General features: G+C 49.2%; 1 protein-coding gene across 1 annotated transcript; it reads right to left on the minus strand.

Annotated features, from left to right (window-relative positions):
* Positions 1-6,730: 6,730 nt before the first annotated feature.
* On the minus strand, positions 6,731-52,188 carry TBX5 (T-box transcription factor 5). The gene is made up of 9 exons (XM_057746115.1): positions 51,999-52,188; positions 50,067-50,251; positions 48,332-48,426; positions 46,112-46,231; positions 45,112-45,259; positions 41,306-41,458; positions 33,769-33,860; positions 16,717-16,943; positions 6,731-7,378 (listed from the first exon to the last, which is right to left on the minus strand). The coding sequence occupies exons 2-9, from the start codon at positions 50,211-50,213 to the stop codon at positions 6,801-6,803; spliced, it is 1,560 nt and encodes a 519-aa protein (XP_057602098.1). The 5' UTR covers positions 50,214-50,251; positions 51,999-52,188; the 3' UTR covers positions 6,731-6,800.
* Between the last annotated feature and the right edge of the window lie 19,444 nt (positions 52,189-71,632).

The raw sequence follows: 71,632 nt of genomic DNA on the forward strand, positions 1-71,632 counted from the left end.
ACTCAACTGTCCCCCTTCACTGCACCGGAAATTTGAGGTGGGCAGAGAAGATGTAAGAGAGGGCACAAGAGCCACCAGCCCCAGAGTCCTTGACTTGCTGTCCTCCGAGATGCACATCTGTTGAGTCGTTCATTAATTCACTCAGGACATAGATGGCAAACACCTTCTAAATGAAAATACAATCAGACAAGACTGGAATACTCCTGCCCTCACAAAGCTCTCCTGACCCCAAGAGAGAAAGTCTGCAGTTAATGAAGTAAGAAGGGTGAACTGTGATGAATGTTAAAGAAAGAAATCTTGGGGCTTCCTAGGTGGCGCAGTGGTTAAGAATCCGCCTGACAATGCAGAGGTCACGGGTTCGATCCCAGCTCCAGGAAGATCCCACATGCCACGGAGCAACTAAGCCCGTGTGCCAAAAAAAAAAAAAAAGAAAGAAGTCTCTCCTCACTTGTCTTGGGGACAGGGGAGCCCTCCGAAGGGAGGTCATGGTTGAGCTGACATCTATTTTTAAGCTCTTATTTATTAAAAGTGCAGAGGGGGCCTGGTACCCTGCCAAGCACCTTCTACAAACGCTCTCATTTAACCCCTACCCCGAGCCTGGAGGCAGATCTGATCATCCCCATTTTACAGAGGTGTAGACTGAGGCTTGGGGAAATGAGTAACTTGCTCACACACCAGAGGGTTAGCTGGGCATCCAAGACCAGGAAGCCACGAAGTCACAAAACCTCCTTTACGTTCCCTGAGGTTGACGTTTCCAAGGACACGCCACCTGAAGGCACACACACCCTGGCACACCCCAGCAGCCCATCTTCTCCTGTTCCTGCAGCTCCTCCAGAGGTGGCTTGAATCCACCCGTCACATAAGGAAGTCTGGCAGCCTGCAATGGTGGCCAAGGCACTCATAAGCGGAGTGACCTTGGACATGTCACCTAAAGTCTCTGCTTAGGTGCTTTCTCATCTGTAAAATGGGAATCGGACTGGTTCCTACATTGCCAGTTATGGGACCATATAGGTATGCAGCTTGGTATAGGGACCAGCACATAGGACACAGTCAATAAGTGAAAGCTGCTCTTAATATCACTGGTACTAATATCAACAGGAACAGGGATGTCAGTCAGATATTAAAATTCTGCCAGGAATAACCCTCAATCTACTCTCCAGGCTGTCTCTCACCCTCAACACTTACAGTTCCAGGAACAGGAACCAAGCATCCTTAAATTTGTATCTTCAGTAAGATTAACATGCCTGATCGCTTTTTTGAAGAGGTATAAGAATGCGTTCTGAGGTCAGAAGAGGTGCCGGCTTGTCGGCCTTCTAAGATGTAGATATTTCTGTTCTTCTTTGTTGCCACAGAAAATCCAGGGTTGATAGCCACGTACAAAGCCAGCTATTTAAATCGCCTTCAAGACAGAGCCTGCTCAGGAAAGCTGTTTTCATTATTGTTGAAGGTGATGATGGTGATGATGGCGGTGGTGATGCTTTCCTAACCCCTAGTGAGCTTAAGTCTATTATAAAAATAATAGAAGATCACAGGGGTGGATGCCAAGCAAGAGGAGGACGAGGAGGAGGAGGAAGACTCCTAACAATGATGTGATGATTGTTAATAATAATAATAATTAATACTCTTATTAGCTAAGGGTATGAGCATTTCCTCGACACCAGGCACTGTGCTCAGTACTTTATACGCATGTCTCACTGAATCCTTACAAGAGCAACTTTTTTAGGTAAGTACTTTTTTTCTTTTAAGCTTTTTATTGGAATATAATTGCTTTACACTGTTGTGCCAGTTTTTGCTGTACACCAAAGTGAATCAGCTGTATTTATACGGTAAGTGCTCTTATTGTCCTCAATTCATAGATGATTAAATGGAGGGTCGAAGAGGTTAAGTGACTTGCCCAAGGTCACAGAAGCACTAAGTGGTATAGTGAATTTTATGAGCCAGGTCAGGTAGAGAACAAAGATGAGATTCTTACAATTGTCTGATTCAACACGTGTGTGTGTGTGAGTGGGTGTGTATTTATTAACAAGAGAAAGACAGTTCTCCCAGAACAACAGTTTAACCCAATAAGAGGACCAAGCCTGCAAATATCTATCCCAGAAAAAGCAGCCAGAGATACATCCAGATGCCTCCTTGTTTCTGCCAAGGAGAGCATTCCATGTTGAGCAGGCAGCTGACTGGTACTGGTACCCAGCCCTGTCACTGCCAAGACCAATATCACCCCTGATGGAATCTCCATCCCTTCATCCTCAAAGACACAGGTGCCTCACCTTCCTCACACTCGATTTGGTCAATGACCAAAAACTAAATGAGATTTTATTTTACTAATTCTATTCCTAATTATAAAGAGAGCTCATCTTCATCACAAAAAAATTGGAAAACAATCAAATATATAAAGAAACTTTAAACATGCACAATTCCCACCACGATTATTATTGTGGTACCCATCCTGGTATTTTTCTTCTGAGCATCAGTGAATGCATGTGTATTTCATAAAATTGAGATGCTGGTGGGCATGCTACTTGTAACCCTCAAGCTCTTTCACTCACAATGGATCTTGAATATTTTCTTCAAATTGTCTCCACAGATGTGTTTTTTAATAGCAAAACGGTATTGCACTGTCTGGGCAGACATTAATTTATTTACCCCAACTCCATATTGTATAATAAGGCTGTCTCCAGTTTTGTATGATTAAAAAAATCATGATAAACATCCCAGAAAATAAATATGCACACCCCCAATTATGACCTTAGGAAGAATTCCTTAAAGCAGAATTGTCCAATTAAATGATTAGCACATTTTTAAGGCTTTTGATCTGGTTTGCTAAACTCTCCTCCCAAAGCGTTTATCTATCTTCATTCCAGCCAGGAGTTTATGAAATTTCCTATTTTCTCATTAACAACATGTATTTTTTTTCTTTTTTTGGCCATGCCAGGCAGCTTGTGGGATCTTAGTTCCTGGACCAGGGATTGAATCTGGGCCCTCTGCAGTGAAAGCTCCGTGTCCTAACCACTGGACCTCCAGGGCAGTCTCTGTATTATTATTTTTAAAATATGGATTTGCTAAGTCAAAGAATAAAAAGTTATATGTAACTGGCATTTCGTGGCTCAAAGTCTTTCTTTTTATTGAACACGTGTTAGGTACTTACCCGGACATTTCCAGAGATACTATCTCATTTAAACCTCATAACAGTCCTGTGAAGTAGGTAAAATAGCTCCTTTTAGTGACCAAGGAAGCTAAGGCTTGGACAAACTTGGGTTCCATGCTGAGCTCTGCCACACACCAGCTGTGTGATGTTGCAGGTGTTCTCAACCTCTCTGAGCTCTAGAATACTAATGATCAGAGTCTCTTATGGCTCTGGTGATCTTCTGCCCTGTAACTTTGAGTCCCACACCTGAGCATTCTGTTGGGCAAGGCAGCCAGAAGGATGCTGTAACACTCCCCTCCTGAGTATTATACAAAGAAGCCTACCAGCTCACAAATCCAGTTTGTCCTCTGCAGCTGTGGGAACAAACTGGAAAAGACCTTAACACCAGTAGTAGGTCCTCAGCAAGTAAAGGTGTCTGTCTATTACACAGGCTGGGACTCAGACATATGCCTGTGGAACAAATGAATGAATGCAGACTCAGTGATTACTACCCATTCGTGAATCTGTATCACATTCCTCCATCACCATTTCTGCCTCAGGACTTTTGCACAAGCTGTTCCCTCTGCCTGAAACGCTTCCTTCCCAACTTTTCACCTGGCTAATTCCTACTCATCATTGAGGACTCAGCTCCTCTAAACCAGGTTAGGACTCCATGCATTATTTCTTTATGACATCATGCACGCTGCTTTCATAGTTCTCCCTTTCTTTGCAATCTGTTAATTACGCAGATGATTATCTAAGGGTGTTTCTCTCAGTAAAACCAGAAGCTCCAGGAGGACACAACCTCTATCATTGTGTCCTCAGTACTTATCACATGTCCAGTCCACAGCAAGCATCCACTAAGCATATTACAGAAATACAGTAATTTGTGTTGTGCCTTTTGACATCTAAGCAACGAAAAAACGACGTGAATCTTTGTCTACGACATCCTTAAACCTACCAATTCAGTGAAAAGATCCTTTATTACCACTATATGGTACCCAAAGAGGTAAACCTGCATCTATTATGGAAGGACAGTGTCCCTTTTTTGATTTATGAAACTTGCTGGGAACATGTTTTTAATGATTTTTCCAATGAGGCAACTGTTTGAGTGCTGGGGATGGGGATGTGAATTCGGTAGTCTTATGATGTTCTTGAGAAAGAGTAAGACTGTTTATGTCGTGTAGTTGGTAAATTAGTTTAGAAGGTAATTTTTTCAAAGAAAACTTATTTTTGAACTCATCAGAGTATATATCTATTTAGAGTATAGTCAGAACTAATCCAGTAAAACTTTGCTCATTCATTCTTGTGGGGACAAGAAGGCCATTGGCCTAGTTTCTCCATTGTACTTGAAAGAAGCTGAATTGTCATTTCTTTATAATTAATTCACACTTCCTGGGAGTTCTTTGCCTAGGAAAGGTCCAGGGGGACCTGATGAAATGAACAATTTGGAATCAACAAGCCAGTTGTTCCTGTTTTAAGGGGATGTGACATATTCGATGGTTCTAGATCATTTGAAAGGTGTGGGCACTGAAATTATAAAAATAGGAAAAAAACCTGCAGCACTGATTTACTTACCAATTTGCTGCTCTGTTCTACCCTACATGTGTTAGATAGGACAAACTAACACATCCTAAATTCAGGGGTTTTGAGTAAATATCCACTGAGAGTCCGTAAAGTTGCCTGTATTGGGACCTCCAAAACCCTTGATTGCAGTAAATTAACTCAGAGAAAGAGATCCTTCAGAAAACCAAGTATTGGGTGTTATGTATTGTACGGCCGATATCATTTTTTGATGAGTTGGAATCCCTGATGATTTTTCTCTTCGGATGTCAACCCAGATTCAGTTAAAACAAATACCTCCATTCCACAGACCTAAACCAGTGGATAAACACATTCAGCTCCATTACACTCAAGTACAGGATTCCAAATAACCCTGAGAAATACAACCGGAGGAAGCAGATGGGGTGAAAAATTCACCTGCCAGACAACCTCTCCTTCAGTTTCCTCCACCAAATTTCCTCTCAATTCAGTCCGTCGAAAGAACGGGGGGGGGAATAATGGGTGTTCAAGTCCCTCATACTTTTTTAAGCACATGGTATTTATTAGGCATTAACTGGCACACAAATATACGAAACGAGTACTTAATTTGCACCCCCCCCCACTGCCCTTAGCAACATAAAAAGACATAATTGCGTAAAGACACATGACAGACTCACACATTCTCACGTACTGGAACATACGCAGTCTCACATATTACCCTGTTCTCTTTATTAGGGTCAGTCAAAAAAAAAAAAACAAAAAACAACCTTTTTTTAATCAAGAAAGCAAAGCACATTTGAAAGGAAAAAAAAAAAAAACGCAAACTTGGTTTTAGGCATCAATAAAATTAAAAGCTTTTGGCCAGCTCCCATGCTGGATTTCATTTCAGGTTATTACTTAATTAGAACTCCTATTTATAAATAAATAGTATCAGTAAAATATTACATCTGAAGAACCCTGCAATAACGTTTTACTTACACGCTTTCTTTAATACTGTTTTCTGCTTTCAATAACCACAGTTTGGGGTCTGCATTTGGTGCTGGTGTGATGTCTTTGGTGAAAGTCCTCAGTGAGCACATCTGGCTGCTGCTTTAGGACGGTGGCTTTTGGCTTTGCATCCAGATGGCATCAGTGGCCATGGAGGTTTGCAAGCTGGGGGCTGGCTTTGTTTTTTTATCAGGACGAATATTTACTTTGGCTTTTTCACAACTCTTGTCAGCACAGAGCTTGCGCCTTGGCTTATCACAGTTCTGCCCGCATGTAAACCGGGGCTTTTTAAGTTTTTCAAAGCAAGCTTTCCGGTCGGGAAGCTATCGGCCACGTTTTTAGCAGGAGGGAAAGACACAGAGCCGGGAAGACGGGGAGGGCCGAGTAAGATAGGATGCCAGATGGAGTCTGGCGTGATCCTGACTCCACTGGTGGGGAGAGGCGAAACTGGACTCCATGAGGATGAGGAAGGGAGGACAAAATCGGAGAGAAGCTAGGACGCAGGGAAGCCTGGCAGAAGCATGACATGGCAGAGGTAGGTAATTTCTTAGTCAAGGGGACGGTTGCAAATTTAAGTTTAGGGGTTGGAGGCGTATTTGAGGGGAACCCCACAAGTACATATTCTGAAACATACTTGCCTCAGACCTCCCCCAAAATAAGGGACTGGGTCCCATTAAGAAAACTGAAAGAAAAAAAAATATATTATCATTTATTATATAACAACGTTGACATTAACACCAAGACAGGGAAGGACTCCAGCTACACACGAGGATCAAACACTCCAGGAGGCAGGACTTTCTGGAGACCGAAAGAAAAAAAATCAGGGAGGGCATCTGGAGGTGGTGTGAACGTGGCCGGTTGATGAGTGTGGTGGTCATGGATGGGGTAGGTGGGTGGGGGCGGGGATTCAGCTCCTCAGGTCTGTTTTTTAAGTTTTGAGACAAAACAAAGTCACATTTTTTGAATTGTGGTTTCAAGCGACTGATTACATCAGTGTTGGGGCGGGGCGGGGGGGGGCTGTGTTTCTCAAGTGCAGACGTGAACACGGGGTGAAATGAGACATCTCGTCCGTGGGGTTCTCCCTGTGACGGTCCCTCTCCCTCTCTCCCCTCCCTCTGGAAATGGCGGTGGAGACGCAGGCCTGGCCTTAGCTGCTATCATTCCACTCTGGCACCATGCTGACCCCGTGCACGGCCGAGTGGTACTGATGTGGGGACAGGGTCCGTGGCACGCCGTGAGAGTACAGGAACTCCGATGCCTGAAGGCTGCCCGGGGACTGGAGGCCAGTCTGAGGCCCACACTGCCTGACCACAGGCTGGTGGGCCATGGAGGTCTGGTGCTGGAACATTCCCTCTCCGAGCTGCGGGGAGCCGTGGTTGGCCATGCCAGCCAGCCGGGGGACCAGGGGCCCCGAGGTGAAGTGAGCAGAGAAGTGCTGGTAGGGTAGCCGGTCCATGGGCTGCACGGTGGTGACGGTGCAGCTGCTGTAGGAAGACATGCTGGGCCAGGCGTTGCAGCTGATGTCCTCCAGGCTGGGCACCGGCTCGCTGGGCGGCGCAGAGCTGGCATACATGCAGGCCTGCCGCTGGGCTGACTCTGTCCGGTAGGAGGCACCCAGGCCCTGCTGCTGGGGGTAGCCGGAGCGGTAGAAGGGGTCCTCTTCGCTGGGCGACGTCTCCATGTAGGGCTTCTTATAGGGATGGTCTGTGGTGGAACATTCTTCATCTGCTGAGACAGGAGGACAGACACCCGTGAGGCTGGGACCAGCCACCCCACTGCTCAAGGCAGAGATAGCCATTTGGGCCAAGGATGGCACAATGAAGCCTGCAAGACGGTTAGCTCCAACCTCCATTCTGACAGAAAGGGGGTGGACTGTTGTGGCTAAGACTTTGGGCTACGGAGTTCCAACTGACCTTTCCAAGCTCAGTTTCTTTTTTTTTTTTTTTAATAAATTTCAGTATATTCCCTCAGTCGGACATGAATGCACTCGTTAGAAAAGATGCTTTGTATAGTTTCTAGTAAACTGGGGAAACGGAGCCCAGTTTCTTCATCTGTAAAATGGAAAGGGTCATAACAGCACCTTCTAGGAAAGGAATGGTTGACAATGAAATGGGAAAATGTAGATTAAGTACTCAGTCCAGAGCTTAGTACAAGGAAACACTCAGTAACTAACAATTATCATTATTATCTTCCCTCCTCCCCAGCATGTGAATTTCATGAAGGCAAGACATGGTCTGAGTTTCTCATCACTATATTCCCAGAACCTGGGATGTACTCAGTAACAAAAATAATAACAACAGCATCAACAATAAGAGTAAAAACACATATAGCGCTGACTCTGCCTGGCACTGTTCTGAGTACTCTCCATGAGGTCACCTGTTTAATCTTCTCAACAACCCCAGGAGGTGGGTTCTCTTCGTGTCCTCATTTGACAGATGAAAGGAGACACAGAGAGGTCAAGAAACTTGCCCAAGGTCTTACATGGCAGATCCACAGTGGAGCTAGGATTAGAATCCTAGGAATCTCATGACAAAACTCTTGTTCTTCCATGCCATGCTAGACAGAACGACACGCAGCAAAGACTTGTGCGATGGATGGAACAGTGAATGGACAACTGGATACATGGATGGCAACTCGAATGCCCAAATCCTTTCCTCACACCTCATGTAAACAAGGACCCAGTTAGGATCTGCTGAGTTGGTACCAATTAATGTGCCGCTGTTTCCTCGCTGAGCAAGTCACTTCCCTTCTGTAGACACTAATGAAACCCTAACAGAGAGCAGTGGAGATAGTTCTGTCTCTGCAAGAGGGTCTTCCTTAACCACTTTGGAGTCACTGACCCCTCTGGGGACTAACAAAAGTGCTGGGCTCTCTCCTAGAAAAATACACTGAAGCACAAAGTTTTGAGAACTGTATGTATAGACCAAAGTGATGCACGCAACTCCAGGCGGCTCAAGGATGCCATAAAATGCAGACCCCAGGTTAAGAAATCTAGACATGCATGTGACTGAATCTGGCTTCTTTGACTTAATATCTGGCTCTTTTACTTAATATCAGCTCTATTACTTAATATCTGCCATCTCTGGGACTCATTTTTATCATCTTTGAATCAGAGTTAGCAATACTTACCTCACTGGGCCGCTAAGGAATAAAATCGAGCATGTAAATCTCCTGATATCCATCACCCAGGGCAGCTCTGGTTGCCAGGGTAACACCACCTGTGTTGTGGCAGACCTCATCTGTAATAATACACCTCCAGGTGTTTCCTTCAAGGGAAGCAATACTTGGGAGTTTCTACCATGATGTAAACCTCACACAGATTCATTCCTTGGCTGGAATTTTACTCCCCAAACTGGAGATTTTTCTTTCTTCACTTTCAATCTCTTTCTAATGAATAACGTTAAGAAATATGCCTGAGTTTTGGGAGTGTGAAGAAAAATGAAACACTGGGACATTCCTACAGTCGTGGCCACTGTGATGGTTGATGGCCTGAGGGCAGGACATAGAACTAAATAAAGGAGGAAATAAGAGCTCTTATTTATTGAGCACCTACTAAGTGATCTGACTGTAATCTCACTGCCATTCCTCGAGGGGGCTGCTCTCCTTCTCATCTCTTAGAGGCAGAAACTGAAGCTCAGAGACCTGACCTGCTCAAGGCCATGCAGCTGGAAAGGAGCAGAAGCTGGAATCAAAGTCAGGTCTGGGGATTTCCCTGGTGGCGCAGTGGTTAAGAATCCATCTGGCAATGCAGGGGACACGGGTTCAATCCCTGGTCCTGGAGGATCCCACCTGCCGTGGTGCAACTAAGCCCATGAGCCACAACTACTGAAGACCGTGGGCCTAGAGCCCGTGCTTCGCAACAAGAGAAGCCACCGCGATGAGAAGCCCACATACTGCAACGAAGATTAGCCCCAGTTCGCCACAACTAGAGAAAGCCCGTGCACAGAAACAAAGACCCAACGTGGCCGATAAATAAATAAATAAATAGCCCTAAAAAGAAAGCCAGGCCTGATTCATTTCACCTACCAAACCTTGCCACCAGCTCTCTGGATATCTACTATGCAATGCCACTCACTCGAGTCACCCAGCAGATATTAATGGAACCCCTACCAAGTGCCAGGTGCTGGTCAACGGGTAGTTGTGGTCCTGCTCGGTGCACCTCCCTGGCCCCTCTCCATCCTCCCCTGTGCAGGGGCAGGGGGAGGAGGGCAGGACTTGTGAGGGCAGGAGGCTGACACTGTGTGAAGAGTGGTCCTTAGACATAAAGCTTCAGGTTAAGCATTCTCCCCACAGTTAAGTCCTACAGCTTCACACTGGACTATAAACCAACGCTCTACTCACATCATTCTCCGAGTGATACCCCCAGGTAAGTAAAAAATCTCCCTAAATAACACATATCTACACTAAGGTTATACCCACCTAACAGCAAGCAAACTTATTGTTAGCTAGGCTCTTTCTGGAACACATCTGGGACCCACAGGACACCCAAACACTGGTCCCCAAGAAAGTGAAAAATGCAGCCATCACTCTTCCAGGTGTTCTAGCTGCATGATGCCAACCACCCAGATGTTTGAAGACATCCAGATGAGCAAGTGTCCACAGTTTTACATTTTTCAACTGGGCGTTTTGGGGGCGTCTTAAAGACACTGCTGCACTCGATGTAATTCTTTTTTTGTCCTGGCCACCTCCTCAATTGATTCCTTTCCTCCATTCTTTCTTTCACCCTCCCCCCAAGATCCATAAATGTGAATGTTTCCATTATTGCTGGAATCATAACCTTTGGGTTTTCCATTTAACCAGGGCGTTCCCCTTTCCAATAACAGAAAGTACAGCTGCAGGGCACCCTTGGCAAGAGAAGAAAAAAAAAAAAAAAAGACAAACTAACCATTCCCGAGTTTCTGATCCCCTTCCAGATTGGTTACAAGTAAAAAAAGAAAGGATAATATGAAAAAGGCCAGCGCACATTTTGGAAAATCATAAAATTACACATTCCAGTCCTTAATACTCCAAAGATCTGATGCAAAGTCCTAAGAAAAACTCAATGCTAGCTTATTTTTTTATAATAATTTTTTTTAATAAATTTATTTTTTTATTTATTTTATTGGCTGTGTTGGGTCTGTTTTGCTGTGCATGAGCTTTCTTTTAGTTGCGGTGAGTGGGGGCTACTCTTCATTGTGGTGCGCGGGCTCCTCATCGCTGTGGTTTCTCTTGTCACGGAGCACAGGCTCTAGGCGTGTGGGCTTCAGTAGTTGCAGCACATGGGCTCAACAGTTGTGGCTCAAGGGCTCTAAAGCTCAGGCTCAGCAGTTGTGGCTCACGGGCTCTAGAGTGCAGACTCAGTAGTTGTGGCACACAGGCTTAGTTGCTCCGTGGCATGTGGGATCTCCCTGGCCCACAGATGAAACCCATGTCCCCTGCATTGGCAGGCGGATTCTTAACCACTGCACCACCAGGGAAGTGCCAGTAAAGTTCTTCCTGATTCTGACCTCTGATCACCACACAGCACTGTGAAAAACCCTGGTGCCTTGCATGTTTCTGGATGCTGTAGGTTCTGATAAATTGACTTTAATGATGAATCCAGGACACAGATCTTAGGGCACAGAGTTATGTGTCTGACTCACTGGCTACATGACCTTGGGCGAACCACTGGACCATTCCAATCTCAGTTCTTGTTTGTACATGGGATAGTACCTAAATTACATGTGGGAATTAAGATAATAGTGCAGTCTAGTTTCTACCTTCCTTGGACCTAAAGTAAGTATTCACATCTTATCTACCCAAGTAATGCGGGTCGACTCTCTTTTCCCTCTTGGAAGATTGGATAGACGGCTCTGTGAAGGTCATCCAACTTGAAGATATTCGGGTGGATTCCAGAGCTAAGAAACTCACAGAGCTGCTTTCAAATCACTGATCCCATGGAGCAAATATGGTCACCATTCCCAAATGGGTCATTTTCCGTGCTAATGGAGTTCACTCAGATGAAAGACCATGGTGGAGTCTTGAGAGACCCTAGAAGCAGAGCAGTGAGCAGCCACTCCTTAGCCAAGTGACCTTCAGCAAGTCAGAAGTAGGACTCTAATTCAGGCCTCTGACTTCCCAGCAGTGCTCTTTCTGCTAGACTGCCCCAGCCTTTCAGCCTTCACGAAACCCACTTTCATAGAATATGAAAAGGTGGTAACCTTGACCCTTATGGATGGATGGATAGATGGATGGATGATGGATGGATGGATGATGGATGGATGGATGGATGGACGGATGGATGAATGATGGATGGATGATGGATGTATGGATGGGTGGATAGATGGATGGATAATGGATGGACGGATGGATGGATGATGGATGGATGGATGATGGATGGATGATGGATGTATGGATGGGTGGATGGATGGATGGATAATGGATGGATGGATGGGTGGATGGATGGATGATGGATGGATGGATGGATGGATTTGTGTGTGTGTTTGCCCCCATGCTGTTAGCTCTTAACCTTAAAGTAAAAAGGACTGGGATGGTATTGTGGGAAGATCCTAGACTGGGAATCAAAAGACTCCGGTTCAAATCTCAGTTAGCCACTATCTGAAGCCATGAAACGTATTGACTTGCTTACTCTCTGTCTCCCCCAGTGAGATACAAGTTTCCTGGGAACAGAAACCTTTGCCATTCTGCTCCCCCCTTATCTTCAGCATGCAGTACAGCACCCAGCACAAAGTAAGCACACAATTAATATTTATTTGATGACTGCATCCCAGATCAGCCACTCACCAGCCACATAACCTTGGGAATCCAAACTCCCAGTCCTCTGTTTGCCCCCTGCAAGTGGCTCAAAGATTGCAGAGAGGATTCAGTGAAGAAAAGGATGCAGAATTGCTCTAAAAACTACGGAGACTGAGAAAATGCAATACCCTCCACTATCTCCAATTCCCTCTCCCCTTTCCCTCTCAGTATCCAATGCAGTAAATGGCTTTGCTGAAATCTTTATTTGGGTCACCTTTGGTTTCCAAAGGTGGGGAGGACTGTCAGTGTGGGAGGGGAAAAGAAAGACAGACAAGTGCTCTCCCAGGCCCCGGGGTCCTGGGTTTGATTGAGCAGCGTTGATAAAAGACTTTCCCAGCTTTTTCGGCTCCATCCATCGGGAAAGATAGTTTGGAGACAGCTGGATCCAAACACAGGGGGCCCTCTGGCTGGCTGGGCCCTGTGACATTTCACTGGGGCTGCCTCCTGGGCTGGTTGGAAAGGAGACAGACAATGAGGGGAAGTCAGATAGTGGGGCAGGCAGGGGCCGGGATGGGGGGAAAGCCACCCATGGAGTTATCACTTAACGGGAGTCCCAAACTGGAAGGAAACCTCTGCTGATTCCTTATCACTTTACAATGGAGGCTGATGATGAACTGCTTTTTGTGGTCTCCGAGGCAGGTCGGCCGGACAGACCGAGCTTGGCTGGAATGTTCTCTGTCCCTGGGAGCTCCCTTTTGGGGGATGGAGGGAGGTGAGAAGGGCAGAGGTTTCTGCAAAGGTGAGAAGAGCCCTGCACCCCGAGTGCACAGACCTCAGGATGAATTTGGGGTGGAGCCGCTCAGTAGCTGGGTGACTCTGGGCAAGGTTCTCAATCTCTCTGAGCCACAGTGTCCACATCCGTGAAAGAGGGGCAATTCTTTACCTTGCTATCTGCAACCAGGCACGAGGTCCTGAATCCCCTGACATCGCCTGGTCCAAGCCACCGTCATCTCACACCTGAGAGCCTGCAACGGCCTCTGAACGGGGCCACGGCATTACTTCTATCACAGCAAAGTGACTGCCTCAAAACACAACTCGAATCCTGCCCCTCAGGGGTTCAAACCCCTCCAATGGCCGTTCGTCACTGTTAGGATAAAATCCAGACCCCCCAAAATGGCTCACGGGGGCGGGCGGCGTGCTCGTCCCCGCCTTCTTCAGCAGCTTCACCTCCTTTCACTTTCCCCTGCTCTGTGCTCCAGCCACCCTGGCCTCCTGTCCTCTCCCCCATGGGAGCGGGCTCCCCATCTTTCGAGGGGCTGCACGCATGCTCTTCTCAACGCCTGGACACCCACTCAGCTCCCCAATCTCCTATCCAACTCCCACTCTCTGCAGACCTCAGCTGAAATTCTTCCCCGATGCCCCACCCTAGTCCAATCGATACCCCACTTTGCTTTTGGGTAGCACTTTGCACATCTCCTTTACAGCATTCATACATTCGCTCGCCACTGTCATCAAACAAGTGTATAATGAGTCATATAACGTCCGAGCTGCTTGCGACAGTGTGAGTTTCCCAAGGGCGGTGGCTAGCTCACGTTCAACAGAGGACTTACAGGTACCAGACACTGTTTTAGATGCTCTACCTGGATTACCTCATTTCCTCTCATAACTACCCTGCAGGGTAGGTGCTACTGTCATCCCCGTTCTGCAGAAAAGGTAGTTCAGGCTCAAAAAGCTGAAACGAGTTACCCATGATCACACTGCTGGAAAGTGTCAGCTGCTGAGAGGTACTGCCATGGACCGGCCATCGACTCCAGCTTCCCCAGGGGCCACCTCAAGTTGATCCCAAGTTCACTCGAGGGTCCCGCAAAGCACCCCATGCAGGCCAACTGCTCACATCACCCAAAGAGGTTCATCAGGCTTGCATTCAAAGCCTTCGCCCTGTGCCCTCCAGGACTGCATTTACAAGAATGCTGTTGTAAATACTGAACTTAAAACAGCGCCCTGATTCTTTGTAACTTCCTCCTCCTCTTTTGGTCTGGCATTAATTTCATCGAAAGAACTCTTTAATTCAAACCTGGTGAGCTTTTCATCAGCATGTCTGACCCAGTCTCAAGAGCAGATCTCTAGTGGACAATGAAATTTGGAGACTGCAGCTCATAAGCAAAAGTAACAGAGGCAGACAGGGAGGTGGTTCAGGGCCCAGGCAGAATCTGCAGATCAGGCTTGGGTTCAAATTCTGCCTTCAAGGACTATCAGCTCACGATTTTCCCTTTGTGAGCCTCAGTTTCCCCATCTGTAAAGTGGGTTAATAAGAGTACATACTTAATAATATTCTTGAAAAGGCTGTGGCCTGGAACCTAGGCAGGGCACCCTTAAATATAATACAAACCAGAATCTCTGCACAGGGACCGGTGCTCTATGGGACATTCCTAACCTCTGCTAGTGCCTGGAGAGGCATGTTTGCAGGCATCTGGTCTCCAGCCCATTCGGCAGCGGTCGTGCTGGGAGCTGGGCCAGGGGGCCTGATGCGGTGACATTGCTCAGGCCTTCCAGATCCAAGGAGCTTGGATAGGTTTCAGGTAAGTCTGGAAAGCTCGTTCTCACCCAGGTCAGCTCCCCAGCCCCAGGCTTGGACTCATGACAGCTTTCCCACCTTCAAAACGTGATTTTGGTAAATGTCAAATAGCTAAACTGTGTTCCCTTCCTCGTGTCACCCCAGCTCCAGAGAAAGTGGCCAAAGCATCCTTCTCCATCGGTTCTGGTTAGTGAATTGTTGGGTTTTTTGTTTTTTTAAAGAAGGTCTATGGGGCACTTCCCTGGTGGTCCAGTGGTTAAGACTTTGTGCTTCCACTTCAGGGGGCCCGGGTTCAATCCCTGGTCAGAGAAGTAAGATCCTGCACGCCATGAACACGGCCAATAAAAGGAAGAAAAGAAGAAGGTCCGAACATCAGGCACTGGATTTTGAAAGGCGTTGTGTTGGCTGCTGGGGCCGTGAGGTCCAGCAGGCCACTCTAAAGACTGAGCCATGGGCCTGCTGGAGCAAAACGGGGCTGGCTTATTAAGTCAGCCCTGTGCCGAACACAGGACAAGCGTGATTTCATGACATCTTCATACCAAGTCCATGAGACAGGTCCAGTCACAGGCTCAAATCTAGAGACGTTTTTTAGAGAGGTTTAGAGGTATTTACTAAGTAACTTGCCCCTAATCATAAACATTTGAAAATGGGAAAGGTAGGAGTCATCTCACTTGTCTGACTCTGAAAACCACGCGCGTAAGCATGAGGCTACACGGCCCCCTCCCCTTACATCTGTTTTCCCGAACCTTCACCTAGGTGAGCAGCCTTCTCCTCGCTCCCTCCTGGGACTCACTTTCTGGAAGGATACCTGCCACTTATTCCATCACAGCTGCCACCCAGCTTATCAAGCACCAATTGCTCAAGGGAACTTAGCATCATTTACGAAGTGAGAAACTGACACACGGAGGGGCTAGGACACCTGCCTGAGGTCACACAGGAAGCTGGCGGCAGGGTTGAGACTCAAATCTGTTTCTCTGGCCACCCTGCCCACATCAACGCTTTCGATTCTGCCTTGAAAAACGTGCCACCAGAAATTTCCTGCCTTAGCCTCCCCTTTGGACTCAGATAACTTAGGAAAAAGTCACCCATTTCTCATTTGGTAAAGGAAACGATGGCGTGTCTCAGACAGCAGCCTAGTAGATTTAAAGAGGGGACGTGCAGGAGAGAAAATCTATTGTGATTTTCTTTTCTCCCTCCCCATCTTTTTGGTATTGATTTGATCTGGAAAGGAAAGAAGAGCTCAGAATCCACCTGGCAGAAACCCCGCACGTGGACTAAAGGGCACATCTAATTCCAAGGAGGTTCCCTGGAAGCGCACCCCCTGACCACTAGTGGCAACGAAAACTCAGCTCTACCTTTTTGGGGCACTACTTCCTCTTCAGCAGCTAAAAAGAATGAGGCCACTCTAGGTTCATGAAAAGATATCTGTGATGTATTCTAAAGTTTAAAAAAAATGCAAATTGCAAAATAGATACAGTATGATATCAACTGTTAAAAGTAAAAGCAAAACTCTTTGTATTTGTGTGTGTGTACAAGTAGAAAAAAATAAATGGGTCTGAACATTTCAAATAAGTTTTTCCCAAGGCAGGGGGGGACGTGTCAAAGGAATCTTTAGTTTTACTCCAATGGTTTCAATTTCTTACAATCTCTTATGTAGTTTTGCACTGCTTACATTTTTAAGATAAATACATGTAGTTACATGTTTTTTTTTTTTTCAAGGAAAGGAAGGAAGGAGTAAAGAAAGTAGCCAGATGGGCAGGGTTGTCGTACTCACCTTTCCTCTTGGTGCAATGATAAATTTGGCCGTGCTCCTGGGGCAGCGGGTACGGGTTAGGTGGGGGCAGGAGGTCCTGGGAGGGGCCAGACACACCATTCTCACACTGGTACTGGGACCCCAAGTTGGAGGAGGTGGAGAGAGCTCGAGGCTCACTGCTGAAAGGACTGTGGTTGGAGGCCACTTTCTGTCTCACCGTGCTCCTGGGAACCACGGGATATTCTTTACTGAAAGAGAGAAGATGCAAAGTAACATTGATCCGCGGCCTGATAGAGATCTTTTCACTGGCTGAACCACAGGGTCACAGAATCCACTGGAAAAAATCACAGGGTAAGAAATAAAGGGATCTTTGATGAATGAAGAGATCCAATTATGTAGTCAAGTGCATCTTATGCCATGGAATACATATTTAGTCACGACTATTTCATGTCTTATACATTAGGCAAGTAGGTTTATGAATAGCTCTATACGTATGCAAAAAGGTAAATGAGCATCACAAGTTCAGAACTCCTCTTAAAAATCAATAAACACCTATAGCAGTTGAAATATTTCATCCTATTCTAGACCTCTTTGAATTCCCTAATTCAAAAGCTAAAGACTTGAGACGTCATTGAGACTTAACTTCCGGCTCTCCATCTTTAAAACTGGGCCGCGGTCTTTGCCCAACATTAGTGAAGAATGTTAGCTGACCACCTGGGGTAGTCACATAAGAACCTAAGTAACCCTAATCTGAAGAGTTTGCTGCTTGTGCCTTAGAATTTCCTTTCGAGTTGCTGTACTTGTTGCCACTGACATAATACTTAACTTCTCCAAGCCTTGGTTTTCACATCTGTGAAAAAGGGATAATAAACCCCTCCAGGTTCAAAGGGTTGTTGAGAGAAGAAATGAGTTAATACATGTGAAAGACTTAAAACACAACAAATGGTAGCCATCAGCAGGACTGTCACAGTTTTGGAGACAGAATAGAGGGAGAGAGAGAGGGAAGGTAACGGAGAAGAAAGAGGAGGAGATAGAGAAAAGAGCATGGAAACTAACACCAGAAAGATCCAATGTCAGGTCCTAACTCCACCACTTACAGACTGACTTCTGGACCACATAGCCTTTCTGAGCCTCAGTTTCTGATGCCGTAAGTCCAGCCTCCTCCAAAGTGCTCAAAATCTGGTTCCTCACACTCTTACGATTGGTCCTCCACATTCCCTTCCCTTCAGCTTTCAGACCAGGTATTCCTTTTTTTTTTTTTTTTTTCCCGCCTGAGAGCTTGGGAAATTCAACAGAAACCTCTCCTGGAAAGGAGAAAAGTGGTACTGAGCCTCACCAAGAGCCCCCAAGCAAACCAGGTGGGTGGGGAAGGGATCAGAGTGAGAGTTTGCAGAGGAGCTCAAAGGAGGGACAGCTCAATGATAACAGGGAGAAGCGAGAGAAACACCCGGGGTGTATAAGAAGAGCACAGCCTGACCCATAATCTTCCCACATCCACAACAGGGAGAGGACTGCCAACGTTTGGGATGGGGAAAGGAAATCTTGGACAGAAGAGTAACCAGTACAGTGTGTAGCCTGATGGAAGGGTGATGTGCTCATCTTTTCCAGAAAGCAATATCATATCATCCTTTTTTTTTTATTTTGGCCACACCACATGGCTTGTGAGATCTTAGTTCCCCCACCAGGGATTGAACCTGCGACCACAGCAGTGAAATCACCAAGTCCTAACCACTGGACCACCAGGGAATTCCCAATAGCATCCATTTTTTAAAATGTACGATAACGTGGGCCGAGCAACCCCATTACTATGGATTTTCCTAAGAAGCCATTCAGATCAGTACCCAAAGACATCAGTATGAGGATTTTCTGTGCAGCATTGACTATAATGACGGAAAAAACTAGAAACAACCTAAATGTCCTCATTAATGGTTGCATCAACTTTGATAGACCTAAACGATGGAATATTATGCAGCCTTCGAAAAGAATGAGAAGGCTGTATATGCACACGTTCAGAAATCTGTGTGAGAGAAACTAAGTTAAAGAGGTAGGAAGCAATGCGATCTAGATTATGAAATGAATCCCCGCGGTCCCCTCCAGAAGCTGGGGTTATGGGAGAACTTTTAGAGCAACTGATTACTTTATGCACGTCTGCATTGCTTGACTCATTTTATAGTGAGCATTTATGAAGTTTAGGTGAATATTTCACGTTGGAAATAATCATTATTATTACTAATTAGTAACAGAATTATTATATGAGTTATTAATATAATTATTATATAGGGGAGCAGGAGGGCTAGTTTAGGAGGAATACACAAGTAAAGGAAGTGCTTACAGCTTCCTGGAGCGACATTCAGGTTCTCCATTCATTCTCCCCACGTCCCCCCACCCACCACACCAACCTCCGGTGACAAAGCTGAAATTCACACGGGAAGACCTGCTTGGATGGAAAGCGAAATGAAAATGAAATTGAAGATACTCAAAGCTTCCCCCACATTTCCTGCAAGCAGGGCCCCTGGAAGTCAGAGGGGCATAATAGGATCTGGGGACGTCCCTGGTGGTACAGTGGTTAAGAATCCGCCTGCCAATGCAGGGGGCACAGGTTAAATCCCTGGTCCAGGAAGATTCCACATGCCATGGAGCAACTAAGCCCGTGTGTCACAACTACTGAGTCCACATGCCACAACTACTAAAGCCCGCGCACCTAGAGCCCGTGCTCCTCAACAAGCCACTGCAATGAGAAACCCGCGCACCTCAACAAAGAGTAGCCCCTGCTCTCTGCAACTAGAGAAAGCCCGCATGAAGCAACAAAGACCCAATGCAGCCAATAAATAAATTAATTAATTAATTAAATAAGAAAGAAAAAAAAAAAGAACAGGATCTGAATCTGATCGCCAGCCATCTGTGGATCCAGAAAAGGTGTTATCAATACTTCTCGGAAAATGTCCATTCTTCATGCAACCCCCAGAAATGGGTCCTCCACCCCACCAAGTCTGTAGCATGGCACTCAAATAAAGGTCACAGAGTCAGAGTCAGTAGGTCATCTAGCTAAGCCTCAGTTTCCTCATCTACAAAATGGGGAAAATACAGAGATAGTTTGGAGAAACCATGGCAGTCAGCCCTGGGTACCCCAGACACCCTCCCTTTCCTGATAACCCACTGGACTCTGATTTTTACTTGAGCATCTAAGAATCAGGGTATAGTGGGAAGAATAAAGGTGCTAGATTCAGGAAAATATGTGTTCTATACCAGATGTAGTGGCTAACAGCTGTGTGATCTTGGACAAGGCACTTAATCTCTTTGGGCATCAGTTACCTCTCAAGATTGTTGAAATTATTCAACAGCACACTCTAGAAAATATCTGACACATAGTAGAAACCATCATGACTGCTGTTACAAAATGACTCGTGCTTTCAGCCCAAAAAATTTCTCAAGAGGGAGTAATGCCATTAGCCTGTCTCCTTAACTTCGATATCTTAACCTTGGGGAAAAACTGAGGGGTGTAAACTTGGATTTTCAAAATGATGTCTTTATTTTCACTAATCCTGAATTGGAATTTAGTATTCCTTTCTGTTACAATTTCGGCAACAAGCCACAGTTGAGTTAGCGGCCCTAGCGACTGTCATCAACAGAAACAAAATAATTTCACATCCCGTTGCAGCTGTACGTGTCTCCAGACACCATTTATGCTCATGATGACTTCAAAATTACAGTCATTTTTGACCTGCTACTAGATCCTGTTACTTAAGACATTTATAAAGTGCATATATTACTCTGTTGCCAATTAGAAAAGATTTTGATGACTATATTTTAGTATAATTGGCTTCCTTGGCAATCAATGCATCTTATTTTACACACTTAATCAGATTATTCTGAGAAGTGATCCCTAAGCTTCACCAGACTGCCAGAGAGGCCCATGGCCCTGAACAGGGTAAGAACCCCTCCCTAGAAGAAACATGTATCAGGAAATCCCGAACTTAGCTGTGATTTCTGCTACGAACCAATTATTCTTCAACTCATTCCATTTTTAAAATGAATTCTTTATCTAAAGTTTCGCCTCACTCTGAGTAATAATATCCATGAAATTAAGGGTTTGTGGTCCTAGTTATAGTTCCTCTAATGCAATTTAAAATAAATACTTACTCCTTAAAATCAAAAAGTACACCTGAAATTATCTCGCGTACAAAGAGCACCTCACCTAGCACAGTCTGAAGGATGCTGCATCCACTCACCTCATCCTCTCCATGACCCTGTGAAGTGGATACCATTTTGGTACCCATTTTAAAGATTAGAAAAACTGAGGCCCAGGCAGACGAAATACCTTTCCCAGGGTCACAGAGCTACAAAGGGATACCACCAGAATTCTAACCGAACCATCCCCAAATTACTTCTAGACAATCTCCTAATGACTTCTTTCAATTTTTAAAACATAATATGCTTTTGGGGGTGCGGGTGTTTGGGGCCCAAGACTCCTCTCTCACTTCTCCCAACCCTCAGGGGTGTGACAAGTCTCCACCCTGGGCCCCTGCCTTTGTCATCTGAAAGTACGTCAGAGTAACCAGGCAGGGGACAACAGAGTGTCTGCCAAGCTTCCATGAGGCTACAGACACCCTCACGACACCCAGGGGTCTCCTAGTCCAGCTTTCCCGTGGCCTGTGCCATCTCAGAACCAAAGCTGGGGCCATTCTGAATGGCTCTACCACTCAGACTCTCCTCCTGGGGCCAGGAGGCAGAAAGGAATGAAATTAGCTTTATAGTTTTCCCTGGGGCCTGAAGCTACATAATGGAAAAAAAAAAAAAGAGGAAAAATTACAATAATAATAAAACATAAAAGTTGTCAAATCTCACTGGCAATTCTATTTAGGTTCTTCTTAGTTCAAGTACTGGGCTGTCAGGGATCCACCAGGCAGGGAGAAATCTCTTTTAGTTTGATATTCTTAATGGGGACGATTATTTTTTTAATTCAAGAAAATAACTCTTAAAACATGTTGGCTGAAGGAATTTACAAGAGAATGTATCCATGGACTCCGTGGAATTCTCTCAGCACTGCCAAATTGCAAAATTACCCTCTGGAAGAGCCAAATCCTGCTTTTCATTACTAACACTTAAAGAAGTGGGAAAGGCATATTATCCCAATAACCACTGGTCCCGCTCAGTTTGCTTCTCTCTGAGGAAACTGAAACATCATCCCCACCGTCAATCACGCACATCTCTCTGAAATATCGCATCCCTGAATCCATCTGACAGGTGTCAAAAGCAAGGCGTAGAAGAGTGGAGTGGCTTCTCGATCAGGATGAGGTTACGGAGGCAAAGAGAAGAAAATGGTACCAACAAACAACATTGGGATCTTGTGTATGTGTGTGTGTGTGGCCGCGCTGCGTGGCTTTCGGGAATCTTAGTTTCCTGAACAGGGATCGAATCCTGCCCTCAGCAGCGAAAGCGCCAAGTCCTAACCACTGGACCATCAAGCAAGTCCCGGGATCATTTTTCCCGGGCTCATCAATGGATCAATCAAAGAAGCTCGGTGACTAGCAACACAGCAAAAGCCTCTGAAGTCCCTATGATGAGAAGATAAATTATGTTCCTCCTCAGTTTGAGAGCATCATTGCAGAACGCAGGGCACCAGAGGATTAAAGTGAAAGTTGAAAAGCCCTCGTGTGTCTGGGAAGAGGGCAGCAACGGGGGGCTGTTTCTCTCACCATCATCACGACCACCAACCTCACCCTCATCTCCCTCATTATCCACATTGTTTTTCCTGTGCCTCCTAATGTTCCCGCCGCTGTCCGGATTGACTTATCTGCTTTTCCTCATTTGATCCTGGCAAGCATCCCATTTTGCCAGTAGGATTAGATTTACTTTAGAGACAGGGAAAATGAGGCTCAGAGAGGTTAAGCAACTTGCCCCAGATCACCCAGCTAAGAACAGATAAAGTTGAGCTGCACCCCGGGTCAGTGCTATTCCAAAGCTCTTGCCAACTTACACTTGATAATAGGGGATTGTTGCCTCCCCATCCCTGCTGGGACAACACAACCATTCTGTCACACACAGCACCCTCTCTGATGCCAGAGTTAGATATTGGCTACACCGGGCAACATCAAGCCCTACCGGTCAAACTGTCAATCACTCCTGCTTTAGCAAATGTCAAATCCCACTGCTCTCCACTGTATCAACAGCTGTACCCACATCCTGCAGACACGGATGCGCTCTGCCCAGTCTGGACACCAATCAGGGTCCTGAGTACCTGGGTATCAGGGCCAGAGACCAGCTTCTCTCAGCTCTGCCTCCCTCTCACATTCTGTTCCACGTGAGCGGATGCAATGAATGACGCCATTGTCGCCGGGTCTGGGTTGTAAAACATTACAAGGGAATATTGAAACCCACGGCCAAACAGCACTGCAGCCTGCCGCCAGCTAACGAACGGCCCCAAGAATGTTTTCCACTGCAGCCGACTGAATTGGCCTTTTCACGGGAGCAGGTGGCAGGGTGCTGGGGTGCTGGGGGGGGTTCTGTTGTTGTTTTCCCCTGGCAATGCTTACTCAGTTTCTGGCAGCCTTTCTCAAACGACTAAAGCAGTGCACTGGGGCAAGGCTGCGGACTGTAAAATCTCTGTTCTCGGGGAGCAAATTCCTTCTCTCGCTAGCACTTTAATCGGTGATTAAAATGAAAAAGGAGGCCCCACAATCCCACAAGAGCCTTCCCAATTCATTAACTTTCTGATACACTTGGGGGAGTGATTCTGATCTGACATGTGTGGGCATTCAAGGGACGGGAGGCAGCTCACCCCAGGCAAGACTTAGCTCTGCAAATAATAATCGCTCCTTCCTCCTTGTCTACAAAGTGCTTCACAATTGTTTTATGACTCAGTTCTCATCACACCAGCGAGCTGGAGAAAAGTATGGTGAGCGCTGACTCTTCTATCTCGTGGGTGAGGCCGGGGGACACAAAGAAGTGATGTGAATTTCCCATGGTTGCTTCAACTAGGGCTGTCTGATGTAAGAGGCACCAAGAAACTCAAAGACTGGGACTTTCCTGGTGGTCCAGTGGTTAAGACTCCACACTTCCACTGCAGGGGGCATGGGTTCGATCCCTGGTTGGGGAACTAAGATCCTGCAAGCCTCGAAGCACAGCCAAAGAAAAAAAAAAAAAGTAACTCAAAGACAATGTCCTCTCTGGCCATGTCATACCATTTATGACAACTTTGGTTGGCGACCTTGGGGTTCCCTTATTAAATCAGTACGTAAGTTCATGTCAGGATGGTCATTTCAAATGGCAGCTCTGAAGTCGGGTTGTGTAGATGTGCCTTCCTTCGGTACCCAGCTACCAACTTGGCCATTGTGTGGCTGGCTAAGACCTTCCTTTCTCTGAGCCTCAGCCTCTTGTCTGGAAAATGGGAATAATCAGACTCGCTGTCGCTTGGGATGGTCAAATGATATAATGCTTGGAAAGGCTTCACATATATTTGGGACTCACTGCTTGATAAACACCAGTTATAAACCACACATGATTATATTTTGAAGCAGAAGTCCTTACCTTGCAAGGGCTTCAACTGATCTGTGAATCTCTTGCCCCTCTCTCCTGCCCCAATACCAGACCATTAGAGCTTGTCGACCATACTTGCCTCGGCTACTCAAAAGGGGTCTGAGACTCACAAAAAGGTTTTCAGTAATACCACAGAGGCAGCTCCAGAAGCACGAGAAAAGTCCTGGACCAGCTGTGTGGATGGTTCACAATATCTCCCCCTGCCTCAGCTTCTCCCTTTGCAGATGGGAATAACAGGGCCCCTGTCACAGCATAGTCATGAGCCCCAAGGCAAAAGCTGGATGTCAAGCTACAGTCATGAAAGATCAAAGCAAACTAAACCTTTGGCAGGCTCTTAGCAATAGTACATCAAGTAGCATTTCCAGGATCTGAAAGCTCGATACCTTACTTCAGATTCATAAAATTAATTTGAACACGTTTAACCAGGACTTAGTTTCAGTAGTTTTTTTGTTTTTGCTTTTTTAATGATTTTGGAGGGAGGGTGGGAAGGTGGAGGGGGTGCTTTCTGAGGCTGGGCCTCAGTCTTTCCGGAAGCCAGAGGGTGGGGGGACCAGGACTAACCTGGGACAGGGACCTTTCTGAAACTGCTTCCTGTACTCAAGGGATTGTGTTAAGGCCTCTTCTGTTCTGATGGGAATCACGGGGGGTCCCTTGGTCATGCAGAAGTAAGTCAAGGACCTCCTGGTGACTGTCAGTGAAATGCTGACCTTGGCAAAGTCACCCCAAAGCAACCACTTCTGCAGGAATGCTAAATGTTCTGTGGACTAATATACAAGTCTGCCTCTCTCCCTAAAAAAAAAACAACAACAACCAACCAACCAAAAAACACCTATGGGGGAACGGGTCTCTAGGAAAACAAATTCTTAACGTGAGAACATTAACCACTAGGATAGGACAGTTGAAAGACAAGGCTTAAGGGGCTTAAGGTGGGGATGGGTAGAGATGGGGAAATCTCTCCAGAGGACTGAGTTTCAAACTTGGCTGCATCCTGCAATCACCTGGGAAATGCTGTTTTAAATACTGATACCATTGTTCTGCAGCGCAGCCTGGACGTTGGGAGGTTTAAAAGCTCCCCAGGAGAAAAAAGCCTTATGCAAAAGGGGAAACACCGTATGAGTCCTTTTATATAAGATTCTGTAATAGACAAACCTAATCTACAGTTTAAAAAAAAAATCAGAGTAGTGACTGTTTCTGGTGGGGAAGTGGAGGTGGAATCAATCAGGAAGGTGCATGAGGGGACTCTCCGGGGTAAAGGAATGTTCTGTATTACGATACAGGCTTGGGTTTCACAGGTGTGCATTTGTCAAGAAGTGAATGGTGCACTTAAGATTTGTGCATTTCATAATATGTAAAATTTTACCTGAAATAGAGAATCAGGAACGAAAACTGAATCCAAGTTAATAGTATGCATGCTGAAGTATACAAGGATGAAAGATACTCATGCCTGCAACTGTTTGAAATGCATCCAAAAAAAAAAAATAAGATGGATGGATTGATGGATGGATGGATGGATGGATGGATGGATAGATGGACTGGTGAATGGGCAGATTGGTGGATGAATAAATAAATGTATGCAATGATGGATGGAGAGATAAATGGGTAGATTGGTAGGTGTATGGGCAGACGGACAGATGGACAGATTGGTGGATGAATGTGTGACTGAGCAAACATATAGCAAAATGTTAATTGTAGACCCTAATCAGTGGGTATGTGGGTGGTCACCATATAATTATTCCATGTTGCTTATATGTCTTACATTTTTCATAATAAAACACTGGGACACACTCCAGGTACTTCTAATGTTCGGCCAAAGTTGACCACCAAGTAAAGAAAAGAGTTCTTTTTTACAAAACAGTCCAGCCCATGTAAGGTTACACATCATTTTCTGCATGTCTCTGCTCATTCGGTAGGGCCCAGAAATTATCCAGGTAAAATCAGGGGACCCCTCCATCAAATAACTTGTTAAGAGGGCAGTTTTGGACCCCTTCCCTGGAGTCACTGATTCAGAACCTCTGGGGGCGAGACCCAGAAATCTACTTTTTCACGAGCCTCCCCACCCCCAGCTAATTGTGATGTCTGCCAACATTTTGAGAAATGCTGCTTCAATGTGATTTGCCCACAGACACTGTCCCTGAAGAGCAGGTTCTCTGGGGCAGGGGGTGAGGGAGGACAGGGGTGGGTACAGTATTGCTGACAGTGGGAAAAGTTAAATGATGGTGGACATAATGGACAACCAGAACCCAGGATAGGACCCTTTGGGACAAACCACCATTTTACAACTCAGGCTGACTTGGTCTCCCAAATATAATGCCCCTCTTGTTTTACATAAACTCCTGGGGGAAGCCACATGCTTGGACAAAAGTACAGCAAGAAGCGGGAAGTTAACGCCATCCCCAGAACCGCTGTCTTGGAAATCAGTCCTCACTAATTGGACTCCCCCATCACCTTTAACCACAAGCACGAGAACACAAGAGTGCTGAGGTTTCCATTTGAAAAATGACAATTTGAGGTTAGGAGCTGAACATTCATTTAAAATCAGGAAGGAAGGGCTGGAAAAAAAGGGATGGCTCCAATAGAAGGATTTTAACCGGGGGCTTCCCTAGTAGCATAGTGGTTAAGAATCTGCCTGCCAACGCAGGGGACATGGGTTCGAGCCCTGGTCTGGGAAGATCCCACATGCCGCAGAGCAACTAAGCCCGTGTACCACAACTACTGAGCCCACGCTCTGCAACTACTGAAACCTGAGCGCCTAGAGCCCATGCTCCGCAACAAAAGTCACTGCAATAAGAAGCCTGCGCACCGCAATGAAGAGTAGCCCCCGCTCTCTGCAACTACAGAAAGCCCATGTGCAGCAACGAAGACCCAATGCAGTCAATAAATAAAAAATAAAAATATAAATGTATTAAAAGAAAGAGAGAAAGAAAGAAACTTAATTGTTAAAAAAAAAAAAAAGAAGAAGGATTTTAACCGGGACTTCCCTGGTGGTACAGTGGTTGAGAATCTGCCTGCCAATGCCAGGGACATGGGTTTGATCCCTGCTCTGGGAAGTTCCCACCTGCCTTGCCACAACTATGGAGCCTGCGCTCTAGAGCCTGTGAGCCACAACTACTGAGCCCATGTGCCACAACTACTGAAGCCCAAGCACCTAGAGCCTGTGCTCCGCAACAAGAGAAGCCACTGCAATGAGAAGGCCATGCACCACAACAAAGAGTACCCCCACTCTCTGCAACTAGAGAAAGCCCACATGCAGAAATGAAGACCCAACCCAGCCAATAAATAAAATAAATTTAAAAAAAAATTTTTTAAAACAAGAAGGATTTTAACCTTTGAAGGGTCCTGGACCCCATGAATCTCTTGAAATTGTTTGACATTTTTTTCTATTTATATCCTGTGAATTTTTCAGAGTTCCTTGCCTTAATCGGATTTTCCAAAGGGATCTTAGATTCTGATTAAGAAATCCCACCCTAAAGGAAGAAGAGGCAGAGGTGACATGCACTTCAGAGGTGGGGGACAACGGTCGGTTTCTCACGTGGGTGGGCAGAGACGTCTACAGCCTGGGGCTGACAAAATCAACCTATTCACTCTACCTTGGACATCCTGGGTTCTAGGCTTTTCTATCTGCTCTCTGGTTGAGGGGCTCAGAATCCAGGCCAGCCAAACGAGACTCCAGGTACCTCAGCTCTGGAGATGACTTCCTGCCAAGGCATCTGCAGTCCAGTAAAAGACTGAGGAAGCAGAGGCAACCTCAGTTCTCAATTCTCCCACGAAGAGCTCTGAAGCCGCCACCGCTGCACTCTGCTAGCCTCTCCAAAACACTCCATGAACACTCTGTGTGCTGGAGAGACCAGCTATTGCTCACGGCCACTCTGTGTGAATGAAAGCAAGACGTGCCCGGGGAAGCACTCTGCTGCTGCTTCTTCCTATGCTGGGGTTCGTCTGTCCTTCCAAGAAGACCTGGCAGTCCAGCGGGGTGGACGGGGATTCTCTCCATCCCGAAGAAACCAAGCTCACTGTCAGGGCTCTGCGCCTTGACTGGCAGTCAACCTGGCCTCTGGCTTCATGAGGGCACAGATCCCATCTCAACACCTGACATGATCCAGGGTCACTCCAGATCAGGGACGGTGCCAGGTGCTCCTGGGCACACTGGGGCCGTGTTAAAACACGGGTACACTCTCCTTGACTCTCCTTCTATCTAGCCGAAGGATCCCTGGCCCTCCTCATGGAATCTGGGTCTGCCTTAGTGAGCCTCGTTCCATCAGCAGAATGCAGCAGAAGAGACACAACAGGCTCCCACGATGTAGTGAGCAAAGGCCCTGTGGTTCTCCAGAAGCAGACTGACATCATGGAAGCAGTCTGGCTCCCCTTGAGTCCACCATGCTGGATGGGTCACGTGCACATGCTCCAGTGGACCACCGAGATGGGCTCTCAGCCAAAAGCCAGTGTCCCCCACCGGTCACGGGGGTGTGTCATCCTGGACATGCAGCCTTGTCTGCCCTACAGACCTGTCGCCCCCACCAACACCTGACAGCAACCAACAAGTGCCCGGAGGCATCCTTCCCAAATTCCCGACCCACAAATCCTGAACTAAACCAAAGTGCTTCCCGGGCACCCCCTGCTTCACCTCATGCACAGTGACACCCAGCGATGCCTGGTCTTTCCACCATAAGTCGCGTTTAGGGAGCACTCCCGAGGGCTAGCAGATTGCAAGTGGATGAGATCCGGAGCACCTGAAGCATCCTGAACCCCACGAATCCCTTGAAGTTGTAGGAAGGACCATGGAAGGACCGAGGCTGCCTGTACCTCCTCCCCCTTGAGTGGGCCACAGAGGCATCAGAAGCTAAATGCTGGAGCTCTGGCTGTCCTGGATTTAGAGTCTCACACACACAGAGCCCAGGCACAGCTCAGAACCCAGGGCTTCGTGCTGGGTCCACGTGAAATTCAGGAATAATGTGTTGTACAGCAATAGTAATGAGGACACCCGCATTACCTCATCTCATCCATGCAACGGCCCTTGGAGGTAAGTTCTATAATTATCTCCCATTTTACAGATGAGGAGATAGAAGCTCCATGGAGCAGGGGGCCCCGGGGCTCAACAGCATGGTAGCCTAGACCCGAGCTCCAGAGCCTGCTTTACCATCCGTGGAGCCTGCCCCTCGGTGCACGGAGTCACCTTTGCATTCCCGTAAGCCCTGCGTGAAGGTGTGTTAGCCAAAGAAGAAAGCAACAGATCCAAAACTGAATAAACGAAACAAGTCTCCAGGCCGCAGTTTCCCCTTCTACAAAAGGGAGAAGGCTGGACCAGATGCCACCTCCTGTGATCCCTTCTACCTCTAGAACCCCTTGCTTCTAGGAATAGAGTTCCCTGTCATAGTGCCACGCCAGCTGGCATTCAGAGATCTTTAACGTCTGACACCTCCTCCGGAGCCCAAGACGGGCAGACCCCTGTCCACTTCTTCCCTGATCCAACCCAGAAAACCCTTCCTCCCAATGGATTCAAATCCCATTCATCCCACAAGGCACCCTCCCCATCCTCAATGGCCCTGGTCTTGGCCCCACCGGTACCTTGAACTCCTAGGAAGTTCCTGTTCACCTTTAACAGTGAAGCTCCCACACTTTCTCATCAGGGTGAGCGTTTAGGTGCATCTCCCAGATTTCTGCGACGTGCTTATCACCGTGACAATGTGACACTGTTCACCAAATCTTTATACCGGCGCTCCTGCCATTTAGTGACTATTTTCCTTAAATAATCAGCCTTAATTCTCCTTCCTCCCTCCCTCCCCCTTTCCTTTCCTTCTTCCCTTCCTTCCTTAGAACTTGGTCTTGGGGACTTCCCCGGTGGTCCAGCAGTTAAGATTCTGCATTGAGTGGATGTGGGTTCGATTCCTGGTCAGGGAACTAAGATCCCACATGCCTCACGGCACGGCCCCACCCCCAATAGAGAGAAGAAAAAGAACTCAGTCTCATTCTAAGCAATTCTGTCTATGAAATCAGCGTGATGTGCCTGTGTGTCTGCGGGGAGCCTCTGAAATCATCTCGTTTGTCACCAGGGGAGGGGGCACGGCAATTTGGGAAATATTGGTTTTTAGGGATAAGATGTTTTTAAGCCACAGATTAACCTTTCAAAATAACCTTAGCACGTACTTTAACCATTCAGCTAGAGGCAGGATTTGTGGGATGGTTTTATTTTCTTCTTTGTGCTTTCCCTTCGCGCTCCCATTTTCAGAATGAGCACTTACTCCTTCTGTAACTAGAAACCATACATAAATGTTGGAAAATAGCTAAGACACCCTCTGCGTGTTCCAAACCCAGATTGCTGGGTGAAGAGACAGAGAGGGGGGTGAGTGCCCAGACATTTGCCAAGCTAATCCACAAGTTATTTATGCAGGATCACTGCGAGTGAAGGCTCAGCACCCCTGCAACCCCACCCTCTCCCTTCATCAGATTGTTGGATTAGAGGAAATTTCATTCCTCCAGCTTTGTTCCCTGAGCCAGCTGTCACCGGGTGTGTGGGGGACAGGAAACAGGATTACAAGATCAACAGTGAGCCTGCTGTTCCAGCCAGGCTGTTATCACAGCGTCTCCGGAGAGCCATCTTCCCCACTTGTCACTACCTACTGCAACCTGGGAGTTGGGACCGCAGCCCAGAATAAATCCTAAACAAGGGCAAAACTGGGAGTCGTGAGGAGTTTTCTCCAACTCGGATCATTTCGGGGAGCGTGGACTAGGAACCAAGCACTCTTCGGGCACTTTCTCATAGAATTCTTACAAGAATCCCAGAAAGGGGAAGCCATATTTATTTATGCCCATTTTACAGATGAGGATACTGAGGCTCTGTGAGGTGAAATCTCTTGCCTGAGGTCACATGCTGGTGAAGGCAGACCAAGGACTGAACCCAGGTTTGTCTGACTCCAAAGTTTATTGGAGCCTCTATGCTTTGCTCCTTCTCCTCCCCAGGGAACCTCTCCAGAGAACTGGGCAGACGACCCTGTCCACTCTCCCAGCCTGGTAAGTGGTTAGTTCAGCCCTCTTGTCCCCCAGTGCAACTCCTAACCGGCTACCAAGAGACACACGGCTCAAAAACTGAGCGTTTCAATCCAACATGTCAATCACTGACTCCTCCTGAGGACCAACCACCTTTCCTTCCTTCCATCTCCAAGTGCCTACCCAGGAAGGACCCCTCAGCCAATCTGCATTAACTAGAGGATGGTTAGGGCAGCCAGTTCAGACCAAAGCAGAGTCATCTGCCTAAACATCTAATCAGCCGTGTTGTTCAGAGCTGTAGGAGAGAGTCCCCAGGACTGCTGACATGTGAGCCCTCCAACACCTGTCCTTCCCCACTTGTCTCTCCTTCAACGCCCAACATCTGTCCAACCAGCTTCCAAAGCGCAGGGCCCCGGCCTGAAGCGGGAAAGTGGTGAGGGCTCCTGGGAACAGACACATCCCGACTATGCAGTCTCGGGCGAGGGCAAGCTTCCTGGAGGAAGGAGTAGCTACAAGGGGGCTTCAGTGATGGGCGGATGATAGAAGAGGAGGGGAGAAAGATGGAGGCGGACCAAATGTGTTGTTCAAAGGGCCAAAAATAATGGAAAGAAGACAGATTTAGAGCAGCTCTTTCAGCATGATTGAGAGGGAGAGGGGACACTAGGGAGGAAAGAAGCTAGGGGGTGCGGTCAGGCTTTTGATGGAAGGTCATGATCAACCCCGCCGAGGAGCCTGGACCTGACACTGAGAGCAACAGGAAGCCTGGGAGTATTCTAGGCTGTGCAGTAAGTGTGTCTGATTTGCGTTGTACAAAGACGTCTTTGGCAGCTGCCTGGAGCATGTCCGGGAGTGGAACAGAGCTGACGTCAGGTCTAAAGAGGTTAGGAGGCTGTGGAAGGTGAGGATGGTGGTGGCTGGAACAGGCAGCCTGGATGGAGAAAGCAGGTGAATTGCGAGATATGGTAAAAAGCAGCATCAACAGGACTTGGTGACCGGATAAGATTGAAGGGGCGATTCGAACACCTTAAACCCATGATCCCACCTGCTCTTGAACTTGTGGGAAGGAGGAAAGAAGTGGGGGATGGATAAAGCCCTTCGGTTGCAGGCTGGAACCAGCCCCTACCTGCACAGCCTGGACCCCTAGCTGCAGGAGGACCAAGATGAGACTGTCCATCAACAGCTAAGCTGCCGTGATGACAGACCATAGGGTGGGATGGGGGTTTAGACACCACAGAAATAAAAACTTGGCACCCCGAGCCTATGGCCGAAAATACTTCGGCCTCTTTCACCTTTAAGCGATATTTGTTGTCAATTTTTCCACCAACAATAGATTACATCCAACTTCAATTTCCAAATGTAGACATGGAAAGCCAAAAATGCTTCTAAATAATAATTTAAGAACTTGGTTATTTTCGCCACGAAAAGCACTGTACAAATCCATGACTGTGAAGGAAACCAGTTATGAATGTGGGAATTCATATGAGTGTGGTGTACATGTCCCACCTGAAGATACCAGCATATTTATTTTTTAAAAGCATGCAAAATCAGATCCGGTAAGCCCGCTATCTGAAAACAATTTGCACCGCATGTATGTCTAAGCCCAAATTTCAAACCACAAAGCTGACAAAGCTACAGCCTTTCTCTCTTTCTCTTTCTTAGGTCTCTTCTCCTCCTTTGAATGGGTACGTCTGTCCATCTGCCCAACCCTCCCTTTTCGTGTCTTCCAGAAAGGATAAGGAAAAGCTTCCTAGATGACCTCATTTTATTTTGAAATACTAAACCCACCAAAAAGGGAAGGGGAAAAAAAAAACCTTTCTTGGTCGAAGGGATCAAGATGTATTTCTAAATTCTCTTGCCATATGGTAAGTTATTCTGGAACTCTACCAAGAGATAGAGAGAATATTTGACAAAATTGGCAACGCTTGTACAATCCTTTCAAATCAGACCAAATTCCCACTATGTCCATTTGCCACAGCCCCTTCTATTCATCACATCGGCGACCGTGACCACAGAATACGTAAAAATACCGAGCGATTTTTATCACCAGCTTCCAATCCCACCCTCCTCACCCACCCCACCACCCCACCCCTGTGCCTGGGATACCACGTGGTGTCAAGTTTGTCTGTATATCACCCCCAGGAAATCAGGCCATTAACTTCCCTTTCATTTACCTAGAGCTGTTGCAGAAAAGAAAATCATGCATCCGCTGTGACTTACGGGGGTAAAAGAGAGAAAGCGGACTTCACTAGAGGGAGAGAGACAACAGAGAAAGGGGAGAAAACTGTAGCTTTTGCTCCGTGGGCAGATGGAGACCATCAGATTCCCTCAGACACGCTCTCCCCCAAAGCTACGCGCTCCAGGTTGCCTGATAGAGGAGACCCCGTGGAGGGTTATCAGAAAGTGAGATTGAAGAGGCTCTTTCTCCTTTTTCTCGATGGCAAACAGGGTCCCATGTCTCTGTGCTTGGTCTTCTGTAGCTGCTGGCTCACCTGGGTTATTAGTGGGGGGCTGAGGATGCGGGGGGGAGGGGGGGCGCCGAGGACCCCGCTTTCTTACCTTTGCATTCTCGACATCCTGTGCAACTCCATGTCATCGCTGCCCCGGAATCCTTTGGCGAAGGGATTATTTTCAATCTTTAATTGGGTGATCTGAAGGAAGGGGAGAGAGAGAGAGAGTTCCATTTTCACTTGATTGCTACAAGACTACCTTGAGACCCGGCTAATAATAAATGTCACGGAACGCAGCCTCTGGCAACCCAAAGAAGCAAATTAAGCCAGGCACGTCAACGGGACCCACCACTTCATTCGAAAGGAGGCTTTCAAAAATGTCCTAGATCAGACCATTTTTAAAAGGGGAAAAAAACCTGGTTTTAGTTTGCCCCATTAATTGGAGTCATATTCTGCATCCTTCTGGCTGGACTGGCTTTTTTTTTTTTCCCCTAATCGTAGCATTTTGTGTTTCAAACACAGTCTTGGCCTCAATGCTTGGTACACCGCTGCCCCTTGGAAAACTGTACCATGTGGACAGTGTCAACTTCCTGCAGCGTGGCAGTCTCTATTGGGAAGGTCTCTCTCATTGCTCTCAAAATCCTACTACACCTCATTTCACGTTCATTTCATAGTTTCGCAGATAGAGTTTGCTAGCTCGGGTGGCAAATGATGTCTAATGAAATAAAGACCAACATATAGAATTATAACATATATGATAGCTACCAAACAGCTCCAAACCTCTTTAACTGCCTAAGTAAGGGGACTTCCCTGGCAGTCCAGTGGTTAAGACTCCACGCTTCCAGTGCAGGGGGCCATGGGTTCGATCCCTGGTCGGGGGACTAAGATTCTGCATGCCACTTGGGGTGGCCAAAATTTTAAAAAAAAAAAAAATTGTCTAGGTAAGGAAGAGAGAGCCCTCTTCTTGGAAATTTTTGTTGCAATATACAAAACTTAGTGATAGAACAGGGTCTTTGGTTCAAGGACCAGAACCTTCATGGAAACCATCAACACATACTCTGCTAGCACGAGCGTACAGTAGCAGATGTAGGTGAAAGACTGCATTTCTATGCAGTCTGCTAGAAGTATTTCCTAAAAGCTGTGTGTGAGTTGAATTTTTATACATCAAACCACTTTATAGACGCCGGGGCGGCATTCATCAGTGACCAGTCATTCAAAGGTCACCTTCACCCTTGTTATCACACCTATATAGTCCCTGTCCACTGGTCTGCTTAATATTTTTATTTACATAAAGCCACTTTTGATTTCAATTTATGTTAGAAAAAAATTATATCACTTCTCTATATGTCAAAGTGGAATCACTTGCTAACATAAAATAAAAAGAAAATAAGCATATCAGATTTCCTCTATTGGTACCCACAGAAAGTTCCAAACCTAAGGCCTGCCTTCTTTTTGTTGCAAGGGGAAATTAGAGAAGTATTTAACATAAACTGGTACTGAAGTAAGTCTCCCTCTCTCTCTGATAGATGAATACAAAGGTAACTGGAACAAGAACAGTTTTTTCTGTGATCCCATCATCTTCAAATACCCACAAAACCATCTCCTCTACCCCCAGTAGCATCATTATAGAGTCTGAGAAACCCAGTCGTTGCCTTGAGAAACTAAGCATAATTAATGACTGCCCCCACATGTGTCCATTTGGGGGCAAGCATTCTGGTATGTCTTGTCTTCTGGCAGAGGTGGTTTTATAAAGTTTCCTTCTAACTCCAAGACTCTCTCACGGACATAAAATTACTACATGTGTGTGTTTCACAACAAATATGTAAAATGAACCTTTTTTAAATGTTATATGATCCCAACCCTATGACATTTTGGAAAAGGCAAACCTATGGGAACAGCAAAAAAGATCAGTGGTTGCCGGGGGTCAGGAGGAAGGGAAGGATGAACGAGAGAAGTGCAGAGGATTTTTAGGGCAGTGAAATGATCCTGTGGGATACATCATGGTAAAGACGTGTCATTATATATCTGTCTAAACCCACAGAGTCTGAGGACTTCCCTGGCAGTGCAGTGGTTAGGACTCGCACTTCCACAGCGGGGCACGGGTTCGATCCCTGGTCTGGGAACTAAGAGTCCACATCCCTTGCGGCACAGCCAAAAAAAACACCAACCCACAGAGTCTACAACTCCAAGAGTGAACCCCAACGCAAACTACGGCCTCTGGGTGATGATGTGTCAATCAATGTAGGTTCATCAATGGTAACAAATGTCCCACTCTGCAGGGGATATTGATAGTAAGGGAGCCTGCACAGTGTCAGGGGACAGAGGGTATACAGGAACTCTCTGTACTTTCCACTCAACTTTACTATGAACCTGAAACTGCTCCACTCCAAAAAATAAAATCAATTTTACAACGTTTTAAATATGTGGGTGTATTTCTGTGTATACGCATTCCCCCCTCCTTCATTTTTTTAACTGTATCCATTCCTGCAACGGGTTCTGATTTTGAATGGACGCCTCAGAATGAGTAGATACATCTATAAAATCTCTTTAGAAGACAGTCTTGAACGTGTGCACTCCTCAACTCAATTCCGAGTCCAAAAGCCCATCACCCAGTGGGGCTTTCTTTCTCACTCCAGTTTTATGACAATACAATGCAACCCAGTTGACCATAAATCAGTTTTTAAAGGGAAGGGGGAGAAATTCCCAACAACTTAAGTAAAAATTAGATTCTTTTTAAAACGGGGTGGAGGGAACCCTTACCCTACTTTCTGTGCCCCCCACCCAGCCACACACCCAGTGACGGAAGCCAGCCCTTGAAAATACTGAGGACAATAAGCCGAGAAGGGTGTGGCATCAGGGCTGAATAAATGCCTATTCCAGGACGTCACTGCTCCACCAAGAGCTCAGGACAAAAAAAATTACCCTGAGGGAAAAAAAAAGAAAAGGGTGGGTTTGGGTATTTTATGAGCACAAATCTTTTGCTCAAACCCATTCCTTGCACCTCAAACAGATTAACCACTACCTAGTTCTTGCTCTGATCACCAGAGCTTCCAAAAACACAGCAGCAGAGGAAACGAACAATTTGCTAAATGTACGCTTAGGTGTGTGGATCTTACCTATGCCTTGCTTCAGACTTGAGTGTAGATGCCTATTGGACATAAGAATTACCCCTGAGAAATGTTAACATGCAAGCTTAGGTGCAGGTGAAAATGTCCATCTTATTTCACACTTGTCCCCTCACTTACCATAACCCTGTCTATGAAACTCCCTTCCTAACACGGAGCTAGTCACTCACGGGCACACAAACCGATACACCTGGATGTCTGAGTTCTACCAAAAGGCTCTACTGAAATCGACTTCCATTCATCATACAATCGTACTCCCTCCAAAATCAGCATAAAACCGGATATCCGGGGGAGGGGGCGCGGGTGGGAGAAAAACAAATATAAATGCCAGCTCCAACCAGTGAGACAGAGGTTGTAAAAATTAATGAGAATAATTGTTGTGAATTCTCGCTTTTGACAAAAAAAAACAACAAAAAAAAACCCCTCCCGAGGGCCAAAAATCTTAATTATGTCTCTCTATTAGGGGTTCATTTCCTGGTCCCAACCAGAAATCTCATACCTCATAAATACAGGCTCCGTACACAATGATTTAAGCAGGAGGAAAATGCCTTTTAATGGCAAAGTAAGTTAATATCGGGGGGGGAGAGACATGCTTGCATACAAAGCCATTGTTGCAAAAGCAGGGAAATGAAATGCCCATGTGACCTTTTTTTAACACCTAAATATTTCTAGGGATTGCTCTGCGAGCTGCTGACAACTGCAGCACAAACCTTACAAAAACGTGTTTCACAGAGTGGACGTCGCTGGGGAAGATTCCAGCGTTTAAATATCTTTTTCAAACTGTCAAGCATCTGGGGAAATAACTCCCAAATCCAGCTAGGGATCACAGCTGGGCTCCGGAAATGCGTCCTGTCATTAGGAACCCCGTGGTAGACGGGTGTGTGACAGCAACATAAGAAATAAACCCTGTCACGTACCTGCCGCCACCTGGTACCTGCATCCAAAGATCAGTCTGGAATCACTAAGCCCTTTGGACCCAAAATTGGTGGCTCATATTTTTCCAAATTGTCCTGGCAACTTAATCACATAGACTGCTTTTCTTTCCCTATGCACTTAACCAATGCATAACGCTTGGCAAACAGTCCCTGGGCTGACAACACAGTCAGGGAATGAACCAACTAAACCACAAAGACTAACATTTGTAGTTGTGTTTCTACCACAGGCGTAAGGATGTATTTAAAAATCTCAGTCTTTCAGATTCGAAAATCGGGTAGGCAAAGAGTTTTCCAGAATCTGCGTTTTAGACGGAGTTGCCCTGTTAATAAATTGATAAGTTGAGTAGTCAATCAATGGAATCTTCACTAACCATCTGTGCTGACTCCGTACCAGGCTCTGCATGACACATGTTCCCTGGATTACCTCATTTTAATCCCCACAAAGATAATAATACCCCCCCCAAAAGTATTTTCTTATCCCCATTTTACAGACGGGAAGACTGAGTTAAATAATTTGCCCCAGTCAAATGGGTTGGAACCCAGGCAGTCTGCCTCCAGATGCTTACCCTAACCCTACACGAGGGTGAGGAACAGCTCAGGTGGCTTCTCCCCATGAAGCCAGGAGTCTCAACATCCCGTCCAGGTGGGACAATAAAGTAACAAAATAGAGTCTACAAATCACACTCAATCCGACCCGCTTATTTAAGTCACACATCATATATCCATGCAGGGAACGTCTGCAGGGGACTGGATTCGACTGGAAAAATCCCCTGCTTTAAACTTCCTCTTGACAAAGAAAATAGATGCCTTTGGTACTCGATAACTAAAAAGTGGGGGAAACCTCACATGGGGGAGAGTGATTGAAAGTGGTCTCCTATGAAATCCTTCTTCTGGATGACAGGCGGCCTAAAAAGACCTATATGTACAGCTCAACCAGGCTCCCCCACCCAACCAATGAAGAAAATCAGCAATTCCTGTTGATCCTCAAATACACCTACATCCATCTCTCAAATTATTCTAAGCATCATTTCATGATGTAGGTAGTCAAATCATGATGCTGTACACCTGAAACTCAAACAGTACATCTGTCAATTATATCCCAATAAAACTGGAAGAAAAAACAAAAACAACAAGATATACATATATCCAGATGCATCTTTAGAGACTCACGTTTTGAGACCCATGAGCATTTAGATACACAATCTCCTAGACTGTGTTCAAAACTCACACGTACATATCCCACTGCACAGGTACTCCACACACATATAGGTCACCAAATATATTCATGGGAGGAGATATTAAAAAAAAGTAAAGAACGAAATCTAGGGGGTGTTGAGTAAGTTCAGAAGTGGCTACAGTGATGGTTTCATGGGTATACAGTTGTCAAAGTCAGCAAATTGAGTTCTTCAAATATTGCAGTTTATTGTATGACAGATATGCAACAATAAAACTGTAAACAGAGAGAGAAAGACTGCATGTTCTCCCAGACTACCCTCTCCTGATGGATCCCTAAGATTTTTACTACATAGAACTTCGGAATTTCCCCCAAAGGACCTGAACATCTACATGTGTTTTTAACAGGTCACTTTCACGTGTCTATCACTTCCTGTCCTCTCTGGATGAACCTGGGTTTTCTTGGCAGGAAAAAAAAAAAAGATCCGACCTATTTTTGGACCCTCTGTCAGGACTAGGAGGCTCTAAGCATATCTATATGGAGAACAGAGAGTCCTGGTTGCTATGTTTTCCATATTTTTCCCCTGTGGCCATCACCACAAAGTTAAACATAGGTTTACAGCAGCCATGGAGGAAACAGGTTTCTAGCAGCCAAACTTAAATTAGCCTGAAACAGTGCTGTGACTTTCAGGGTACTTGACCTTACTTTTTTGCGCTTATTGGTTCAACCAGTGGGAATACCTAAAACAAAACAAAACAAAACACCTTCTTTCCCTTTAAAAAGTAATTGTATTGGGGCTGGAGGGAGGGGTGAGTTTCCTGACGAAAGGAAGCTCTCTCAAGGCCTGGGATCCTGGACAGGCGGTGTGGCCTAGAAGGGACCATCCATCACAGCTTGGCTTGGTCCCTGACAATCTGAATTTGGAGATTGCCCACAGCATTTCGTAACTGCCCTGGCTTCCCTGCAGCGGGGATTAGCCAACACACAGCCTGTGTGAAATGACCTTCAAGTGGTGACTGGAGGCTTTAGGGTGCTAAGCCCGTCTCTCCCCCTACCCTGGCCTCTCCTGCCTGGCTCTACAGCCCCTAGAGCTTCCCGCCACCCCACTCTTCCCTTGTAGGTGAGGGAAGGAGAGGGGCTGTAGAGGGGTAGGGGCACCCGATCCCCACATCCACATGACCCGCCCTCAGGGATCCCACAGGGACCTCCTCCTTTCCCCTCCCACAGCCCTCTAACCCCAAATCACTTCAAACTAGGCCCAATAGTCTACAGTCCCACAATGGCAGCGGCCCCTCCCCAGCCCCTATATCTTGCCTTTCCCGATTCCAGATCTTTCCATAACGAGGCTTAGCAATGCTTCAATCCTGCCCTCCCCGCCAGTAAAACGAATCCACGTGCCCTCAGGTTTATAAAGAACACACATGAACCATGACAAATGAAGACAAGCCCTTTCTCCTAAACAAGGATAGAAGATACTACCCACCCCACCTCAACCTGTGGTTATGGGGCTCCCTGTTCCAACATCACCGTCAAGCTTTGAACAGCCCAAATCAGGGCCTGGATTTCCAACAGCATAGGGGTCTCATGGTGACGCAATCCATCTGCGACATCCTGCCTCTACACCATACTGCGGCCACCAAACAACGTGTTGACCGCTCACATGCCTCTCCTCCCCAGGCTGTGTTTTTTGCAGGATTTTATTTAAGTCGCCAGAGCTTTGCTCCAGGCAGCTGGTGACACACACAGGTTGCTCAGGTTTTGCTTTTGTTTCAGCAATGCCAACCTTGCTTTAGTATGCGGCCCGGGGTCAGTACTCGCTGAAACAGTTAAGGAAGCATCTGGGAAAATCCAAGCTCAAGGTTTCCGGCAACTTTGCCACCTGCCCTGATTGGAGTTGAAATGCATCCAAAAGGCAGAGTGGAAAAAAAAAAAAAAGGCAGAGTAGAGGAGGGAAGGACACGGAGCACCGCCCCACACACACACAGAAAAGGTGGCCCCAGGAAGGGTGGCACCAGGTCCCCACCCAAGAGCATGAAGCCAGCCAATATCGGGACCTTTCTTCTCACTGAACATTTCGTGACTGCAGCGAGATGCCTTCTTGTTACATCTGAGTACCAATCACTGACACCACATGGTCATCTATGGTTTGACAATTTTGTTTCTATCTGCTGTGAATGTGTGTGTGTGTGTGTGTGTGACTTTCGTGCCAACCCCATGAACGGAGTACAAATAGCTGAGATCCTTAGGCTGCAGTTCTGTCCCTGCCCCAGCCCCCTGAAATAGAAGCTGGTGACCACTGTGCGGAGGAATAACGGCGCCCATAAAGCTAAAGGTTTTAGCAGGAGACACCTATAGATTCATGCAAACAAGCGGGCAGCCCCAGGCCCGCTGGTCCCTGGGTACTGGGCTTACCTTGTGGTTCTGGTAGGAAGTCACCGCAATAAACGCCGTCTCAGGAAAGACATGGGTACAGAACGCGGTATTTTTTGAGCCAAATCCATTATTTTCGTCCGCTTTCACAATGTGTAATCTTGGCTGGTATTTGTGCATGGAATTCAGAATAATCTAAAAATAATAAAGAAAATGAGATTGTAAGAAAAATCAAAACCTCTTTGTTTCCATAAAACCCCACTCTCCACCCCAAAATTAAGTTCTTTATATAGGCTCTCGGAAAAAAGGTCCCCTTTTTTTTTCTCCTGTTTTTGAAAAGAAGCCAGTGACTTCATTAAAAAGAAACATTTCAAAGATGACAATTTCCATCTGAAAAAGCCAGGGTAATATTCCAGGAATCTACCCAAAGCACACTCGGCAGTAAATCAGAATTCTTAATAAAGTTTGTTTAATAAATTAACTCCCTGCGTAGGGCACTTCCCACCCAGGGGGAGTGAAGCAAGTTTGGGGCAAAGAAATTGGCACCCCCCAAGGAAGCCTATGCAACAATTTTGCAAAGAAAGGAGAGCAGAAACAAACAAACAAACATACATACATATAAATAACTACAACCTCCCCCCCACCAAAAAAAAAAAAAAGCTCAAAGAGATGCAAAGAAAGAGACCAAGCATTTGCAGAACTGGAATAAAGATTGCAGGCTTGGTCCTTTGTTTGGAAAATGTGCAAAGTGGAGTCAATGATAAAGAGAGGAAAATGGGGGGGGGCCTCTAAGGATGTGAGTGGGGGAGGGAAATACCCACCCTTGCCCCTAACATCAAACAGGGATCTGGGTGCCCTTGAGATTCCAACTTCCCAACATATCAGGATCCACAACCAGAATTATCTCCAGACTTGGCCCCAGACACACCTGTGGCATCTGCTTTGGGTGGGGGGAATAGTTTTCTCCTTCCTTTCTATCTCTTCCATGTTTGGGGAGGGGTCCCAGGGACTAGTGGGATCTCACTGCTGTAGCTCTACTCTTATTACGGCCACCACTGTGACTATTAGGAGGGCGCCTGCAGGCACCACGCTCTGGCTGGAGCAGAACTATCCAGAGAAGACGAGCATCTTTGCTAATAAAACGGAGTCTGTTGTTCTGATGACGCCCTGCTTTGGATGCTTCCCGGAGGCTGGTAGGGCTGATATTTATCAAAACGCCCCGATCTCTAGCCACCGAGTGGGCGAGCTGCCGCGTTTCACGGGCTGAAAACGCTGGCCTGCTTTTTAGACCCAGGACCGCAAACTGAGCGGCGGAGGTAGTCTCAGTGTCTTTGATATGTGCATGGATGACCCTGGGGCAGGGTCCTTGGGCCAACCCTTGACATCGGCCTGGAGGAGGGGGAGGGGAGCGCGGCCCGAGCCGGCCGGGGGAGGGGAGAAAAGCTCGGGACCCCGCGGCTCCCCGACCCCCGGGCCGCGCGGCTCTAATCTCCGGCCGCCGCGGCCCGGCCGTCTCTCTGGCCGATAGCGACGCCGGCCGGGGCGGCGTGGCGACAGAGAGACGCAGCGGGGCCCCGCGGGCCGCCGCAGCCCCCGGCCGGCGCGGCCATCGTCCCGGCTTAGCCAAATTGCTTTGACGGCCGGGGACAGTGTGGAGACATCAGCGCGAGGGCGATCTAATGGCCCTTAATTTCATGAGGGCGGCTCTGGACTCCAAGTCCTGAGTTTAGGGTGGGAATGCGTGGCCGCCGGGGAGTCCGGAGCCGCTCGGAGCACGGCGCCCTCCTCCGCCGAATCGGAAGGACCTGCAACTCGCAGGGGCGCCGGGGGACTCGGGTGTGGGGCTGCGCGCGCGCCTTCCCCAGGGGTCCACCCCAGCACGACCCCAAAGGCACACCCGGGGCCGCAGAGGGAAAGCTAAGGGGCCGAGGCCAAGGCTCCACGGAGGCCCACAAAGCGGTCCCAGCCTCCAGAAGGACACGGTCCCAGGGAGATGCACGCGGGACCTTTACAAAATGGTCCCTTCTCTCCCCAGCGCTGAACCTAAAGCAGCGGTTCAGCATCCGCAGGTACACGGCACCGCCGGCCACTCAACACCCACGCAAGCTGGAGGTCACGTCTGCGCTGGGATGTACCGCAACCTGGACGCTGCAGGCTAAACACCCCGGTTTCAATGCAAAGGAGGCCCGGTTTTGCCTAGAAACGGCCCCCCTGCTCCTTTCCGCTCCCCTCCTACAGAGAACGAGCCTTCCTTCTCTCTTCCCCAGTGGCCAGCAGTCCGATCTCACACCAACCGCGTGTAGAGAGGCACGGAGCGTATCAGTGGAGGGCCCTGGTCCCCTTCCCACCAAGGACCCTGTGGGCTCAGGGCTTCAGCCCTAAGGCCCCAGGGGCCTTATTTCTCATTTGGACCTTCACAAACCGTCCTCCCTCCTGATCAAATGCATTCACACCCAGTCCCCTCAGGTCCCCAAACTGGGGACCACGATTTTCACGGAAGAGACAAAGTGGCAGGATGTGGGTCACTTCTGGAATTAGAGAGGCCTAGCCTCAAATCCCTGTTCCTAAATATAAGCTGTGTGACCTCAGCCAGGTCACCTCCCCTCCCATGGACTCCCAGTTATAAAGGCTGCATACTTCCATTCTCCTCTCTAGGCTGCTATGAGGATCGAATGCCCTAAGACGAACCAGACCACTTGTTTGGTGGAATCAAACTAAGGGTTCCAAACTCTGAATTCAAGGACTGCATTCTGGTGACAATTTTCCAATGAAGAGATTTAGGGATATATTCCCCCAAACCAGTGTTCTGTTCTTCATATGTTTTTCTTTGGGGAAGAGAGGATGATATCCTATAGAGAACCTGCTAGAAGTTACATATTCTCTTGGAGGGTGCGGGACTGCACGCTCAATATCCTGCAGTTTCAAGAGGTTCACCAGGCCCCTCTCTTGGGGCCAATCCAGACGCCAGGTGTAGGACCCTGATCTGGGGTTCGCCCACTCTGGGCATGGTGGAAGGAGGGGAGGAAAGCTGGAAGTTGGGCGAGGGGGGCGGAAAACCAGATACACCCAAAAGTGTTGAGCTAAAAGGGGCACAGGTACTGGAGTCTACCTCTGGTGGGTTGGTTTCCCCATCTGTAAAAGAGGAAGCAGAGGGCCTAGGGTCTCCCTTTCAGCCAGAACATCCCAATAATGTGGCAGAATTTGGAAGAGGTAGGTAAGGTATACGGCTGCCATCGTGATCCAGCCTCTGCAGTCTGCACTGAGTACTCGCCCACCTAGAGGGCCCATGTTTCTGCAGGACTGAAACACTGCCCCCCACCCCTAGTCACAGATGGCGCTGAACGAACAGGAATCCCAGACCCGGAATGAACAGCCTCAGTCACCCCATGACCCCCGTCCCTCAGCAAAGGCAGATGGGTTGGGTGCTGGCAGCAGGGATGCAGGGGGAGCCCCAGGCCAGGAGACCCGGAGGCTTGATCGCCAGCCACCCAAGAAAGACACACCCAGAGCACGGACTAGTGGGTCACAGGGAGGACTGCAAGGGGCAGATGTCTGAGTAGGAGAGAGGTGGAGACAGCCAGGAAGAATTAGAAGGTGAAAGAAATAAGAGAAAAGGAAAGAGAGATGAGAAAGAAGAGAGAAAGGGGAAGAGAAAGGAAGGCCAGGTCAAGAAGGTACAGGGAGAAAAAGACCAAGGCAGGTGAAATGGAGCAAAGAAAGAAGTGTGGGTGGACGTGAGGCTCCAAGAAGAGAAAGTCGTGGAGAAGCGGGAGAGGAGAGGGGGCAGGTGAGGAAGAGAAGGTGTGGACCTGAAGATGCAAGGAAGGGCGGCCGTACAAGGTACTCACATGCCCAAATGGGTCCAGGTGGTTGTTGGTGAGCTTGAGTTTCTGGAAGGAGACCAGCTGCCTCATCCAATGCGCCCCAGTGGCCGGCGAGTCCGGGTGCACGTAGAGGCGGCCCGGCATGGCGGGCTCCGCTTTGCCCGTCACAGACCTAGACCAAGGAGAGGCGCCACCCGCCTAGACTTAGCGCACCGTGGTGCCGGCTGGTTCTTGAGCCAAGCGACGGCTGCTGAATGTGAGAACGATCTGGAAATGGCGGGACCCTCAGGTCTTGCTTGGGCATCTGAAATGCCAGCTACCCAGAACGCCTGGAGCCTGTCTCCAGGCTCCAGCCCCCCCCCCCCGCCCCCCCCAACCCCCCACCACCCGGCTCTTTCTCCTTCCTCCTAATTCCTCCCCCAGCACCAAGGGTGTCGTGGGGGCCCCGCAGCGCCTCTTTGCCCATGAACAACTGGTGGGGTTCTGGAAGCCTGCATGTGCACAAAAGTCTCAGGAAAACTTCTTGAGGGCTTTCCAAAGGGGCTTCATCTTCAAGCCCCTGCCCTCTTGGCAGCTGCGGGAGCAACGTACCCAAGGAATGGGCCTCTCCGCTCTTGCCTGTGTAACTCAAATACCCCGGGCCGATTTTGCAATTTCATAAAAAAGGCATGTTCAAAGCAGGTAACTCATAAAAAATAACTGTTAACACTTTATGCCTCCAGAAACAGCTCCGACGCTTGGTTAACAATACCCTTTTTAAAAATCTACAACCCTCGGGTGCAGCAACAGACATTGGCGCTTTGCTTCCTCTGAGCCTCAGTTTTCTAGTCTATAAAATGGGGGCTAACGGCTGCTCTTTCTTCTTCTCAGGGTGAGGTCAGGAGGATGCAGCGGAATGGGCAGCAAAAACCTCTAGCACACAGTAGGAGCTCAAAACAATGTTTATTGGTTCAGGGGGAAGAGGGAAGTTTGGTGCCCACGGCCCCCCCCCCCCGCCCTCCCCTACGGCCTGTGTGATGCCTACCATTTATTATCTGCGAACTTGTATCTGTGGTCGTCGGCGGGAACGATGTCCATGAGGAGAATGTACTTCGTTTTGGGATTAAGGCCGGTCACCTTCACTTTGTAACTGGGAAACATCCGCCTGGGGGAGACGGGGAGCAGGAGGAGACACAGAGACAGAGAAGGAATTAATGCACATATGCTAAGACCTCCTCTACAAATTTTAATGGAAGAATCGATCTGGGAAGAAACGTGGAAGAGAAGCGGCCCCTACTCGGCTGTTGCTAAGATCCAGCCCAGGTTTCTCTCCAAGTTATGGGGAGCAAAAAAGCAGGCTGGGACTATACCTATGAATAAGAGAAAGTAGGAGGCCACGGCTTCTAGAGACTGGTTTCCAAGAAGGCCTGAAAGGGACCCCGCAATTCTACTCTTGCTAAAGGCTCTTTTCAGAACCAGACATCCTCTTTTTTATTTGGGGGCAGGAAAAGGCTTATTAGGTTTAAAAAAAAAAAAAGAAAAAAGCTGGCTTCCTCCACCCAGCCAGGTGCTTTGGCCGGGCTGCGCGTCACGTGGGCACCCAGGTGGGTGCTCCCTGGGACTGCCCGCGCGTGGGTGCCCACACACAGCCTGTCCTAGCTTCAGTCCTCCGCCCCACCCCTCCCCGTACAGCTCGGTGCGTGACCTCTGACACGAGTCTCGCGCAGGAACTTATTCCTGAATGCGCCACCACTTCTCCAAGGCGCCTGGCACACTTCCTTGGAGAGTCTACACGCTTTGGCCCTCCGCAAAGAAATTTGGTTTCGGGAGGAGTGGTTGCAAGGAGGTTCGGCGGCCCCGCGTGCACCCGGCCCGCTCCCTGTCCGCGCACAGGCGCGCTCCCCATCTCCATCCCGCCTCGGGAGGAGGGCGCCCCAGAAAGCAAGCCTTCCCAAGGCCGGCTCGGGCCAAGGGCCAGTTGCTGGAACGTGGCTCGCTCGGGGATGGCGGGAAGGGGTGAGTGGAGCCCTCTCCCTCTGGCCTTGGAGCCTCGCCTCTCGGTGTTTATCTGCCCGAGCGAGAGCGCCCGGAGGCGGAGGCGCCGGAGGCTTCGCAGGCCTTTTATAGTTAAATCTCGTCGGCTCAGGCTTGGGGGAGAAAAGCAGGCCCCGGCCTCCCTTTCCTTCCTCGGCGGAATGGGAAGAGGACCTGAGTTCTTTGCTATAAACAGAAAGCGCCTCCCTAGTTCACTCGGGCCGAGCGGGGGAGCAGACATTGTTTAATTTCAAATAATAATAAATGTCACTGTTGTCAGTTTATTGCGGGAGGCTTGGGCTGGAGGAGCGGTGGGCCTCTGGTGAGGCGGCTCCATCCGCCCCCTTCACACACTCGGTGGCTTGGGCCTACCGGCTCCTCGGCTTCACACGCCGGCTCCGCGCAGACTGGGGCTTTCTGCGCTTAGGGACGCGGAGGGCCAGTCCAGCACCGGTAGGGACGTGGTGGGGCTGACCCCCCGGGCCCGGGCGCACGCCCGCGCGCAATCAGATGCTGAGATACCGAGCTGCACGTCGCTCCTACCCCCTCCCCCAGAAGTCTCCCATTTCTAGCTAAAACTCTGCGAGGTTTTAAGAGCAACTCCGGGGTGAGTGTCTTGACGAAACTGCCCGTGTTTATCGGTGTCTGTATATAGAGCCCCGCCGAGCCCCGGTTCACTTTCAAAGGCTGCGCCTGCTTTCTATAAACAATGAAAGAGGTAGCGAGTACATGCAACGATTCGGAGTTGGGCGATCGGGTGGGACGCTGGAATCCCTCCAAGGTCAGGGAGGGTGGGAAGGAGGGTCTGGGCGAGGAATCAAGTCTGAGATCCCATGAAACCCAAAGCCCCGTCTCATCTCTGTGTGTCTCTGCACCTCTCTGTTCCCCGGCTGGCTCTCCCACCTCATCTCTCTTTCTCTCATTACTAATCCATCCAGATAGCACAGCCTCCCAAGCTCTTGCTTCTTCTTATATACCAGGTGGAAGAAATGCCCAGTTTCCAGAGCTGAATCTTTTACATATTTCCCCTCACACTGATGGAGATCACTAGAGGAACTGCCGGTGCCTCTTTAACCAGAATAGAGTCAAATACAATATATTCATATTCTCATTCTCTCTCTCTTTCTCCCTCTCTCCCAGTTTCTATTCTCTCCTTTTTCTGGTCTCCCGCACCTTTCTTCATCTCTCCCGCAAGGTCCCGGTGCCTCCTCCAGAGAGGGGACCATCTCACCTGCCAGCCTTGGTGATGATCATTTCTGTGCCTACTTCGTGGAATTTCAGCCACAGTTCCCTTTCATGGAGAAACACCTTGATCCCTTCCATGCCCTACAGGAAGGAGAGAAAAGTCAATGAGCCTGCCTTCCCCACACTCCCTGAAAATACAGAGCTTTCCCCTCCTTTCCCCTCGAGCCAGGGGGCTCATAGGCTGAAAACTGTCCCCAGCCCACTAGAGCACTGCCTGGGCTCCCTGTGTATGCTCTGTCCCGGGGAAGGTCTTAACCCCACAGTGCAAAGCTGTCTCCTTCTAATGCCACCAACACAAGGCTAGAGAAAAACTCCCAGCCATCAGTGTTCCAGAATGTGCATGGGGCGGATAGGGCTGAGAAGAACAATGGAACCAATCCCAGTCCCAATCCGCTTTAGCCAAGAGGCAGCTAAAAGAAACAAACAAACAAAAAACCAACCTCAATCTTGAAAAACCCACCCAGGATATTCTTATGTAGACACCCAGATGTCTACACGGAAACATACAGATGTGCAAACACTGTGTGTATGCATTTTATTCTCCACCATGGCAGTGCAGATATAGACATAGGTGAAGTTTAAAAATTTTTAATGTTTATATAGTATAATAGGTTCCCACCATCTCAAACAAAAATTAATCCTCAAATGTCTATATTAATACATCTTCTAGGCCCTCCTCACATCCAGCTTCGTTCGCTGCAAGCTGGGTTGAGTATGGGCACAGCAACTGAACATTTCTGTTTTCAACGACCAGTTATTTTACAAAACCGATGCAAAAATATGTATACACACAAAGTCTTCATTTTGCAATAATTTGTAAACGTCTAACAAGTAAGTTTGTTTTTTCCTGAAGGAGAACCTCTTAAGTTTCTGAAAATACATGCCCACTGCCCGGCTACAGATATACACGCATCTTCCTGAGATGTGAAGGGCAAAAGAGAGAGGAGAGGAAAAGGCCAGGAAGGACATCAAAATCCCAAAGAAGAGTTTTAGCTGTGTACAAGTGTCGTTTCTGGTCAAGACACCCCGCTTCCAGCCCTCTGACATCCTATTCCAAAATCATCAAGGTCTGCGGACGACCCCTTGAGCGCCCAGGGCGCCGGGATGAAGGGCGCAGAGCGAGAGGAGAGGCTTCACGCTCGGCTTGGGCCCAGCTTCCAGCCAGGCGAGCCCGCGGCTCCCCGTGCCCTCCCGGCCCAGCCCTGCGCGCTCCCCGCCGCCGGCCCAGCCGCGCCAGCCTCCCAGGCCCCGGCCGCCAGGCCGCCAGACACGGGGCTGCGCACGGGGCTGCGCGCGGGGCTGGGCGGCCGCGCGGAGGAGGCGGGCGGAGGCGAAGGCTACGAAAGATCTGACGAGGGGTCAAGCCATCGCTCATGCCGGCCTGAAGCGGCCGCTGACCCGGCCCTTAATGAGGCGTTCAGGCCGAGTTTACACCTAGTGCAGCAGGCAAGGAATGATCTGGGCCATTGTTCAGTGGCCCCCAAGAGCCGGATCATTAAGGCTTCGTTAACAACTTCAATGGATTTCAAAAAATCCGCTGCCCGTAAAGGTAATCGTCGCCATAAAGTGGATGGGAATACCCTGGCATTTAGGGAGGCACGGCAGAGGAAGGTGGAATGGAGTGGAGATAAAACAGAAAAGGGGCAATGATGCGCAATGCCCCCCCAAACCGCCAAAAGGGGGGCTTTGGTTTCTGCAAAGCACCCCCAGGCCCTTCTTACCTGCTGGGTGAAGGCGGCCTGTGGGGACGACGGGGACTTGCTGGAGGCCCCTAGCGCGCTCTCGGGCTTTGAGTCACAGGGTAGATCCTTGGAGTCTGGTTCCAGGGGCGTGGGAGCCAGGCCAAAGCCCTCATCTGCGTCGGCCATGGTGAGCCTGGGGCCCTGTGACCGCTCGGGGTCCTGCTCTGAGGACGGGAAGGAGAGAGACAGATGGGAGGGGGGCGCAGAGAGAGGAAAAGAGGAGGTTGGGAGCCCGGTTCTGGTGACAGGAGGGAGCAGTGACTAGGCTGCCACCCGCAGTCTCCAGCTACCAGCGCCTCCGTCCCCAGCTGCAGGAGGCTGCAGAAGGTCCTGTTATTATTATCAGTACTATTATTTTATGACCACGCACAACCTCTTGCGAAAGACCCGCGTCAGAGCGGGAGGAGGCGAGGCCCGCATCTCCCCTGCGCAGGCTGCTCCCCGCCCCCCCCTCGATAAGCGAGCTGCCCGTCAAATTTGTCTGGACTTCTGGAAGAGCCTATAAAGATAAGGCCTGGGTATTTTTGGAAGCCATTGGGTACGAACCAAAAACAAAACAAAACACAAACCTAGTGCCCTTCTGAGAATTTTTTTTTTCTTCGTCAAATTACAGGAGGCCAGCAGAACCCTGTTTAGGAAAACTCGCAAGAGGAATACTTTTCTGCAGCAGGCAAAGTGCCTGAAATAACCCGCCTCTTGCAAAAACCTAAAACATAGGACGGGAAAGATGTGCAGATCGAGAGACCAGGTCCTGAGAATTCACGTCCATCTTTTATCAGGTACAGGCCTTAAAATTAAAAGTCCTTTAACATTGAGCCCTCCCCTTTCCCCCAACTGTAAGCAACGCAAAAAACAAAAAGGAGCCCAACAGAAAGGGCAAGAAAGCAGCCGCCCGTCGGTTGGGAGGGAGGCGCGCGACTGCATGCCCGAGGCCAGCGCTGGGCCCCCGGCCTCGGGGGCGGGTTCTCCCCGTTTTCTCGGCTCTCCAGCCCGAGACGGGCATTTTGTCGAGCGGCCTGGCCGAGGGGAGCTTCTCCGAGCTTCCGCCGGGCCTGGCTCGCTGGAACTGCAGGCCCAAGCTCGGGGTTGGAGACACCAAAGTAGTTCCCAGATAAATCCTGGGCTTCTGGCGTTGAACCGGCCACTGAGGGCGGCCGCAGCGCGCAATATGGCCCGGGTTTACAGGCGTGTGGGGCTGGAACACGCAAAATAACAGCTGCAGAACGGTTCAAGCCCGGAGGAGCCTGCCTCCTGCTCTGATCTCCTTCCAGTCTCCTCTACGTTCCCAAGTAGGGATTTCCTCCCTCCAAACCCGGGAAGACTGGGAAGGAGGCGCAAGAAATGCCTCCCCCCTCCCCCAAATCTTAGCAGCCGCTTGGGCAAAAGGCAAAAGACTGCATCCCACCCCGTGTCTGCAGGGGCCAGAGACCCAGAAATGGTGTCGAGGAGAAGATGAGCTTCTGAGGCCCGACTCCCAAGCCGCCGCCTTCACCGCGCTCTTGGGATTTGGGGGGGTGGGGGGAGGCGGGGATGGGAGCCCCGAAGCCTGCTCACAACAAAAGAAAGCGGGGCTGGCGGCCCCCACGTGCGCTCCCATTCACCGCCGGCCGCGGCGACAATCCCACCCCGAGCTCTGGCCGGGGGCCCGGGGAGCTCGGGGCTGGCGGGGCCGAACGCGATGCGGGTTGACAGAGCCAGGCCGCGAGTCCTGCGAACCTGAACGCCTCTCCCCCGGCCCCGGCCGCCTCCTGGGCTCCACGCGCCGGGCAGCTCCGGGCCGCGCAAAACCTCAGCGAGCCGGGCCCTGCAGAATCGCGGGCGAGGCTCGAGTGCCGCCTCGCGCGCCTCCCCGAGCCCACTCGGCCGGCGGGCTCCCTCCCCGGCCTCCCGGGCCAGCTGCGGAACGGTTACCTCGCTCGGTGAAGCCGGTGCATTCACCGCATCCCTCCTGGCTCCTAGCAGGGAAGCCGGCGGCGAGGCGGGGGGGCGGGCATGGTGGGCTCCGGGGTCTGCGGGGGGGGACCGCGTCCCCAGAGCAGCGGCTACCGCTGCCTACGAGGGAGCACCCGCCGCGGGAGTCTCGGCGGCGACGGCCCACAATCCAACACACACCTCCTCCGCTTTGCGCTCGCTCTCCCTAAAGACCTCCAAGTTGTCAGGCGCCAGGAGGGCTCCGAAGAAGGCGAAACAGCAGCCTCCGGGAGCACCTCCTATAGGGTAATCTCAGAGCCCTGCTTCTCCCTCGCACCCCCGGGGAAGGGAAAGTCGGGAGACAAGAGGGAGCCGTGGGAATGGTCGAGGTCCTCTCCGAGTGCAGCTTTCAGGGTGAAAGTTCCGGAATCCGAGGTAAGAGTCTCCTCTCTCTCTCTCTCTGTCTCTCTCTCCTCTCTCTCAGAAATACAAGCCGACTCAGCTGAGCTTGGTGACGTTGGGCTGCCTTGATGCTTACAAAGTACTGAAATTGCCTATCCAGCTAGCTTCCACTGCACGCTGCCTGCCTCTGTCTGTCTCTCTCTCTCTCCCTCCCTTCCTCCCTCCTCCCTCTCCCTTCCCACTCCCTCCCCCAACCACCTTTTCCATTAGATTTCCCGAACACTCAAATCACAACACGACTCTCAAACCCAGACCTTGAGATCACCCCCGCCTCTCCACCCCCTTCCCAACCTCCATCCATCTCTGCTGCTCCGAGCGCAGCTCGGTGGCTGCAGAAAATCCTGCACAAATCATCGCAAACCCGCTCAGCTTCTGCCCGGGAAGTAATCTCGGTGACGCGGCCATGCAGAGAACGGAGTCTGAACGCATGAGGCGTACACACACACACACACACACACACACACACACACACACACACACACGCCGGGAGCCTCCTCTGCAGTCTCGCCCTGCGTTCTCTCTCCATCGCTGACCTCAAGACGGAGAGCTGCCTGACCCCGCCTGGCCCAGCCTGCCGCCACTAGCCGCCCTGACATCTCCCCCCCTCCCCACTCATCACCCCGACTCTCAGCGACTCCGGGGTTGAAGGCAGGGTGAAGGTGCGTTGGGATGGGGGCCGAGATCAAAGATGCCCAGAAATCGCCCTGAGCTCCCCCCCACCCCTCCAGGGCCACCAGACCTCCCTGGCTGGAGGTGTACACAAGGCAGTGCCCAGTTTTATTAAAATAATCAAACAGTCACTGGGGGCTGGCTGGGGTTTTCATCTCCACTGGGCTCCTCTCCCTGCCCTCCCCCTCTCTGAAATGTATTATTTTGAGGGTTGAGTTGAAGAGGTCAATAGAAGCGTAAACACAGTCAGTAGGTCTTAGCCTGAGCAGACCCAGCTTGGAAAATCAAGAATTAGTGCTTGGAACAAATGTCAGGGTCCGTATTTTTGTTTCTCGCCTTCGTCTCCATCCCCCTGTTCTTTTCTCAGCCTCTGTCTAGAGATTCAGGCCTGCAGGCCAAAGTCTGGTGAGAAGGATGGAGAGAGGAAAACTGCCCTGGAGATCTGAGGCCACCTCAGCGTGATCCTCTGTGGCCCCAGGAACTAAAATCCCAAGGCAGGCCTGACGCGTCGCTGCAAAATTCCAAAGTGGACTGTCCAACCCAAAAGTGGGGCAACCAGAGAGAAAACCTACCCGAGCATTTGCTAGAGTTCTCACTCCACCTTCCAGGTTTGCTTTCAAACAGCCCTTTGCCAAGACAGCTTATTTATTTGTGAAAACACCCATGCCCTTCCAAAATGTCAGCTCAGAGGACTTTGGGCTCGCTCAGGGGGCGACCCCGGGCCAAAGACGGAAAACAAACATGGTTTCAGAAGGATCCTGCATCTCCGCATCTCTGGCAAAAAGGAAGGGGAAATCCAGAAAGAGCTCTGCAATCCCTTTAAGTTCGCGGAGATTTGCGGATAAAATAAATTCCCATAATCTGCAGGCCCCTCCCGAGAGGGAAAATCTGCACTCCCCCAAGTAACTGCCTGGCCAGATTCGCTTAGTTTGTGAAGTGCAGATTCTGTAGGCCACCAAGTGAAATTGGGATTTTGAAATCTCAAGGGGGAATCTATTCTTGCCAGGTGACACTCGAAGGCAAAATACGAGCAAAAGAGCTCATTCTTATTTCAAGGGTGAAGAGTAGCAAGGCTGGGAGAGGGGGGATTCAGCAGGGCCGTGTTGGGGCTAAGAGAATCCTATACCCCCACCACCACCCTCAGAGTTCTCCAGGGCGACACTCACCTGCAAAAATCCCACCTCTTCTTTCCAGCGCAGAAGCTGGGAGTGACGCCTCGCTGGGAAGGGTGTGTTCAGGTGAAGAGTTTGGAAAAGACCCCCCAAAAGAGACCCCTTTTAGGCCAAGGCTTCTTCCAGCTTCTGTCAAGAATAGCATGTACCTCCCAGCTCGAAGTTGGTTTGTAGTCTTCGACAAATTAAATATTACTGTTTATTACCAGGCATACCCCAATAAAATAAAGAGGCAACCAGGCGATACCGACTATCTCACCAGCCGCTGCACCTATAGGACTTAGAGACGTCACGAGTCACGCAACCGACCCGCTCGACTGGGGGGCAGCGGCGGGAGGTTGATTTCTCTCCGTCTTCGCCTATCACTCCCGCCCGGGTCTGCGCAGCCACAAGTCCCAGACGCCTGGGCCACGGGAATAAATAAAGAAATAAACAAATCCAACGCTCTCCGGGGAAATGGGGGTGGCGGACATCAGCCACAAATAGAGCCAAGATCGATTTTCTTAAGGAGGGGGAGGGGGGCTTTTGGCGAAGGGAGGTGGGACCCCACCTCAGCCTAAGGATTGGAAAGAAATCGAGTGGGGGGGGGGGTGGAATCGAGGTTTCTTGCAGGAGGTAAGAGTCGTCTTATTATTTAAAAATATTTTCTTCCACGAGGAGCTCTCAGCAAACTATCGAGGCACCTCTCTAGCTGGTTAAGTTTGGGATGCGATAACTCAGTACCCGCTTGCAGACGTGCGTAGAAGTAATGACTGGGTTATCGCGGGGAGGAAAAGAGACAGGGACATTAGGCTGAAGAGAGCTGGAAAAAGTCCATTCTACGAATCCTCCTTTAGCTAGGTCGCGGGATGCAACTGGTCCCAGCGTGGCCCGGCGAGGGGCGGGGTGCGAGTGGGTGGTGGGGTGGGGATGGAGAAGGGTGACTTCTGCAGAGAAAAATTGTAGCTCTGGGTCCTTCAGAGGGACGAGGCGCTCTATTTTGTTTTGTAATAACGATTATTATTATTATCTCATCAATGGGCATAACTTCTAAGCAGCCCCGTGGCGGATGCGCACAAGGTTTTGCGCGCAGCTGGAAATGCACTAGGTCCAGTTGCGAAACGTACCGCATAGACGCCCCGGGCGGCGGCGAGAGGAGAGCTGGGCCGACCCAGCACAGAGCGAGGGAGCGCCCGGCCTTCTGGAAAGGGTAAGTTCCCCGCCACGGGGCCCCGAGGGAGCCGGACTTCGGAATCTGGTCTTGCCCCCAGCTTGGGGGTTCGAGCCTGGGTTTCGCGCGCGCGCCCAGTCCCCCCAGGGCTTTCCGAAGCATGGCCTGGCTCCAGGCCCCGTCGGTCTAGGGCTGGAGGCGGCAGCAAAATGTGCAGGAACGCAGTGGACCGAGCAGCCTCCGGAGCTAAGGTCAGGCCCGCGGGGAGACTGGGCAGTCGTTTGCAGCGCCGGACGCGAGCGCCCGGGCCAGTTGGGCCGCAGACTCTGCTGCTTCCAGCAAGCAGAACCCGCATCCCTCCTCTGGGCCAGGCTGCGGTGACTTTCCCGAGCTTCGCTTTCATTTCCCAAATTATTAATGATTACCTTTTACCCAATCCGAGGCCCTCTGGGTGCAGCGTTTGCTCCCAGATGCCCAAGAGCGCAACCCGAAATCCTTCGCCCAAAGCCTCGAGATGGGTTCCTATTTGACCTCTGGGCCGAGGTGGGCCGGAAACGGAGGCCTGGGCCCCGCCGAGACTGGAAGGGGAAAGCGAAACTCCAAGCGGGGCGAGCTCTTTTCCGTTCGGCATTTTTCTCCCGAATCCCCCCTGCGGGCCCCGCAACCATCCAAACCGACTCACAAAGGATTCCGCAGACTAGGCTTCCGGATCCGCTGTCCCAGAGGGTCCGGAGGGCGCACCACGGATGGAATAAACTGAAGACCTCAACTAGATTTGAGAATCTCCATTTTTTCCCCAATCATTGGGCAGTTAACTTGAGAGGCTTCGATATGCAACCTCCCTTCCTTCTTTTGGAGGACTGATGCTTTCCCGGAACTGCCCCCAGCTCGGTTTTCTCCCGAAATGTATTTTCCTCATTTTGCAAAATTCCTGCCCTGATTTTAATATTGCAGTGGATAGGAGAGCAGAGGTTCCTATGAAAAAAAATCGAAAACAGTGAAAGCAAGGGCGACCGCTGTTGAACTTTTTCCTTCACTCTTGCCTTCTACTTTTAAGAAAGTCGCATCCCAAACCACCGAATTTCTTTCCTCCCAAAAGAGAACTCGCTTAAGAATTCACTCCATTTCCGTTTCTCTCCCCATATGTCCCTGTCTGACTCGGATCTCTGTGGAAGGCAAAAAGTAGGTACAAGTGCGGATGAGACTGGGAAAAAAATAATAAGAATTATAACAGCAGTAGAAATAATGGCAAGAGTAAACTTTGACCAACTTGGTTTGCAGCAGAAAGAGTCAGACTGAGGGTGGGAAAGTCCCTCATTTCTCAAGGGGTCACTTTCCCTGCTGCCTAGTTAAATCTGGGTCTATTATATTTTTTCCAGGACTGCAATATCTTCCTTCCCAATGTTTTATTCAGTTCCTGGTTTCCTCCCTTTTGACTGGAAGTATCCGGGAATACTGACAGTTATTATTATGTCAATATCCAATGCTCTCCAATATTTCCACCAAGAATTGTTGCTACTTACTTTACTGATGAGGCATATTGATGTTTCCTGCGCTTTGGAAATATTCCTCTGCACTCTCTCCAGTTTGGTGGACGGAATTCCACCACCACCACCACCCCAGTCAAGTTAATGAAATAAGAAATGGCTGTGGGAACACTGTTCTAGAGGCTCCTCCGAGATATCAGTGCTGGAGATTTGCAAAAGAACAGAGAAGGAGGCATGCTTGAGAGGCAAAGGAGCCCCTGTTCTTACTTCCTCCAATTTGGCAAGTCCCCAGTGGAAGAGAAGGGTGAGGGTCTTGAGCTGAGAAAACCTGGACCCCCCCCTCCCCACCCCTGCCACCCATCCCGTAAGCTGCTCTTAGCCTGAGAGCTCCAACTCTATCTGCAGCCCAGAACCTGTAGAAAGGCCTCCGCATTTAGTCACCATGTCTGCAGGGTTAGAAAGTCCCCATAGCCCCAAAAGAAGTTGGGGGTGCGGGGAGGAATAGACTACATTCCAGGGCTCTGACCCTGTAAAGATAGAGATTTAGGCTAATACCTCCAGGTCTGGGATATAGGGGGGTGGGGTGCTGTCTGGATACCCCCCTCCCTCAACTGGAGGGTGCAATGGAAACTTGGGAGCCTGCTGCTCTCCGGGGCTCTGGAAAGACAAATTTTCTTTGGCAAAGGGAACGGTGTCGCGCTGTCGACAAGGCAGGCTATTTTTCTTGTTTCCTTTTGGGGGGGGCAGTTATGGGGGGAGAAAAGAAAGCAAGAAAGAAAGGGAAATTAAATCCACACGTGTTAAGCTTGCGCAAAGGGCCGAATTCAAAACCAGAGACGAAACTCTGACTCTTCCAGTTCTGGCTACCCGGGGGCCTCTTTCCAGCCAGCCCGGGTCTCACGGAGCATGGCGTCCCCACTGGAGAGAATTCGATCCGATGTTTCATAAAGCGTTTTATTTAAGGGGGAAGGGACGTGGTTTCTCTGTCTACCTTTGGACAGGCAGAACACATAGCAGCCAAGAAAACAAAGGAGATGGAAGTTATGAGAATAATTACCTCCTTTAAGAAAACTCAGCTTGCTATCTCCCAACCAACCCAATGATCAAAGTAACATTCACCCTATGGCCAAAGTGAGCCAGGCCAGTGATACTGGAAAACCCTAAGGTCTGATCAGGCTTTGGGCCTATCTGTTTTAAGAGAACCTTAGAGGCTGGTTCATAGCCCCGGGAATAGCCACATTCATCTGCGGGGCTAAACCTCACATCCCTTACTTACTCTTTTCTTTCTGGGAGAAACTTGCCAGAAAGGAGCTCAGCACCAGTGCAGGGCTAGAGGGGGTGGAGGATGGAGGAGGCCACCCCGCCTGGAGCTGCGAGTGAAAACTCTAGTAATGACCTTGAGGAGGTGAAGGGAGGCGGGTGGGGGTGCAGATGACGAGGGCGGCCAAACCCCAAACTGGAAGGATCCACGAGCAAAACGATTGCTTGGTCGAGACCTCTAATTTTTCTTCCCTTTCAGCTCGGCCCGAGAGCGCCACAGCGGGTCTCCTCTGCGCTCCTTGTACTGGCTCTCTGGCCTTTGGGGGCAGCCTCGACAGACGGGTCCGTAAACGTGGACCCCCAACGCCTCGCTCGCACCCGCCGCAATCACACCCGGAAAAACACTGGGGTGAAGCCGGCAGAGGCTGGCCGTGGGGTGCAACTGATAGAGGTTCGTGGTGGAAAAGTTCCCGGCAATTGTTTCCGCAAGCGCCCTGGGTTTCCTGGTCGCCATGGCAACCCTGGAGTCCCCTCAACCGCTCTCAACCACCGGGCGCCGGAGGACAATCGCCGCGCACTTTTGTCGCGCGCTCTGAGGCCTGCAAGACGCTTCCGTCCTCCGCTCTTGGCTTTCCGGAGCCTCTTCAGTGGGTTCAACACAGCAAGGATTGAATAACTCCCCTTTTTCTTTAAGCTAGGGAGAAAATCGAGATTTAGTAGAATCTCTGCTGGGTAGGTTCGGGTCTCCAGCAAAAGCCCCAACTTTGCATTGAGATGATGACCTCGGAGACGCGCGCGCACGCAGTGGGCGGGATACTTTCATCCAAGCGCGCATCCCGAGCACCTCAGCCAGGGACCTGGGACTTGAGGAATCCGGGTCTCTTCACGTATACTGCTCACCCTCCGTCCGCACCTGAGGCTCCCAGGTTGCCATCCAGGCAACCCTTTCTTCTGCCTGGAATAATGTCTCCTAAGTGAGAGGAGAAAAGTCGGGAACTAAAACTCTGTGGCAGTAATGTCTGCAAGATCTTATTGAGAGAAAAAGATAAATTATACTCCTTTTCCTTTAAGAGAGAAAAATGTTCTATTGTGGGTGTACTATAAAGAGTATTAAATAATCCTTGGGGGTTGCATTGCTTTTGTCTTGAACCTGCGAGGGAAATGCCCCTCTTTCTTTGTGGGGTGGCGTTGGACATGAGAAGATGACGTTTCTATTCTCATTTTGGAGGCAGCAAGCTCTCAGAAAGAACCGGGGTGCTGACCAGCTTGGAAGACCGGGTTTGGCAGGATGGAAGGAGCCAGAAGAGAGTTGGCCTCTGGACAAGAGCAATTCCTGCTCTGGGTCCACTCCCTGCACCTTGTTTCACTCTCTGCTGTGGACCTCATTCATCTCCCAGCTGGTCAGGAAAGACAGAGCTTCTCTCCGTCTACTTCCGATGGGGCGTCCAATGTCCCCAAAAGCTCTGGGCTGGCCTTGCAGTGCTGCTACCCTCTTTATCCCATCTGAGTCCAGCAGACAGCCTGCAGGGCTTCCCTTAGCACACTCAAGCCCCTGTCTTCTTTCCTCCCCAGCATTTTGCATTCGTGTTTTCAGAAGAGTCCTGCTTGTGTCCACACAGCCACAAGGAAGAGACTCATATCCATTTGCGTTCCACATGCCATCAGAGCTAACATTCACGGCAGGCCAGGAGCTCTTGTAACAGGGTTTCACTCAGCTCAGCTAGTTCTAAAGAGCTCCATGAGAGGGAGGTTCCCAGCCAGTCACACTGTGGTGGCACCTCAACCCAGGCACTCTATGACTCCAGAAGCCAGGAGCTTCCTCTTTTACAAGATAATTCCAGGGAAGGGGGGAATGGGAAGAGGTCTCTTGGACTGTGAAGGAGAGGGGTGCGAAGGGTACTTTGTAAGCACCTAAAAACACAGTCTGAAGCTGAAGGCAATTGCTCCTTGAGTCATGGGATAAAGGCTTAGATCTCTTGTTGTGTCCTATTTCCTTTCCTCACTCTCACCGAGGAGGCAGAAGGATCCAGAAGAGGGCCTGTGGGCACACAGCCCCAAATCCAGAGCACTTCGCAGGGTGGAATGGAGCCTGGGGAGAAGCTGACTCCTCCTCTCCAAACCTCAGCATTCTGTTCCATGGCCCATATTCATCACAGTTTCAAGCCAGTACACACTCTCCCCTGGAGGGAGAGAAATAGGCAGGGAGGGTGGGTGGGATGGAGGGGGAGACGAGATGTGCCTGGCTCTGTTTTTTTTGAAACAAATAATTAAACTCAGAGAGGGTCAGGAGAGTCGCACAACTGCTTCTGGAAATTCATCCAGCTCCGTGCCCATCCCGAGGCTTTGTGCCTTAGGTAGAGCCTGAAAGGGGACCCCAGCCACTTCCCCAGGGGACGTGGAGGTGGCGCTGGGGAGTGTGCGGGGCCTGGAGCCAGCCTGCAGTTCTCAGACACTCCACGCCCAGGGCGGAGAGAGTGCACCAGTGGCGTGGGTTTCAGGGAAGTCCCAGACCTCTTAGGGGCTCGGGACCTGGGATCCAGAGGAGCCCGCCTTTGGCCTCCCCAGCCACGCCTGCCTCGCCTTCCCACTTCTACCTTCCGGCTTCTAGACCCTTCTTCCGGTTGCTTGTTTGTCCCTGCTTGTCTGTGAGCACACCTCTCCCAAGCCGGCTCCTGGCGCAGCACTGGCTGCCACAAATGCAAGTTAGGAAGGGAAGGAGTTCTCTAGAAAGTGGGGAACTCTGAGATCCAAACCCCGGGAGAGTGCCCCAAAGAGAGGCACAAGTGGTCCTCACTCTCCAACTTCCTCCCTTCCTCCCGGGACCTGCTGGGACCCCATGGCCTTCAGGGACCAACGCTTCCCTCCTCCATGCAAAATGCACGCTCAGTCGGGCTGTCCCATCTCCAGGATGCCCAGTACCTCCCCTGTACCCGCCACTTCCGGGACCCTGGTGGACAGACTCCAGCTAGGTTGTTTGGGTTTTCTCCCCGACCTCTCTCAAGCCAGTTCTTCTCCAACAACAGCTGCCCCAAGGAGGAGGTTTACCAGCTCCTGACACATCTTACTGAGTGCCCAGGACCCAGGAGCGGGTGGCTGACCACACAACAGCTGAATCTGAGCACAGGAAAGGGCTAGTTCTAGCTCATTCCCTAAACTCCTTCCCAGTTTCCATCTTGTAACAAAGCTGGAAATTCTACTACCCACCTGGAGAGATGGGCTGTGTGTCTCCTCCTGAAGGAGATGACATTATGCTTAAGTCTCTCTGGATGACTGGGTGTCATTTGAGAAGGGACTTTGTGTGTCTCTCTGCCGTTGTGTTAGTTTGTGAGTGTGTGTTGTCGTGTGTCCTTCCTTGAGAGAGAGCACTGAAATTTTGTATGTATTTTTTCTGTGCACCTCCATATGTGAAAACACTTGTGAGTCCACAATGTTGGGGCCCCGGGTGTGTATGGTACAAGTTGGTGCGTGTCCTTGTGGAATGCCGTGTGTGTGTGTATGTGTGTGTGTGTATGTGTATAGCCTGAAGGGCAGCCACCACCCAAACATGCTCATGGGGCAGTTGGTGTCCTGGGCTCATAACCCAGTGTTCAGCTACTCTCCTTTTTTATGGGCCACTTTTATGATTATTATTTTTACCAATAGCTCCAAGCAGAGGTCTGCAGGCCTGGGCGTCCTGGAAGGCAGTCATAACCCGGCCGTTAAGCCAGGAGGCCAAAGGGGCCGTGTACAAGCAGCCCGGGCCACCGGAGTCTATATTTAGAAACAAATTCCACAGTCACTTCCTGGGAACTGGGCGGAAGGTGCCTGGGAGAGGAGGGCACCGTGTTGTAAATGAAGTCTCCTCTCAACCTCCACCCCACCCCAGGGCTTAGGGGAGGCCCCCACACTCCTGGCAGGTTGGAAATATCAGGCACAATAAATGTGCTGGCTACACACCTGGACAGTGGGCGGGGCAGTTACTTCCTCTGCAGGCAGAGTTCAGGAGGTGGGTAGCTGATACACAAGCACGTCCCACCCACTGGCCTATAGCATCCCCTGCAGGTGTGCACACGCGCCCTGCACACACCTCCAGGGCCCTCCCCAGTCCCAGAAGGAAGAGGAGGTGACTCTAAGTCCTAACCATGTTTCCTTCTTGGAAGTTGGTTCCAAGAGGTCAGGGGCTGCAGCCTGGCTGTCTGCCCACAAGTGCCTCACCCCACCCCACATGGCCTTTGCCTTGTCCCCCAAGGCCGTGCGCCTGGTGGGCTCGCTCCAGGGAACGTCTGCTCCAGGAGCCCCATCCATCCAGGGCCACAGCCACGTGCCCCCAGTTCTTCTGGGGTCCAGGTGGGGGCACAGCGCTTACCTGGGCTACTGAGCCCATGCTTCCACCAGGCCCGCACGGAGAGCCCTGAGGTTTCTGCCACTTCTGCCCCACGGCGCTGGGCGGGAGCTGGCTTGCCCGTGCCCGGTGTCCTGGCCCCTTGCTGATGCCACTGTCCTGGCCTTCTGTCCCCAAGGGGTCAGACAACAAGATACTCCAGACCCAGCCACTTGGGAGTCGCTTGGAGCACACACAGCCACGCACAGCCACCCACTGCATGTACAGGGGCAGCAGGTCTGTCTCACACACACACACATTGATTCTGTCACACACGTACACAGACACACTCCCACACTCAGTCTCACACAAGCTCCCACAGGCAAATACACACATGTTCAGTCATATACACACACTCTCATACTCATTGGCACACAAAGACCCGCCCACGTTCACAGTCAGACACACACAGACGCACCACGGGCTCACAGTCTGCACATGTGTGAACGTTAACTCAGTCACACCATCACAAGCGGTCACATTGGCCCACAGTCATGCACAGAAAGCCACACACACACTTACAGTCCCTCACCCTGAGTCACCCACCAGCCCGTGTGTGTCCATGCACGCAGGCACACTCCCACCCAGCCACGTTCAAATCCATTCCTCCACGGTTTGCACTCAATCACCGTGTCCACACCCACCCTGGAGCCTGCATCTCCTCTCCTGTAGCTTGTACCCGGTGCCATTAGAGTCGAGCTGCCCCTGCCTGGCCTGGCAGTTATTGGGTGGGCACAATCAGGGATCATTACCAAGGCACAGGGGGCGTTCCTCTGGAGACAACCCCTTGGTTCGACACCCCCACCCAGGCAGGAACCCACCAGTTCAAGAGGAGGAAGGATACATGGGGTTTTGCAGCAGGTGAGGGAGAAGCCGCTTGCCAGCTCCACCGTCAGCCCTGCAGCCCACCTCTTCTCTAGCTGCCTGTCAACCCCCTTCGAGGCCCCCCAGGGCTCCAATTTAGACCCCTCTAGGGGGTGGGACCCAAGAGAGCCTTCAGCAATAACTAGTCCAATTCTTTGATTTTACATCTGGGAAAACGAAGGTCTAGAGGCACAAAGATCGGGAAGGAAACTGACAAATTTCGCTGGATTTTGGAACAGAACTAGGACCGGGACCCCCATCTTCTGCTCCCCATGCAGACCGCACTGCGAGATTACTGGACACAGCACCACCACCACCACCACCACCATCACCACCTTCCACCTACTGGCCCAGTCCAGCTCCCAAGGATGCCTGAGAGACCTGCCCGTAGCAAAAGTGAAGCATCTTAACAACTATACACCAATAAAATCAGGGAAAAAAAAATTTTTTTTTTAAAAACTGAGACATCAGATCATGTCCCATTCCTGCATACAGCCCTCCAAAGGGCAGCTCAAAGAGCTTAAGATAACATCCCAACTCCTGGACTTCCCTGGCAGTCCAGTGGTTAAGACTCTGCGATTCCACTGCAGGGGGTGTGGGTTCAATCCCTGATCAGGGAACAAAGATGCCACATGCCATGCCACATGGCAAAAAAAAAAAAAAAAAAAAGTCAATGGTTCCTTAAGAAATTCCTGGCGGTCCAGTGGTTAGGAATACATGCTTTCACTGCCAAGGGCCTGGGTTCGAGCCCTGGTTGGGGAACTATTGATAAGATCCCACAAGCCGCAGGGCACAGCCAAAAAAAAAAAAATCCCAATTCCTTTCTGTTTCTTTAAGGCCTCCCATCTCAGCTCCTGCCCGCTTCCTGCCTCCACATTGCATCTACCTCCTTCTCTGTTCCTCATTTGCACCAACCTTCCTTGCCACCCCAGGACCTTTGCACGTACCATTGCCTCTGCTCCCAGCTCTCCTCATAGCTGCCTCCTCCTATTTGTTATGTGCTCGTTTTTATCTGCCTCCACCATGGGCTCTAAACTGCCGAGGACAGGGATTGTGACTGTGTTATTCAAGCAGCATCTGTCCCTTTTTACATAGTCAGCACTAGATAAATATCGGTGGAATAGAATATATGAAGGTATTATAACAGATGCATTCAGACCCAAGGGTGTGGAGACATAGACAAAACATATATAAGGAATCAAAATGCACAGGACGCACAGGACTATAGGATTCTCCCTGCTCCGTGCAATCAAATAAGAATAGAAGTCTGAGTGGTGATAAGTTTGCAGGGAAGAAAACGTCCCTGCAGCATATTTTTGGCTTTCGGAGTCACTTCTTCTCTCCCTGCCCCAAGTGCCCCCTACCCCGGACTGTCCCTCCCTTGTCCTCTGGGCCTTTCTTTTGTGTCCCTTTCCATCTGTTCCCAGGAGCCTGGACAAGGAGTCAGCAGATAAGTGAAAGTGGTATTTTTATAGGCTGATAAAAAACCATGCTTATCTAGAAAGCTCTGTCCCATCTCCCCAAGTGTCCCTAATTGGCCATTTGCCCAATGCCCTCTCCACTGGGGCCGCAGACACTCTCCCCACTTGCCTCTATCCTTGTGTCTGCTTCATCCCCCTCTGCCCTTCCCCCTCTGCCAGGAAAACCTGTGCCAGAAGGATTTTCGGGATCAGGAGGCAGTTGGGAGGAGATAGGGAAGGGGGCGGGTGGTGGTGAGGGAGGGGTCGCACTTCTCCAAGCGGGTTTGCTATGCCACTATTTAATGGTGCCAACTATATTAAATTCTATACTCTTGCAGCCTCTTAAATCCGTTTATGGCCCATGCTAGACCCTGAGCTGTAATAATAATAAAAATAAAAGAAAGGATTTATGCACCCTGGGTGTGGACCCGTCACTGGCAGGAAAAAAAAAAAAAAGCTGTTTCTCGCTGATCTTGCTGGCCTGTTGCCCACCCCTGACCTCCTGTTTTTCCCTGGGTGGAGGCTCCCAGGGTCAGGGAGGAGGAGAACTGGGCTCCCAGTGAGAGGGGAGATTTAGGGAGCTGAGAGAAAAGTCAGCTTAAGAGGAACACTTGCTGGACTTTTCTCAAACTGATTTTTCCAGACTCATCTCTCCACTTCTCTCTCTTGGGTTCATGGAGAACGATACTCTTGTATTATATTTCTATTCTCGTGTTCTATTCTATTTAGAGCAGATCTAGACCCAAACTGTGAGCAGGAACTGAGGAGAGAGCAAGTATCTCGGGTAGAAAATGCCTGGAGAGGAAGCTGGGTGTGTGGGCTGCCTCAGCTCCCAGGCATCGCCTTGGATTCGAATCCTGACCCTGTCACTTCCTGGTGGTGGGCCAACCAAGCAAGTCTCTTTGCCTCTCTCAGCCTCAATGTCTCAACCTGTACAATGGGTCTCCTAAGAATACCAGCCTCAGGTAGTCGTTTGAGGGAAGAAGAAATGATTTAGTATATGTCAAGCATCTGGCAGGGGCTTCGAGTAGGGCTTGATAAATGCACTGTTCAGAAGAATGCCAGTCCTCTCAAGATGAGGAGAGGCAGGCTTCTGCAAAGGTGCAGCCTGGGATGGGAAGAGAAAGAGGGGGAAGAGGATGGGACCAGACTCAAGAGCCATATGTGTAGCTGGTCCACTGGAAAGTGTTAGTACCAACCTGTAGTGTCTGAAAGGAGGAGCTGGGCCTTCTCTGATTACAGTTTGGGGCGGGGGAGGGGATGGGAGGCAAGGCAAAAACGGAAACGAGGCAAAAAATACTCATGACCTGGTCTGAAGGGCCCAGAGACCCCTGATCCCAGTTCCAGCAGGAGGAGAAGGGAGTGACTCTCCTTTGCAATGTCATTATCATGGAGCAGGGGTCCTCCCTGGGCTGCTGGGTGCTTAAGAACTTAAGTTGTAACCATTGACTTCTAGATCTGATTCCTTTCTGGGGCAGGAACTGTGTAACTGTGTCCGCCAGCTCCCAGACCATCAAGAAATGCTCGTGGAGTGAACAGCTAAAAGACTAAATGGAGACTGGGACCTCTGGCATTTGGTGCTGATGGGGTCAGAGTTAGGGGGTAAGAGTGAGAGTACTCTGCTTTTCCGCTCGTTATAGCAGAGTACCCCCTCGTCAGGAAGCTATAAGGATAGATTTGGGACCTATGGAAAATTGATTGCATTTAATTACCCAGTTTTGCCCACCACCTGATACCCATACCCTTGTGTAACCCCTTCTCACACTGACACTGAGCTTGACCTCTGTGATTTGTTTTGACCAATGGAACAACTAAACACCTTGTACATTTCTAATATCCGGCCCCTCTGTCTTCTCCGTGTGAAGCCAGTGCTAGCCTGCTGGAGCATGAGACTCAGAGCTGAGTTAGCCCAGTTGTCTCAGCCAAGGCCCTAAATACATAAGAAAGATCAGGAAGGCCACCTATTGACTGTGGGTGACCACATGCACCTCAGTAAGCCCCAATTGGCAGACCCTTGCAGCTAACCCAGAGACTCATAAGACTGATAAGCATTATTCTTGTAAGCCACTGGTGTTAGTAGTTATTTGTTATGCAGCACTATCATGGCAGTAGGTAGCTGATACAAGGTCTTGTGCCAAATCCAGCCCTGACTATCCCCACATTCCAGTTTTTAAGAAAAGGTGTTTTAAGGTTCCAGTTGCAAGTTTTCAGGCTTGGGCTTTAATTTCAAGGGTCGGTTATTAAAGCATGAGAAATAGATTGGTGTTTCTGGCTTCAAACCACGGAAACTAGGGCAGACAAGGAGTGGAGGAGAGTTCCTATAAAGTCAGGTCTACACTGAAGCAATTTCCTGGTTAATCTGAAACACATAGATCTGGGTTTAGTGAGGCAAGATGAGTCAGCCCCTCCCGAGAAACACTATGGCAGGTTTTTCCATACCACACGTTATCAGACCAGAGTGGACAGTGTCCATTTCCTCCTCTGGAGACAGCATCCTGATACCACCCAAGAAACAATCCCTTCTTCAATTACCCAAGAGATGGCTAATTAGCATATTCCATCCCCCAGCTACAGTGAGTCGTTCAACAATGAGCATGTGTTCAAATCCTAGTCAATCAGAGGCTATTGTGGAACTTCTCCCAGAAATATTGCGAAAAAGAAGATCTCTGTGTATATAGCACAGACAACTATATTCGATATCTTGTAATAACCTATAATGGAAAAGAATCTGAAAAAGAGTTTATATATATTATATATATGTATAACTGAATCAATTTGCAGTACACCTGAAACATTGTAAATCAACTATACTTTAATTGAAAAAAAAAGAGGAGAGAGCTTCCTAGGTGGCTCAGTGGTTAAGAATCCGCCTGCCAATGCAGGGGACACGGGTTCGATCCCTGCTCCAGGAAGATCCCACATGCCACGGAGCAACAAAGCCTGTGCGCCACAACTATTGAACCTGTGCTTCAGAGCCCGTGAGCCACAACTAATGAGCCCATGTGCTGTACCTACTGAAGCCCACACGCCTAGAGCCCGTGCTCCACAACAAGAGAAGCCACGGCAGTGAGGAGCCTGCGCACAACAATGAAGAGTAGCCCCCACTCACCGCAACCAAAGAAAGACCGCACACAGCAAAAAAAGACCCAACACAGCCAACTTAATTAATTAATTAATTAATTAATTAATTAAAAAAAGAGAAAAAGGTCCTCTACTGGACTTAGAGTTTTAAGGATGGAAAGCCTAGTGCTCATACCATCTTGCTCCACCAGGAGAGAGCCGCCCAAAAGGACAAGCGCTGGACATGCCTAGGACTTAGTGTTCCCACATGTAAAAAAAGATAATAATTGCGTCCCCTCTTAAAATTATTAGGAGGGTTTGAATGAGATAATACATGAAAAGCTAGCAGGCGAGTGATCTGTAGAGTAATCCATAAATGTTAGCTATTGTGATGAATTCTCTGTAACCATTGGCCTAGATCTGCATCTGATCTTTAACTTGTAACTAAAAATAAACAGACCCATGTAATGATGCTTTCCATGTGTACGTGGATGCTGGCAAACATATTGTATGGCATATTCTTCCAGATGAGCCAGTAAAATTCCAATCTGGTCTTTCCAAGCAAAGAGAATCCTAACCTTAATTAGGCATGTCCTTCAACTTGCTCTAGGGAAGGGAGGTTTGAAATGAGCCACCCTGAACTCTCCCTGGTCACCAGAGGCACAGATGTAGCCACTACAGAAGGTACTGTTGGACTTCCCTGGTGGCACAGTGGTTAAGAATCCGTCTGCCAATGCAAGGGACACAGGTTCCAGCCCTGGTCCGGGAAGATCCCACATGCCGCGGAGCAACTAAGCCCATGCGCCACAACTACTGAGCCCACATGCCACAGCTACTGAAGCCTGAGTGCCTAGAGCCTGTGCTCCGCAACAAGAGAAGCCACCGCAATGAGGAGCCCGCGCACCGCAACGAGGAGTAGCCCTCGCTCACCGCAACTAGAGAAAGCCAGTGTGCAGCAACGAAGACCCAACGCAGCCAATAAATAAATAAATAAATAAATAAATAAATAAATAAATAAAATTTATTTAAAAAAATAAAAAGGTACCGTGTGCAGAAGGTCAGTTGAGTTTGGGTTACTTTTATTCTTAGCACCATCTTCAGTGTCTCCCTCTCCTCCAGCGCTGTGTGAATTTCCTAGGGCTGCTGTAACAAAGTTCTGAGTGGCTTAAACAACAGAAATGTATCATCTAACTGGTCTCACTGGGGGTCTCAGAACTGAGACTTGTCAAGCAAGATACATCACCCAAAATTCCTGCCTCTTTGCTCACTCAACTCAAGTGTCTAGGGAAAGGTGGGGCATGTTTCTCTGGAAAGAGGAAACTTCCAGGTGAGACATCAGCTCCGCTGCGTTTGCAAGGAAGTGTCTGCAATGTGGCAGTGAACGAAGCGAAGACTGCAAAGTGTCTTCAGCAGCTCAACACCCAAAAGCAAGAGTGTTGGTTCAAACACCTGGAGATATCTAGGCACCATTTTATGACAACACAGCTGCAGGTTGTCTCGGTCCAGTTTTCCCACCCCCCACCCACCCCCCGCCCCTGTAGCGCATCAAGTAACCATGCCTCGATTTACATAGAGACACTGAGTGAATGTGTATTGACCCATCTTCCTCAAGACCTCAGTAATTCATCGGGAACAACTTACATTTCAATGAAGGAAGATGTTTGCAGAGCCCGCGTGGATCACGAGGACAACATCCTCTTTTCCCATGCATATTAGTCTCCATTTATTTATATCAAAGATTTATTTCCCCTTCCACACCCCTGAAAAGGAACCGCAAACCACTGGGGGATGCAGTATACCAAGAGACCCTCAGGAAGTTAATAAGCAATAACAGAGGATGGTCTTACTCGGAGCTGATTTTGAAGACGGTTCAAAGAATGGTCCGAAAATCAAGGTGGCTGGCTTAAAGGTTGGGAAGGCCGTTCGCTTCTCTGTCCACATTCTGGCTGGAAGTCATGACCATCTATTTGGAGCTGGATGGCCAGAGGGTCCAGCTAGTGGTCAGCCACACCAGCCACAGCCCAGTTTTCACACCTCAGTAGCCCTGGGCAGTTGCCTTTATTCACGTGCCACCCATGGATTCCGGGAAGCAACGTTTCTGATGCAGCTCAGTAGCTGGGGTCCCCTGTGAAGGGTTAGTGGACTTGGGTGACCGTGGGTGAGTTACTGATTTTCCTCTTCTGCAAAATGGACATACGTGTACCTCCCTTCTAGGACTGCTGAGAGGATTAAGTAAGAAATTCATGTTTATCACTTAACACGCCACTGACAGAGGGCCACCAGATGTGCTCAAATCATCCTTCTTCCTCTCTGTGGTCCATGTGTAGAACTGAGAAAGCTTGTCTCCTTTAACCCACAACAAAGCGTTCGGGCCTTTTAATAGGAGGGAAAAAAGCCAATCCTGAGTAGATTGCTTCTCAGCCTCACAATTTATCTGAAACGTTGAGACTGTGAACACCCACCTTGCGGGAAGATTTTGAGGATTATAAGTAAGGCTTTTGGCGTGCCCAGCACAGTGGAGATGCACAATGGCAGGAAATCGAGTATAATTTCAATCCTAAGTGGTGAATCAGATCAAGACACCCACGAGATGGCATTTTCTAAGCTTTGGTTCACTGCTGTTCCCTTTACACCCCCCTTCAGCTCAAACACTGGCACTTCATTCATGCCTCACGGGTCTAAGGCTGAGAGCATCTTTTCCACCCATTTCTCCAGACCAGCTGGAAGAGATCTGAGCTATACCTGCAATTCATTTAATATTCTAACCCCATCTTATTCCAACCTCCGAGGCAACCAAGCAGGGGCTTGCAGTTTAAATAAATATTGACAGAGGGTCTTGTCCAGAACTATTCTTCTTGCTGAAGTTGCAACAGTGACCAAAAATCTCTGTCCTCAAGAAGCTCATATTCTAATGTCAGGCTGCTCAACCACAAATGAATAAGGGGCTTGGATAACTCTGCATCAATTGCATCCTCCCTGGTTTTCTCTCCAATGCAATTCTGGAAAGGATCATGAGGGTCTTTACTTGCAAAGTAAAGGGCGGAATCTACTGGTATGGAGAGGTAAATAGATGCAAATACAAACAGACATACAAACCCGTAGCTTGAGATACAGAAAAGGATTTGCATATGGGCGCTGTATCAGGCATTTTACTAAATGTGCCACTTGCTTTAACTCAAATTTAACCCTCACAACAACCTATGAAAAAGATACTGTTACTGTCTCCTGTTTATGGATAAGAACACTTGAGGTCTGGAGAATAAAAATGATTTGACTTAATACAGAATCGCTTCAGAACTCCACCATAATTGGTATAAGGGCAGCCTGTGAGTAAAACCTCAATAATGGGAATGGATTAGGGGGTATGAAGTCAATCCAGACATGTTGGAATATGCAGCGATGGAAATGATTTGAGCATAAGTGATTCAGTAAAGGAAACCAAAGATCTTTATGTTTTTACAGGAAGGCTGCCTCCCTGCACAAGTCTTAAGAGTGACCCACATCTGTAGGCAGACTTATGGGAACACACCTAGCTGAAGATGACCTAAGAGCCTGTGGGCTTAAGGTAGCTCCAAAAAGTCACATGGTCTTTGAAAACCCAGCACTCGTAAAAGTTGGGCCAGTGAGCCTCAAGAAACTATGAGCCAGTAACACAGGAAACTTGGATGAACCTCCTCCAAGGCCCACTCC

This window comes from Hippopotamus amphibius, chromosome 8 (assembly GCF_030028045.1).
Source record: "Hippopotamus amphibius kiboko isolate mHipAmp2 chromosome 8, mHipAmp2.hap2, whole genome shotgun sequence".
Taxonomy (NCBI): Eukaryota; Metazoa; Chordata; class Mammalia; order Artiodactyla; family Hippopotamidae; genus Hippopotamus; species Hippopotamus amphibius.

Bases quoted from the DNA above. Each gene is read 5' to 3' on its own strand.
- TBX5 (XM_057746115.1), bottom strand. From the start codon at position 50,213: ATGGCCGACGCAGATGAGGGCTTTGGCCTGGCTCCCACGCCCCTGGAA. The intron at 48,427-50,066 runs GTAAGAAGGGCC...TCCTTCCTGTAG, and splicing joins AGGCCGCCTTCACCCAGCAG to GGCATGGAAGGGATCAAGGT. The intron at 41,459-45,111 runs GTGAGTACCTTG...TATTATTTTTAG, and splicing joins ACCTGGACCCATTTGGGCAT to ATTATTCTGAATTCCATGCA.